This window comes from Colossoma macropomum, unplaced genomic scaffold (genome assembly GCF_904425465.1).
Source record: "Colossoma macropomum unplaced genomic scaffold, Colossoma_macropomum, whole genome shotgun sequence".
Taxonomy (NCBI): Eukaryota; Metazoa; Chordata; class Actinopteri; order Characiformes; family Serrasalmidae; genus Colossoma; species Colossoma macropomum.
Window position 1 is genome coordinate 341,134 of NW_023496040.1, and position 65,618 is coordinate 406,751.

The 65,618-nt window shown below is 38.1% G+C and overlaps 2 protein-coding genes across 2 annotated transcripts; both read right to left on the reverse strand.

The window, feature by feature from the left end:
* Nucleotides 1-4,845: 4,845 nt before the first annotated feature.
* Nucleotides 4,846-6,989, reverse strand: LOC118804212 (integumentary mucin C.1-like). The gene is made up of 4 exons (XM_036564776.1): nucleotides 6,280-6,989; nucleotides 6,103-6,167; nucleotides 5,696-5,841; nucleotides 4,846-5,571 (listed from the first exon to the last, which is right to left on the reverse strand). Exons 1-4 carry the CDS (start codon nucleotides 6,751-6,753, stop codon nucleotides 5,339-5,341), a joined length of 918 nt encoding a protein of 305 aa, XP_036420669.1. The 5' UTR covers nucleotides 6,754-6,989; the 3' UTR covers nucleotides 4,846-5,338.
* A 260-nt stretch (nucleotides 6,990-7,249) lies between these two features.
* On the reverse strand, nucleotides 7,250-27,016 carry LOC118804198 (flocculation protein FLO11-like). Its single transcript, XM_036564756.1, is given in 7 exon segments — nucleotides 7,250-7,344; nucleotides 20,380-21,115; nucleotides 21,117-21,487; nucleotides 22,080-22,222; nucleotides 22,435-22,499; nucleotides 22,985-24,097; nucleotides 27,011-27,016. Coding segments are annotated over 7 exon segments (2,529 nt in total).
* Nucleotides 27,017-65,618: the final 38,602 nt, after the last annotated feature.

Sequence of the window (65,618 nt, forward strand, 5' to 3'; positions counted from 1 at the left end):
CCACTGATTCTGCTGTGGTTGCCTCCTATGGTATTCCCTGCATTCTTGTTGGGGATTTAGTAGTGATTGGTTACTGTACTTGTGAGCAATCTCGAGAGGAACTCACTGGTTGTTACAGATATAGTCAGTTGCTGCTCAGTTGTGGTAGGGACGTCAATGGAGGACACATAATGAGTTGTAGGTACATGGTGTGTAATTAATGCAAGTAATAATTGAGCTGTGTTGCTGTGGGACCAGCAGTCTGTGCGCCAATCTTCAGGGTTCAAGGTTAATGAATAAGCAGCTAAAGGTTACTTTAACTCCAGAGTTTCAGAACATTCATTGTTAAAACTGTGCTAGAACGATCAAGCAGAGTCTTATTTTACTGCAAAGGAGGATTATTTTATTTTTACCTAAAAATATAATTCCTCTGTGGTGTCACAACAGGGCAGTAGAAGAGCCACATGTTGCTGACCCCTGTTCAAACATCTTAAATGTAACTAATAATGATTCAGTTATAGATGAAAATGTGCTTATGAGCATCTCTGTTATGATATCTGATGGATGTTTAAGTTGATTGTTGCTCATTTGTTTCAGAAGCATCAGTAAAGGTTGGTTCAGTGAAAACTGACTGTGGAAAAATTAGTTTGTTGTGTGCAGACTTGTTACTTTTTCTGTAGATACCGAAATTTCTTCAGGAAATGTTGGGGTTTCAGTGGTGCTGATTGATGACTGTTCAGTTGTTGTGTTTTATACAGTTGTGTACTGTACAGTCAGGTGTTGTTGCTAATTCAGCCTGAAGCCCAGCTGCCCGTGGGCTGTATGTGTCACTGAAAGTACTGAATATATTGGGTAACACTTTATAATAAGGGTACATAAACTGGCAGTAATTAAGGCATTAACTAATGAATAACTAATCAGAAAGTAATGAGTCATTAATCAGGAACAAATGAATAAGTCATATATTAACAACCACAAGGCTAAATTACTAACGCATGTACTAATGAATGAAGATGAAGGTAATAAAGGCTTTATTCAGTGCCTGAATTTATTAGGAATTCATGTGTTAATTAATGTTGTCACAAGATCCCCCTGAGACACAGTGCTCTGGAATATTATGCCTATCAAAGTCAACTGTTTTTTTTTTTTATAGCTCCATCCTCTCATCATCTTGTCCTTCTTCTCCATCACGTTGTGTAAGCAGCCCTTGTATTTGTCTGTTTCTATCTGTCAGGTCTTGAGTTTATTGTTTTTGATTTCTTATGTTACCTCGTCTGTTTCTACCCACATAGTGACTGTTTAATAAAATTAAAAGCTTACACTGACATTGTTTTGCAGGTAGTCCTCATTTGTGACAGTTGCCATAGTTTTAATTCATCTTTCATGTTAATAATATGACACGTTTTAACTCCTGTATTGATACACAGAGCCTCATGAGGGAATGGTTTAGCCTACAGTTACCACTGAACTCAGAAATGAGTTTATTATTGGAGTGTCTTTCTCCTGGGGTCATAAGAATCCTTAATTGTATGCACATTTTTGTGCTTTCCCAGATCTAGTACACCAGATTGAACTCAACTGCTAATTTACAAGCTCCTGTTGTGCTGGTTGAGGTGTGTCAGAGTGAGAAAAATACAAAACTATGCAGTGTCAATTCTCAATTCACTATAAAGAAAGCAGTGATTACTGATGACTCATGATGAATACATAATGTTGGTGCCCCCTAAAGTAAAGTGATTAAGCAATCACACTTTATTACTCATTAAATAGTGATACTTCATGATGAATTCATAATGTTTGTGCCCCCTAAAGTAAAGTGATGACCCAGTCACACTTTATTACTCATTAAATACTGATTCTTCATAATGAATTCATGCTTTTGCCCCTGAAAGTGATGAGTGAATCACACTTTATTACTTATTATATACTAATTCTTCATGATGAGTTCATGAGCTAATAAAATAGCAGGGGTTAATCATTTTACTTACTAAACTGACAGTCATTCTTTTGCCCTCTCAAGAACAGTGATGAAGGATAAGTAGCTACAATATGGCTCATATGAAAACATGACATTGACGAAATTCACAGGAATAAAAAAGCATCTTTTATTATCATCTTATGGCTTCTACACAATACACAGAACCAGAGCACGTGAATCTGTCACTGTAACACGGAAAATGCAGAGAAACCAATACATACTGGTTCTGTAGTTCCACGAACATCTGTAAAACGGACAGAACTGCTAACCTAGCTAATTAGAGTCACGAAGATATTCATACTGCAGCGGTGTTTCCAAATAACTCACACAAGTTGAAGATCGAGTCTGTGACTCAGCTTTACTGAAAAACTCAGAACGGAGTACAAAAGAAAGGGGAGAATACGGCGCTAGGTTAGCGCTCGGCAGTTAGCGCGCCCTCTCGCTGTCTCAGCTCAGTCTGTTTACTACTGGGCCCTGTGAAGCACTGCCACAGCATACATAGCCCTTCACAATAAGAGTCCCTGTCAAAGGAGGAATAACAAATGAACCAAGCAGCATAAAATTAACATGTGATTTTAACCACACAGAATAGACGCGCCTGACGCCACATATTACTACTACAATCACACGACACGACGTTATTGCAAATAACTAAGCACCAAACCAAATATTTAAGCTACTTTATAACGAATTTAGAAATAATAGTTCCTGCAAATCCGTTCTGTTTCATCACAGATAACAGCTGCATGTTTTACACCTTAGTCTAAAAAGAGGTGAGGCACGAACATACATACTAGCACCCAGACAACAATACCACATGTAAATATAATATCTGCGATGTAAATTACGTATATAATACAGTATGCATATGCATAACTCACCTTTAAAAGTAAGAAAAATGCGAAATTTTGCAAAAAGGCGAAAAGAGGAATATTTAATTTTTTTTAATTATTTCAATTATTTTCATTCGCTGCTCTTAAACGTTGTACTAGAGATATTCACTCAAGACTTTATGGCCGCTTGACATATAGTATTTAACGCACTTACTGCCATTTACTAGCGAAGAAAAATAGCAGTAATTTCCAGCTGCGGAAACAGTTTAAGTGTTACATTGCAAAATGCTGTGTTTCCATTAATAAAACATTTAGATATAGCAATTTTTTTTAAAAGAATAATAGATGTATAATGGGAAACACATTTTCATTTTCTGAAGGTGGTATTTCTCAGAATAACTGTGGCATATATTAAGATAATTCACAGTTTTAATTAAATCAAAAGCCTATTTTCGGTAAATAAACTAGTTTACAGTTTATCAAACATACAACAGTTTATGTTTCTGTTGTAACAGTATGACATTGCAGTATGACATAGGTAATCATAAACTGCATGAATAGAATGAAACTAACAGAGCTTCTGGCAGTTCACCAATGTGTACTAACATTCTTTTTGCATGCTTAATTAACACATGAATTCCTAATTAATTCAGGCACTGAATAAAGCCTTTATTACCTTTATCTTCATTCATTAGTACATGCGTTAGTAATTTAGTCTTGTGGTTGTTAATATATGACTTATTCATTTGTTCCTGATTAATGACTCATTACTTTCTGATTGTTATTCATTAGTAAATGCCTTAATTACTGCCAGTTCATGTACCCTTATTATAAAGTGTTACCATATATTCTAATGAAGCTTATTTTGTCCACTCATACAGCTTAACCACACAATACTCTACATATATAAATAACTACACAAAGGAATGCAATTGATATTTTAATATTTACACAGCCCTAATAACTAAATATTTATGACTACAGGGTTTGTATCTGAAACAGACTGATGACATTTCCATTTTAGGTTTATTTGCATCCAGAACCTTACAGTCCTAAACACAATATCAGCTCTCAGAATTAAAGGTTGTGTCTGCATTTGGTTCTTTATGGAAAAGTCTATTTTCAAATATCCTAGAATTTTCAGAAATATCCTCGAACATGATCAAAAGTATCTCAAGGCACTGACTTTTTAAGATATGAAAGTTTAATGTATATAAGATTTTTTATATTTTTATTTTGAAAGTGAAATCATTGAGCTTCAATGTCTCAAAAGTGCACTGAACCAAATAGAACCTTATAATGAGCCCATGAAATGGAGAGTGACAACAAAAAGTGACCAGATATCCTTGCCTCTGATACCAAAACTACCAAGGGAAGAAACACTGTGTCTGTCGATGAGCTAGAAATAAATAAAAACTTTCTTCAGTGTGCTAGAGTACAAAACCAAAACAGCAAAAAAGGTGTAACTACCAAATTATTCATGGACTGCACTGAAATTGAAAACCTTAATCTCAGTTTCCATATAATTTCTTGAGAAAAGCCAAGCTATGGTCTGTTTAGTCTATTTTTCTCAAGGCTGTGCAAACACTAATAATGACTGCCCCCTGCTCTTGAATGATCAAAATCCCATAAAAATCTTAATGTTGTACTTCCAAGCCCAACAGTCAGCTCTATTGACGAGAAAGAGCACCAGGCAGCTATGCCTCATATGTATACGGTGTGGTCCAAACGTCTGAGACCACACTGAAAATCTGGGATATTATCCTCCTGGGTCACGAGGGGCGCTAGAGCCTATCCCCGTGCTCACTTGACGGAAGACAGGAAACACTCTGAACACGTTCAAACTGTGAATTGATCAACTTAATTGCATGTAAAGTAGAATTATTTTAGATTTATAATTATTACTTTATCAAACCCTATGTTTGTCAAAACTGGAAAGTTGTCTTTAACATTTTAACACAATATTAATTGCCATAAGATGCCTGCAGTAAATCTTTATTTAAAGGGAAAAAATCCAAATTAACACATTATTACAGACATTCCAGACAATTATATTGTCTCACATTTTTTAAAAATGTTTCATTTAACATTAAAATCATTGTCCAGAAGACTCAAAACAGATAAGTGTGCAAACGTTCTGCTTAAAGTTTTGTGCAAAATGTTTATAGATGTATACTGATTAATTACGTTAAATAAATAATGCATCCCATTAAATATAATACAAAAGATAAGAAATTAAATTAACCTATTTAAGACAATACAATCTCCACATTTTACATTTATATTATAGTTATTTGATCATTACAAAAGGGAAGACCTTACATTAAATAAGCCTATTTAAATAACAAACACTCATGATTTACCATAATATTGTTTTAGATTTCTTAAACATGGTCTATTGGAGCCTGCAGAAATGTAATTGTATACTAAGGAAAATTTGGCTAACGTATGTTGGAAAAACAATCATAGATGTTAAGAACATGATTATATATGATATACATTTCTAATACTTGCTTTAACCCTATACTAATATCCTTGATTTGAGGGTTTAATGTAGTAATAGTCCTTGCTCTGTCAAAAGGAAGTAGATCAGGATAAAAGGGAGAAGTAAAGTGACCACTTCTTTGGGTCTGTTCCTTGCTGTTGCACTGTTGGAAGTAGTGTTGGCTGCAGTTTGACTAGCCGTTCTTGTAGTTGTTTGTTTTGTGTTGGTTGTGGTTGCCGCACTGGTGGTTGTACTGGTTTCAGCATTGATGGTTGTAGTGGTGACATTTTGTTGCTCTACAATAAAAATATTAAAACAGAACATGAAGTGCTTAAAATGTAGTATGAATTATGTCATATTCAATTGATATGTAATTATATCAGGTACATACATCAGATACAAAGAGAATGTTCGACTCACCAGCTATAATACTGTATGGAATAATATCCAAGAAGACAGTAGATTCATTAATAGCTGTCTTTAGGGACTGCTCCGTGTCTGTTATGTTGGGCACCACTGTCTGGTTCTCAAAAATCAACTGTGTGGTCACTCCAACTGAGCCAGGCCTAAAAGATCAGAGACAATAATGATGAGTTACCCAGAGTTACTTTGTAAATGAAAAAAATGTATTTGAGTTATTATAATAATTTGAGAAATAATTATCATAAATATATTAAAATTACAACCAAATAGCCAATAGTACCAGTATGTTTACATTATGGTTACCATTTTTACTATTTACAAAATTGTTTTCAACAGGGTGGAGATAAAGATACAATTAAATGGAAATAAACATATTTGATGTTGTGAGATGTAATGTAACTTGCCAAAAGCTGATGATTATGGCTCTTCTGAAGGTCAGAGGGTACATTATTTTGTATCCTCTATTCAGCTGAAAAAGAAAATGAAGTAAAATTAATGTATAAAATAATTATGTTTCAGTAGAGTTTGTAAATTTGGTTTTTTTTTCAGATGAAAAGGTTTTATTATTAATATTACAATACCTCAGTTGTCACATTCTTTGCCAGTATCTGATATTCTGCTGAAGATGGATCACTGTATTCTATGATGAAAACACGAACCATCCTGAAGCGTAGATAAAGGTATCCTTCTTCTTCTTTTGGGGGATCATTAGATACTGTTGTTATTGGGACAGTAATTGTTGTAGTAGTGGTAGTTGTAGCCAGTGGTTTTGTGGTAGCCTTAGAAGTAGTACTTAAAGTTGCAGTTGAGATCAGTTGTTTCAGTGTTGTAGAGGGAGCTTTACTCAGGGTAGTTGAAATCACTTTTGTTGTTGCTAACTCTGTAGTTGTCTGTAGTGAATATTTTGTTGGATTTGTCAGAGTGCTTGATGACTGCAGTAGAGTACGAAATAATGTGGTTGTTGGTGAAGTTCCTCTAGTTGTTGGGAGTGCAGTTGTAGTTTTTACAGGAGTTGATACTGTTAACGGTGTTGTTGTTGAGGCGTAAGTTGACATTGTCGGTCCCAAACTTAACACTTGCTTAACTGAAGTAGGGGCTGATGTACGAGGAGTTGTTGGTCCTACAGTTGATGTCAGACTTTGACTGCTGCTTATTACTGAGTTCCTAGTAGTTGTTTCTCGCACTGTAGTCTCAAATGGTTGGGTTGATTTTGTTACACTTTTAGTTGACGTTGCTACTGAACTCACAAAGGATTCAGGTGAAGTTGTCTGTTGGACTGATTGCTGCTTAGTTGTTGTAGAATGGTTATTTGAAATGACTGTACTCAGAGTTGTTATCTGTTCTTTTCGAACATCTGTGGTGCTTACAATTTCCCGTGTAGTTGCAGTTGTTGTTTTAGGCACTGCAGTCTCAAGTGGTGTTGTTGGGTATTCAGTTGTATTACTTGAAGAATAAGTAATAATTCTATTTTTATCCTCTGCCGTTGAAGAGGACTGTTGCTCCGATGTTTGTGGTGTATACGTTACTTGTTGTGTAGTCGATGTAAGATTTTCACTGGTGCTTATCACTGGTTTTTCTGTGGTTGATGTATGCACTGTAGTCTCCAGAGAAGATACTCTTGCACTTGCTCCTGGAGCTGATGTTGACTGGTGCATAGTTGAAGAGACTTCACTTGAAGTGTTTGTATGCTTAGTTGTTGCTTGTGCTGCTGGAACTACAGTGGTGCTTTCCATTGACTTCGCAATGGTTGTTGCTTTAACTGTTGTCTCAAATAGTGCAGTAGTTGAATTTGGGATTTCACTGATGCCTGTCACTTGTGCTGAAGTTGTGGTTTGTGGAGATTTTGTTGATACAGTTGAAGCTGGTACAGAATTTGTAAGAAATTCAGTTGTGACTGTTGATTGAAGTGAAGTCAGCTGTTGATGTGTTGTTGTAAAAACATGAGTTGAAGTGGATGTATTCAGAATTGCGGCTTGTTCGGTAGTAGGTGCTTTGAAGGTGCTTACTGATGATTGTGCAGTTGTTGTGTTTTGCAGAGCTGGTGCAAGTGTTAGGGTTGGTGATTCAGTTGTTGAAACAGAACTTGTGAAAAATTTAGTTGTTGGAAGTGAAGTCTGTTGCTCAGTGGGAACAGCAGTGGAGGTTACATATTGAGTTGTAGGTACTAGTCTGGTAGTTGATGTTAGAACTAATTCTGTTGAAGCTTGCGAAGCTGATTGTTGCTCAGTTGTAGGCACATTAGTTGATGTGCTTGTGTGCAGAGTTGTTTCTTGTTCTTTGGATGATGTTGGAATTTCAGTTGTACTCCTCAGTGATTGTGCGGTGGCTGTGCTTTGCATGGTTGTTTCAAATGTTGTTTCTGATCGAGTAGCAGTTGTTGAAGAACTTGACAAGAATTCTGTTGTGAATGTTAGAAGAGGAGTTGACCTTGCATAAAATGTTGTAGAAACTTCAGCAGAGGTAGGTGTTACTTGTTCAGTGGGTACAGTCATTTCAGTGATGCTAGTTGATGACTCTGCAGTGGTTGTGCTTTGCAGATTTGTCTTTACTGTTGTGGCTGGGGATTCAGTTGTTGGTGGAACAGAACTTGTGAAGAATTCTGTTATGGTTTTCAAAAGACGAGAAGTGGATTGTTGCTCATTTGTTGTAGAGGCAACAGCTGACGTAGTTGTTGGGGATTCAGTTGTGATTGGTACAGAACTTGTGAGCAATTCACTTGTAATAGTTGATGAAAGTGAAGTCAGTTGGTGTTCATTTGTTGTTACTTGTTCTGTAGTTGATGGAGCTTGAGAAGTGGTTGATTGTTCTGCAGTGGTTGTGTTTTGCGTAATTGTTGAAGGACTTGTTGAGTGTAGCTCAGTTGTTGAAACAAAAGTTGTGAGAAATTCAGTTGTGGTTGTTTGAAGTGAAGCAAGTTGTTGCTCAGTTGGAGCAGCAGTGGAGGTTGCATACTGAGTTGTAGGTAGTAGTTCTGTAGTTGATGTTAGAACTAATTCTGTTGTAGCTGGCGAAGCTGATTGTTGTACAATTGTAGGCACATTAGTTGATGTGCTTGATGGCAGAGTTGTTTCTTGTTCAGTAGATGGTGTTGGAATTTCAGTTGTACCAATCGATTGTGTAGTGATTGTGCTTTGCATGTTTGTTTCAAGGGTTGCTTCTGATTGAGTAGTATTTGTTAGAGAACTTGATGAAAATTCTGTTGTGGTTGTTAGAAGAGAAACTGACCTTTCCTGAAATGCTGTAGAAACCACAGCAGATGTGGGTGTTTGAAGACTTGTTACTTGTTCAGTAGGCACAGAAATTTCAGTGATGTTTGTTGATGACTCTGAAGTGGTTGTGCTTTGCAGATTTGTCTTAAATGTTGTGGTTGGGGATTCAGTTGTTGATGGAACAGAACTTGTGAAGAATTCTGTTACAGTTTTCAAAAGAAGAGAAGTGGATTGGTGCTCATTTGTTGTAGAGACAACATCTGACGTAGCTGTTGGGGATTCGGTTGTGATTGGTACAGAACTTGAGAGCAATTCACTTGTAATAGTGGATGAAAGTGAAGTCAGTTGTTGCTCATTTGTCGTTACTTGTTCTGTAGTTGATGGAGGTTCAGTAGTGATTACTGATGGTACTTCAGTGGTTGTGCTTTGCGGAACTGTTGCAGCAGTTGTTGTAGGTAGTTCAGTTGTTGACACAGAACTTGTGAGAACTTCAGCTGTTGATGTTGCCAGAAGTGAAGTAAGTTGTTGCTCAGTTGAAACATCAGTGGAACCTGCATGCTGAGTTGTAGGTACTAGTACTGTAGTTGATGTTAGAACTAATTCTGTTGTAGTTGGTGAAGCTGATTGTTGTCCAGTTGTAGGCACATCAGTTAATGTGCTTGTGTGCAGAGCTGTTACTTGTTCAGTAGATAGTGTTGGAATTTCAGTTGTACCAATCAGTGATTCTGCAGTGGTTGTGTTTTGCTGAGTTGTTTCAAGGGTTGCTTCTGGTTGAGTAATAGTTGTTAGTGGACTTGTCAATAATTCTGCCATGGTTGTTGTTGGAAGAGAAGTTGACTGCTCCTGAGATACTGTAGTAATATCAGCTGAGGTGGTTGTGGGGAATTCAGTTGTAATTGGTGCAGAACTTGTGAGCAATTCACTTGTAATAGTTGAGGAAAGTGAAGTCAGTTGCTCATTTGTCTTTACTTGTTCTGTAGTTGTTAGAGGTTCTGTAGTGATTACTGATGATTGTTCAGTGGTTGTGCTTTGCAGAACTGTTGCAGCAGTTGTTGTAGGTAGTTCAGTTGTTGACACAGAACTTGTGAGAACTTCAGCTGTGGTTGTTGCCAGAAGCGAAGTCAGTTGTTGCTCAGTTGAAGCATCAGTGGAAGCTGCATACTGAGTTGTAGGTACTAGTACTGTAGTTGATGTTAGAACTAATTCTGTTGTAGTTGGTGAAGCTGATTGTTGTTTGGTTGTAGGCATATCAGTTAATGTGCTTGTGTGCAGAGTTGTTTCTTGTTCAGTAGATAATGTTGGATTTTCAGTTGTACCGATCAGTGTTTCTGCAGTGGTTGTGTTTTGCTGAGTTGTTTCAAGGGTTGTTTCTGGTTGAGTAATAGTTGTTAGTGGACTTGTCAATAATTCTGCCATGGTTGTTGTTGGAAGAGAAGTTGACTGCTCCTGAGATGCTGTAGTAATATCAGCTGAGGTGGTTGTTGGGAATTCAGTTGTAATTGGTTCAGGACTTGTGAGCAATTCACTTGTAATAGTTGAGGAAAGTGAAGTCAGTTGCTCATTTGTCTTTACTTGTTCTGTAGTTGTTAGAGGTTCAGTAGTGATTATTGATGATTGTTCAGTGGTTGTGCTTTGCAGAACTGTTGCAGCAGTTGTTGTAGGTAGTTCAGTTGTTGACACAGAACTTGTGAGAACTTCAGCTGTGGTTGTTGCCAGAAGCGAAGTCAGTTGTTGCTCAGTTGAAGCTTCAGTGGAAGTTGCATACTGAGTTGTAGGTACTAGTACTGTAGTTGATGTTAGAACTAATTCTGTTGTAATTGGTGAAGCTGATTGTTGTTCAGTTGTAGGCACATCAGTTAATGTGCTTGTATGCAGAGTTGTTTCTTGTTCAGTAGATAATGTTGGATTTTCAGTTGTACCAATCAGTGATTCTGCAGTGGTTGTGTTTTGCTGAGTTGTTTCAAGGGTTGTTTCTGGTTGAGTAATAGTTGTTAGTGGACTTGTCAGTAATTCTGCCATGGTTGTTGTTGGAAGAGAAGTTGACTGCTCCTGAGATGCTGTAGTAATATCAGCTGAGGTGGTTGTTGGGAATTCAGTTGTAATTGGTTCAGGACTTGTGAGCAATTCACTTGTAATAGTTGAGGAAAGTGAAGTCAGTTGCTCATTTGTCGTTACTTGTTCTGTAGTTGTTAGAGGTTCTGTAGTGATTATTGATGATTGCTCAGTGGTTGTGCTTTGCAGAACTGTTGCAGCAGTTGTTGTAGGTAGTTCAGTTGTTGGCACAGAACTTGTGAGAACTTCAGCTGTGGTTGTTGCCAGCAGTGAAGTCAGTTGTTGCTCAGTTGAAGCTTCAGTGGAAGTTGCATACTGAGTTGTAGGTACTAGTACTGTAGTTGATGTTAGAACTAATTCTGTTGTAATTGGTGAAGCTGATTGTTGTTCGGTTGTAGGCACATCGGTTAATGTGCTTGTGTGCAAAGTTGTTTCTTGTTCAGTAGATAATGTTGGATTTTCAGTTGTACCGATCAGTGTTTCTGAAGTGAATGTGTTTTGCTGAGTTGTATCAAGGGTTGTTTCTGGTTGAGTAATAGTTGTTAGTGGACTTGTCAATAATTCTGCAATGGTTGTTGTTGGAAGAGAAGTTGACTGCTCCTGAGATGCTGTAGTAATATCAGCTGAGGTGGTTGTTGGGAATTCAGTTGTAATTGGTTCAGGACTTGTGAGCAATTCACTTGTAATAGTTGAGGAAAGTGAAGTCAGTTGCTCATTTGTCGTTACTTGTTCTGTAGTTGTTAGAGGTTCTGAAGTGATTATTGATGATTGTTCAGTGGTAGTGCTTTGCAGAACTGTTGCAGCAGTTGTTGTAGGTAGTTCAGTTGTTGACACAGAACTTGTGAGAACTTCAGCTGTGGTTGTTGCCAGAAGCGAAGTCAATTGTTGCTCAGTTGAAGCTTCAGTGGAAGTTGCATACTGAGTTGTAGGTACTAGTACTGTAGTTGATGTTAGAACTAATTCTGTTGTAATGGGTGAAGCTGATTGTTGTCCAGTTGTAGGCACATCAGTTAATGTGCTTGTATGCAGAGTTGTTTCTTGTTCAGTAGATAATGTTGGATTTTCAGTTGTACCAATCAGTGATTCTGCAGTGGTTGTGTTTTGCTGAGTTGTATCAAGGGTTGTTTCTGGTTGAGTAATAGTTGTTAGTGGACTTGTCAGTAATTCTGCCATGGTTGTTGTTGGAAGAGAAGTTGACTGCTCCTGAGATGCTGTAGTAATATCAGCTGAGGTGGTTGTTGGGAATTCAGTTGTAATTGGTTCAGGACTTGTGAGCAATTCACTTGTAATAGTTGAGGAAAGTGAAGTCAGTTGCTCATTTGTCGTTACTTGTTCTGTAGTTGTTAGAGGTTCTGTAGTGATTACTGATGATTGTTCAGTGGTTGTGCTTTGCAGAACTGTTGCAGCAGTTGTTGTAGGTAGTTCAGTTGTTGACACAGAACTTGTGAGAACTTCAGCAGTGGTTGTTGCCAGAAGCGAAGTCAGTTGTTGCTCAGTTGAAGGTTCAGTGGAAGTTGCATACTGAGTTGTTGGGACTAGTACTGTAGTTGATGTTAGAACTAATTCTGTTGTAATTGGTGAAGCTGATTGTTGTTCAGTTGTAGGCACATCAGTTAATGTGCTTGTATGCAGAGTTGTTTCTTGTTCAGTAGATAATGTTGGATTTTCAGTTGTACCAATCAGTGATTCTGCAGTGGTTGTGTTTTGCTGAGTTGTTTCAAGGGTTGTTTCTGGTTGAGTAATAGTTGTTAGTGGACTTGTCAATAATTCTGCAATGGTTGTTGTTGGAAGAGAAGTTGACTGCTCCTGAGATGCTGTAGTAATATCAGCTGAGGTGGTTGTTGGGAATTCAGTTGTAATTGGTTCAGGACTTGTGAGCAATTCACTTGTAATAGTTGAGGAAAGTGAAGTCAGTTGCTCATTGTCGTTACTTGTTCTGTAGTTGTTAGAGGTTCTGTAGTGATTACTGATGATTGTTCAGTGGTTGTGCTTTGCAGAACTGTTGCAGCAGTTGTTGTAGGTAGTTCAGTTGTTGGCACAGAACTTGTGAGAACTTCAGCTGTGGTTGTTGCCAGCAGTGAAGTCAGTTGTTGCTCAGTTGAAGCTTCAGTGGAAGTTGCATACTGAGTTGTAGGTACTAGTACTGTAGTTGATGTTAGAACTAATTCTGTTGTAGTTGGTGAAGCTGATTGTTGTTCGGTTGTAGGCACATCGGTTAATGTGCTTGTGTGCAAAGTTGTTTCTTGTTCAGTAGATAATGTTGGATTTTCAGTTGTACCAATCAGTGATTCTGCAGTGGTTGTGTTTTGCTGAGTTGTATCAAGGGTTGTTTCTGGTTGAGTAATAGTTGTTAGTGGACTTGTCAATAATTCTGCAATGGTTGTTGTTGGAAGAGAAGTTGACTGCTCCTGAGATGCTGTAGTAATATCAGCTGAGGTGGTTGTTGGGAATTCAGTTGTAATTGGTTCAGGACTTGTGAGCAATTCACTTGTAATAGTTGAGGAAAGTGAAGTCAGTTGCTCATTTGTCGTTACTTGTTCTGTAGTTGTTAGAGGTTCTGTAGTGATTACTGATGATTGTTCAGTGGTTGTGCTTTGCAGAACTGTTGCAGCAGTTGTTGTAGGTAGTTCAGTTGTTGACACAGAACTTGTGAGAACTTCAGCAGTGGTTGTTGCCAGAAGCGAAGTCAGTTGTTGCTCAGTTGAAGCTTCAGTGGAAGTTGCATACTGAGTTGTAGGTACTAGTACTGTAGTTGATGTTAGAACTAATTCTGTTGTAGTTGGTGAAGCTGATTGTTGTTCGGTTGTAGGCACATCGGTTAATGTGCTTGTGTGCAAAGTTGTTTCTTGTTCAGTAGATAATGTTGGATTTTCAGTTGTACCGATCAGTGTTTCTGAAGTGAATGTGTTTTGCTGAGTTGTATCAAGGGTTGTTTCTGGTTGAGTAATAGTTGTTAGTGGACTTGTCAGTAATTCTGCCATGGTTGTTGTTGGAAGAGAAGTTGACTGCTCCTGAGATGCTGTAGTAATATCAGCTGAGGTGGTTGTTGGGAATTCAGTTGTAATTGGTTCAGGACTTGTGAGCAATTCACTTGTAATAGTTGAGGAAAGTGAAGTTAGTTGCTCATTTGTCGTTACTTGTTCTGTAGTTGTTAGAGGTTCTGTAGTGATTATTGATGATTGTTCAGTGGTTGTGCTTTGCAGAACTGTTGCAGCAGTTGTTGTAGGTAGTTCAGTTGTTGGCACAGAACTTGTGAGAACTTCAGCTGTGGTTGTTGCCAGAAGCGAAGTCAATTGTTGCTCAGTTGAAGCTTCAGTGGAAGTTGCATACTGAGTTGTAGGTACTAGTACTGTAGTTGATGTTAGAACTAATTCTGTTGTAATTGGTGAAGCTGATTGTTGTTCGGTTGTAGGCACATCGGTTAATGTGCTTGTGTGCAAAGTTGTTTCTTGTTCAGTAGATAATGTTGGATTTTCAGTTGTACCGATCAGTGTTTCTGAAGTGAATGTGTTTTGCTGAGTTGTATCAAGGGTTGTTTCTGGTTGAGTAATAGTTGTTAGTGGACTTGTCAATAATTCTGCCATGGTTGTTGTTGGAAGAGAAGTTGACTGCTCCTGAGATGCTGTAGTAATATCAGCTGAGGTGGTTGTTGGGAATTCAGTTGTAATTGGTTCAGGACTTGTGAGCAATTCACTTGTAATAGTTGAGGAAAGTGAAGTCAGTTGCTCATTTGTCGTTACTTGTTCTGTAGTTGTTAGAGGTTCTGTAGTGATTACTGATGATTGTTCAGTGGTTGTGCTTTGCAGAACTGTTGCAGCAGTTGTTGTAGGTAGTTCAGTTGTTGGCACAGAACTTGTGAGAACTTCAGCTGTGGTTGTTGCCAGAAGCGAAGTCAATTGTTGCTCAGTTGAAGCTTCAGTGGAAGTTGCATACTGAGTTGTAGGTACTAGTACTGTAGTTGATGTTAGAACTAATTCTGTTGTAATTGGTGAAGCTGATTGTTGTTCGGTTGTAGGCACATCGGTTAATGTGCTTGTATGCAGAGTTGTTTCTTGTTCAGTAGATAATGTTGGATTTTCAGTTGTACCGATCAGTGTTTCTGAAGTGAATGTGTTTTGCTGAGTTGTATCAAGGGTTGTTTCTGGTTGAGTAATAGTTGTTAGTGGACTTGTCAATAATTCTGCAATGGTTGTTGTTGGAAGAGAAGTTGACTGCTCCTGAGATGCTGTAGTAATATCAGCTGAGGTGGTTGTTGGGAATTCAGTTGTAATTGGTTCAGGACTTGTGAGCAATTCACTTGTAATAGTTGAGGAAAGTGAAGTCAGTTGCTCATTTGTCGTTACTTGTTCTGTAGTTGTTAGAGGTTCAGTAGTGATTATTGATGATTGTTCAGTGGTTGTGCTTTGCAGAACTGTTGCAGCAGTTGTTGTAGGTAGTTCAGTTGTTGGCACAGAACTTGTGAGAACTTCAGCTGTGGTTGTTGCCAGAAGCGAAGTCAATTGTTGCTCAGTTGAAGCTTCAGTGGAAGTTGCATACTGAGTTGTAGGTACTAGTACTGTAGTTGATGTTAGAACTAATTCTGTTGTAGTTGGTGAAGCTGATTGTTGTTCGGTTGTAGGCACATCGGTTAATGTGCTTGTATGCAGAGTTGTTTCTTGTTCAGTAGATAATGTTGGATTTTCAGTTGTACCGATCAGTGTTTCTGAAGTGAATGTGTTTTGCTGAGTTGTATCAAGGGTTGTTTCTGGTTGAGTAATAGTTGTTAGTGGACTTGTCAATAATTCTGCCATGGTTGTTGTTGGAAGAGAAGTTGACTGCTCCTGAGATGCTGTAGTAATATCAGCTGAGGTGGTTGTTGGGAATTCAGTTGTAATTGGTTCAGGACTTGTGAGCAATTCACTTGTAATAGTTGAGGAAAGTGAAGTCAGTTGCTCATTTGTCGTTACTTGTTCTGTAGTTGTTAGAGGTTCTGAAGTGATTATTGATGATTGTTCAGTGGTTGTGCTTTGCAGAACTGTTGCAGCAGTTGTTGTAGGCAGTTCAGTTGTTGGCACAGAACTTGTGAGAACTTCAGCTGTGGTTGTTGCCAGAAGCGAAGTCAATTGTTGCTCAGTTGAAGCTTCAGTGGAAGTTGCATACTGAGTTGTAGGTACTAGTACTGTAGTTGATGTTAGAACTAATTCTGTTGTAATTGGTGAAGCTGATTGTTGTTCGGTTGTAGGCACATCGGTTAATGTGCTTGTATGCAGAGTTGTTTCTTGTTCAGTAGATAATGTTGGATTTTCAGTTGTACCAATCAGTGATTCTGCAGTGGTTGTGTTTTGCTGAGTTGTATCAAGGGTTGTTTCTGGTTGAGTAATAGTTGTTAGTGGACTTGTCAATAATTCTGCAATGGTTGTTGTTGGAAGAGAAGTTGACTGCTCCTGAGATGCTGTAGTAATATCAGCTGAGGTGGTTGTTGGGAATTCAGTTGTAATTGGTTCAGGACTTGTGAGCAGTTCACTTGTAATAGTTGAGGAAAGTGAAGTCAGTTGCTCATTTGTCGTTACTTGTTCTGTAGTTGTTAGAGGTTCTGTAGTGATTAATGATGATTGTTCAGTGGTTGTGCTTTGCAGAACTGTTGCAGCAGTTGTTGTAGGCAGTTCAGTTGTTGGCACAGAACTTGTGAGAACTTCAGCTGTGGTTGTTGCCAGAAGCGAAGTCAGTTGTTGCTCAGTTGAAGCTTCAGTGGAAGTTGCATACTGAGTTGTAGGTACTAGTACTGTAGTTGATGTTAGAACTAATTCTGTTGTAGTTGGTGAAGCTGATTGTTGTTCGGTTGTAGGCACATCAGTTAATGTGCTTGTATGCAGAGTTGTTTCTTGTTCAGTAGATAATGTTGGATTTTCAGTTGTACCGATCAGTGATTCTGCAGTGGTTGTGTTTTGCTGAGTTGTTTCAAGGGTCGTTTCTTGTTGAGTAATAGTTGTTAGTGGACTTGTCAATAATTCTGCAATGGTTGTTGTTGGAAGAGAAGTTGACTGCTCCTGAGATGCTGTAGTAATATCAGCTGAGGTGGTTGTTGGGAATTCAGTTGTAATTGGTTCAGGACTTGTGAGCAATTCACTTGTAATAGTTGAGGAAAGTGAAGTCAGTTGCTCATTTGTCGTTACTTGTTCTGTAGTTGTTAGAGGTTCAGTAGTGATTATTGATGATTGTTCAGTGGTTGTGCTTTGCAGAACTGTTGCAGCAGTTGTTGTAGGCAGTTCAGTTGTTGGCACAGAACTTGTGAGAACTTCAGCTGTGGTTGTTGCCAGAAGCGAAGTCAATTGTTGCTCAGTTGAAGCTTCAGTGGAAGTTGCATACTGAGTTGTAGGTACTAGTACTGTAGTTGATGTTAGAACTAATTCTGTTGTAATTGGTGAAGCTGATTGTTGTTCGGTTGTAGGCACATCGGTTAATGTGCTTGTATGCAGAGTTGTTTCTTGTTCAGTAGATAATGTTGGATTTTCAGTTGTACCAATCAGTGATTCTGCAGTGGTTGTGTTTTGCTGAGTTGTATCAAGGGTTGTTTCTTGTTGAGTAATAGTTGTTAGTGGACTTGTCAATAATTCTGCAATGGTTGTTGTTGGAAGAGAAGTTGACTGCTCCTGAGATGCTGTAGTAATATCAGCTGAGGTGGTTGTTGGGAATTCAGTTGTAATTGGTTCAGGACTTGTGAGCAGTTCACTTGTAATAGTTGAGGAAAGTGAAGTCAGTTGCTCATTTGTCGTTACTTGTTCTGTAGTTGTTAGAGGTTCTGTAGTGATTAATGATGATTGTTCAGTGGTTGTGCTTTGCAGAACTTTTGCAGCAGTTGTTGTAGGTAGTTCAGTTGTTGACACAGAACTTGTGAGAACTTCAGCAGTGGTTGTTGCCAGAAGCGAAGTCAATTGTTGCTCAGTTGAAGCTTCAGTGGAAGTTGCATACTGAGTTGTAGGTACTAGTACTGTAGTTGATGTTAGAACTAATTCTGTTGTAATTGGTGAAGCTGATTGTTGTTCGGTTGTAGGCACATCAGTTAATGTGCTTGTATGCAGAGTTGTTTCTTGTTCAGTAGATAATGTTGGATTTTCAGTTGTACCAATCAGTGATTCTGCAGTGGTTGTGTTTTGCTGAGTTGTATCAAGGGTTGTTTCTGGTTGAGTAATAGTTGTTAGTGGACTTGTCAGTAATTCTGCCATGGTTGTTGTTGGAAGAGAAGTTGACTGCTCCTGAGATGCTGTAGTAATATCAGCTGAGGTGGTTGTTGGGAATTCAGTTGTAATTGGTTCAGGACTTGTGAGCAATTCACTTGTAATAGTTGAGGAAAGTGAAGTCAGTTGCTCATTTGTCGTTACTTGTTCTGTAGTTGTTAGAGGTTCAGTAGTGATTATTGATGATTGTTCAGTGGTTGTGCTTTGCAGAACTGTTGCAGCCGCAGTTGTTAGTGGTAGTTCAGTTGTTGACAGAGAACTTGTGAGAACTTCAGCTGTGGTTGTTGCCAGAAGTGAAGTCAATTGTTGCTCAGTTGAAGCAAAAAATTCTACTGAGGTGGATGTCTGAAGTCTTGTGGTTGTTGAAGTCGGTTCCGAACTTGTGAACGGTTCCAGAGTACTTGTTACTGGAAGTGACGTTAATATTAGCTCATTTGTTGTTGGGACGCTATCTGTGCTTGTCGTATATAAAGACATTGTTGGTTGCATAGTTGAAGTTGGAAACTCAGTTGTGCTTATCATGGATTCAGTGTTTTCTTCCTGTACTGTAGTCTCAAATAATGGTATATATGTGGTGGTGGGTTCATTTGTACTTGCAAGAGAACCATTGAGAAATTCACTTGGGTTTGTTGCTGGAAGTGAACATAAAATATTTATTCAGTTATTTCTATCATGAAATACTTACTTCCACATCCTGGGTTTTTATAAATACGTTTACTCTTCATTAATATTTCACACAGATTTTGTGCCATTTGAAAAACAGGGTGGAAAATGTACTCACCAGCTTCAATACTGTTTGGAATGATATCTAAATAGACATTGGATTCGTTAACAGCTTGTTCTAGTGCCTCCACTATCTCTGTTGTGTTGGGCATCGCTGTCTCGTTTTCAAAATACAACACACTGTCCACTCCAACAGAGCCAGACCTAATGAAAAAAGAAATTTGGATATAAAATAATATTTACTGCTGTGATGTTACGTATTATTAACTTTTTTGATAATACATACTATTACCAAATAGTTTCAATTATGCAAATTAATTGAAAACACTAATTGGACTTGGTATACTTAAATTAATCTGGACATAGTTATAGAAGTTTTGATCATTTTAATACCTTTCAAAGTAGACATAATAAAATTTCAAACATATTTTTGATTGTTTGAGAAGGTGATTAAAATAACTTACCAAACTCTGATGATCACACATCTTTGGAACAAAGGGTATTTTAGTTTGTATCCCCTGTTCACCTAAAAACATTAAAATGGCGCAAATAAAGTCAATGTATTGTAGTCACAGTTATACGGACTGATTTAATTTAAAACATTTAGCATTTTCAGAAATTAAAATATTTAACTTTAAAAGATTTTTGAAGACAAGTAGTACCTCAGTTGTCACATTTGTTTTTAGTGTTTGATATTCAGATGACGTTAGATCATTGTATTCTTTGAGGAAAGTGCGCAACAGCTTGAAGCGTAGATAAAGGTAGCCTTCATTTGCTGTTGAAGCTCTGATATTTGATGTTGTAATTGTTGAAGTATTTGCAACAAGTTTATTTGTGGTTGTTAGGGCAAGTAATGTTGTTTGAGGTTCATTTGTTTGGTGCAGAGTTAATGTTGCTTCTTCTTTATTTGATGTTGGCATGTCTGTGGTGCTTAATGATTTTGCTGTGGTTGTATTTTCCTGAGTTGCAGATGTACTTGTTGGTGAAATAGTTGTAGTTGGTACAGAACTTGTGGTAAGTTCAGTTGTGGTTGTTGGGATTGACGTTGATTGTTGCTCAGTTGTTGTGATGACATCAGTTGTGGTAGTATACAGAGTCGTTATTACTGGTTCTGTACTTGATGTTGGAACATCAGGGGTGCTTAGGTCTGATTCTGCAGTGGTTGTTTCCTGCACTGTTGTCTCAAGTGTTTTTTCTGGTGTTGTAGATTCACTTGTAGTTGGTTCAAAACTTGTGGTGGTTATTGATAACAAAGTTGATTGTTGCTCATTTGCTGTCAAGACATCACTTGAAGTGACTATGAGCAGAGTTGTTGGAGGTTCTGTAGTTGATGTTGGAATTTCAGCAGGCCCTGTTGATAATCGTTCAGTGGTTGTGTTTTGCAGAGTTGTTTCAAGTGTAGTTGATGACTCAGTTATAGTTGTTACAGAACTTGTGAGGAGTTCAGTTGTGATTGTTGGAAGTGAAGTTGATTCTCTTGTACTTGTTGCAGGAATATCAACCGTGGTGGTATATAGAGTTGTTATTCCTAGTTCTGAAGTTGTAGTTGGTGCAGAACTTGTGAGGAGTTCAGTAGAGGTTATTGTTGGGAGTGAAGTTGATTGTTGCTCTGTTGTTGTAGGGACATCAGTCAGGGTGGTATATAGTGTTGTTTCTATTTCTGAAGTTGTAGTTGGTGCAGAACTTGTGAGGAGTTCAGTAGAGGTTATTGTTGGGAGTGAAGTTGATTGTTGCTCCGTTGTTGTAGGGACATCAGTCAGGGTGGTATATAGTGTTGTTTCTATTTCTGAAGTTGTAGTTGGTGCAGAACTTGTGAGGAGTTCAGTAGAGGTTACTGTTGGGAGTGAAGTTGATTGTTGCTCTGTTGTTGTAGAGACATCAGTCAGGGTGGTATATAGTGTTGTTTCTATTTCTGAAGTTGTAGTTGGTGCAGAACTTGTGAGGAGTTCAGTAGAGGTTATTGTTGGGAGTGAAGTTGATTGTTGCTCTGTTGTTGTAGGGACATCAGTCTGGGTGGTATATAGTGTTGTTTCTATTTCTGAAGTTGTAGTTGGTGCAGAACTTGTGAGGAGTTCAGTAGAGGTTACTGTTGGGAGTGAAGTTGATTGTTGCTCTGTTGTTGTAGAGACATCAGTCAGGGTGGTATATAGTGTTGTTTCTATTTCTGAAGTTGTAGTTGGTGCAGAACTTGTGAGGAGTTCAGTAGAGGTTACTGTTGGGAGTGAAGTTGATTGTTGCTCTGTCTGTTGTAGAGACATCAGTCAGGGTGGTATATAGTGTTGTTTCTATTTCTGAAGTTGTAGTTGGTGCAGAACTTGTGAGGAGTTCAGTAGAGGTTATTGTTGGGAGTGAAGTTGATTGTTGCTCTGTTGTTGTAGAGACATCAGTCAGGGTGGTATATAGTGTTGTTTCTATTTCTGAAGTTGTAGTTGGTGCAGAACTTGTGAGGAGTTCAGTAGAGGTTATTGTTGGGAGTGAAGTTGATTGTTGCTCTGTTGTTGTAGAGACATCAGTCAGGGTGGTATATAGTGTTGTTTCTATTTCTGAAGTTGTAGTTGGTGCAGAACTTGTGAGGAGTTCAGTAGAGGTTACTGTTGGGAGTGAAGTTGATTGTTGCTCTGTGTTGTAGGACATCAGTCAGGGTGGTATATAGTGTTGTTCTATTTCTGAAGTTGTAGTTGGTGCAGACTGTGAGGAGTTCAGTAGAGGTTATGTTGGGAGTGAAGTATGTTGCTCGCGTGTGGGACATCAGTCAGGGTGGTATATAGTGTGTAGTTCTGAAGTTGTAGTTGGTGCAGAACTTGTGAGGAGTTCAGTAGAGGTTATTGTTGGAGTGAAGTATGGTTTTCATTGTTGCTCCGTCATTGTAGGGACATCAGTCAGGGTGGTATATAGTGTTGTTTCCTCAGAAGTGCTTATATCAGATTCTGCAGTGGTTGTTTTCTGTACTATAGTCTCAAATGATGTTGGTGTATATGTGGCAGTGGGTTCAGTTGTTATAGAATCTGTGACAAATTCACTTATGTTTTTTGCTGTAAGGGAAAGTTACATTATAGCATTAAAACTTATCATAGCTTCCAAAACTATATATTTCTCTATTGATTGTTATTATGCTAGATTTGTTTTGTAAATGTATTGCTGTTTTGCAGAAAAATAAACATAAAGTAAAGAATCTAGACTCACCAGCTTGAATACTGGAAAGAAGAATTTCTAAGGGGTTGGACGTGTTCAAGTTGTCCTGTAGTGTTGCCACTGCATCGGTAATGTTGGGCACCACAGTCTCATTTTCAAAAGCCAATTGAGCATCTGCTCCAACAGAGCCAGCCCTAATAATCAAAGAGATTAGACATATTGAATATAAACCTAATTGTAGTATGTCTTGTGACCACTAATTCCAAAGTCAACATTTTATCTTAGCATATACAGTAACCATTTGCAGATTTTTTTTTATTTTCATACTTTTAAAGCAGTGAGGTAGTAGAGATATAAGTCAATCATATATTTCTTAGATATTGAGGGGTTAATTAACACTGCTTACCAAAAGCGGATGATCACAGATCTTCGGAAGATTGGTGAATATTTTTGTATGAATGCTTTATTCACCTGAAAAAAATAAATATGGCCCAGATAAAATTATAAGCTTTCAGTTACAGTCAGAGACAGTCTAAATAGTCAGATTTTAATGTAAATAAAAGGAATAAAGTGTGCAATGAAAATGTTTATTGTGAAGGATTTACATAGTGTTGCAATACCTGAGTTGTCAGACTGCTTGCCAATGTCTGATATGCAGAGGAGTTTGGATCATAATAGTCTGAGAGGAAAATGCGAAGCAGCTTGAAGCGTAGGTAAAGGTAGCCTTCATTTTCCGTTGAGCTTGCAGTGCTTGTTGTTGTAGCAGAATTTGTAACAAGTTTATTTGTGGTTGTAAGGGAAATTAAAGTTGGTTGTTGCTCAGATTCATGCTGAGTTATTGTTGCTTGCGCTGTTGTTGATGTTGGAATTTCAGTGGTGACTATCAATGACTCTGTAGTGGTTGTTTGTTGCAAAGTTGTCTCTGCTGTTGTCAGTAATTCAGTTGTAGTTGGTACTGAACTTGTGAGGGATTCAGCTGTGGTTGTTGGCTGGAGAGATGTGGATTGTTCCTCAGTTGCTGTAGAAACCTCAGCAGAAGTGGTTGTATGCAGATTTATTACTTGCTCTGTAGTTGGGGTTTGAATTTCAGTGGTGACTATCAGTGATTCTGCAGTGGTTGTGTGTAGAAGAGTTGTCTCTGGTGTTGTTGGGGATTCAGTTGTAGTTGGTACTGAACTCGTGAGGGATTCAGCTGTGGTTGTTGGCTGGAGAGATGTGGATTGTTCCTCAGTTGCTGTAGAAGCCTCAGCAGAAGTGGTTGTATGCAGATTTATTACTTGCTCTGTAGTTGGGGTTTGAATTTCAGTGGTGACTATCAATGATTCTGCAGTAGTTGTGCGTAGCTGAGTTGTCTCTGGTGTTGTTGGGGATTCAGTTGTAGTCAGTACTGAACTTGTGAGGGATTCAGCTGTGGTTGTTGGCTGGAGAGATGTGGATTGTTCCTCAGTTGCTGTAGAAACCTCAGCAGAAGTGGATGTATGCAGATTTAATACTTGCTCTGTAGTTGGGGTTTGAATTTCAGTGGTGACTATCAGTGATTCTGCAGTGGTTGTGTGTAGCTGAGTTGTCTCTGGTGTTGTTGAGGATTCAGTTGTAGTCGGTACTGAACTTGTGAGGGATTCAGCTGTGGTTGTTGGCTGGAGAGATGTGGATTGTTCCTCAGTTGCTGTAGAAACCTCAGCAGAGGTGGTTGTATGCAGATTTATTACTTGCTCTGTAGTTGGGGTTTGAATTTCAGTGGTGACTATCAATGATTCTGCAGTGGTGATGTGTAGCTGAGTTGTTTCTGGTGTTGTTGGGGATTCAGTTGTAGTTGGTACTGAACTTGTGAGGGATTCAGCTGTGGTTGTTGGCTGGAGAGATGTGGATTGTTCCTCAGCTGCTGTAGAAACCTCAGCAGAAGTGGTTGTATGCAGATTTATTACTTGCTCTGTAGTCGGGGATTGAATTTCAGTGGTGACTATCAATGATTCTGCAGTGGTTGTGTGTAGCTGAGTTGTCACTAGTGTTGTTGGGGATTCAGTTGTAGTTGGTACTGAACTTGTGAGGGATTCAGCTGTGGTTGTTGGCTGGAGAGATGTGGATTGTTCCTCAGTTGCTGTAGAAACCTCAGCAGAAGTGGTTGTATGCAGATTTATTACTTGCTCTGTAGTTGGGGTTTGAATTTCAGTGGTGACTATCAATGATTCTGCAGTAGTTGTGCGTAGCTGAGTTGTTTCTGGTGTTGTTGGGGATTCAGTTGTAGTTGGTACTGAACTTGTGAGGGATTCAGCTGTGGTTGTTGGCTGGAGAGATGTGGATTGTTCCTCAGTTGCTGTAGAAACCTCAGCAGAAGTGGTTGTATGCAGATTTACTACTTGCTCTGTAGTCGGGGTTTGAATTTCAGTGGTGACTATCAGTGATTCTGCAGTGGTTGTGCGTAGCTGAGTTGTCTCTGGTGTTGTTGGGGATTCAGTTGTGGTCAGTACTGAACTTGTGAGGGATTCAGCTGTGGTTGTTGGCTGGAGAGATGTGGATTGTTCCTCAGCTGCTGTAGAAACCTCAGCAGAAGTGGTTGTATGCAGATTTATTACTTGCTCTGTAGTTGGGGTTTGAATTTCAGTGGTGACTATCAATGATTCTGCAGTAGTTGTGCGTAGCTGAGTTGTCTCTGATGTTGTTGGGGATTCAGTTGTAGTTGGTACTGAACTTGTGAGGGATTCAGCTGTGGTTGTTGGCTGGAGAGATGTGGATTGTTCCTCAGTTGCTGTAGAAACCTCAGCAGAAGTGGTTGTATGCAGATTTATTACTTGCTCTGTAGTTGGGGTTTGAATTTCAGTGGTGACTATCAATGATTCTGCAGTGGTGATGTGTACCTGAGTTGTTTCTTGTGTTGTTGGGGATTCAGTTGTAGTTGGTACTGAACTTGTGAGGGATTCAGCTGTCGTTGTTGGCTGGAGAGACGTGGATTGTTCCTCAGCTGCTGTAGAAACCTCAGCAGAAGTGGTTGTATGCAGATTTATTACTTGCTCTGTAGTTGGGGATTGAATTTCAGTGGTGACTATCAATGATTCTGCAGTGGTTGTGTGTATCTGAGTTGTCACTAGTGTTGTTGGGGATTCAGTTGTAGTTGGTACTGAACTTGTGAGGGATTCAGCTGTGGTTGTTGGCTGGAGAGATGTGGATTGTTCCTCAGTTGGTGTAGAAACCTCAGCAGAAGTGGTTGTATGCAGATTTATTACTTGCTCCGTAGTTGGGGTTTGAATTTCAGTGGTGACTATCAATGATTCTGCAGTGGTTGTGTGTAGCTGAGTTGTTTCTGGTGTTGTTGGGGATTCAGTTGTAGTTGGTACTGAACTTGTGAGGGATTCAGCTGTGGTTGTTGGCTGGAGAGATGTGGATTGTTCCTCAGCTGCTGTAGAAGCCTCAGCAGAAGTGGTTGTATGCAGATATACTACTTGCTCGGTAGTCGGGGATTGAATTTCAGTGGTGACTATCAATGATTCTGCAGTGATTGTGTGTATCTGAGTTGTCACTATTGTTGTTGGGGATTCAGTTGTAGTTGGTACTGAACTTGTGAGGGATTCAGCTGTGGTTGTTGGCTGGAGAGATGTGGATTGTTCCTCAGTTGCTGTAGAAACCTCAGCAGAAGTGGTTGTATGCAGATTTATTACTTGCTCCGTAGTTGGGGTTTGGATTTCAGTGGTGACTATCAGTGATTCTGCAGTGGTTGTGTGTTGCAAAGTTGTTTCTGGTGTTGTTGAGGATTCAGTTGTAGTCGGTACTGAACTTGTGAGGGATTCAGCTGTGGTTGTTGGCTGGAGAGATGTGGATTGTTCCTCAGCTGCTGTAGAAACCTCAGCAGAAGTGGTTGTATGCAGATTTATTACTTGCTCTGTAGTCGGGGATTGAATTTCAGTGCTGACTATCAATGATTCTGCAGTGGTTGTGTGTATCTGAGTTGTCACTATTGTTGTTGGGGATTCAGTAGAAGTTGGTACTGAACTTGTGAGGGATTCAGCTGTGGTTGTTGGCTGGAGAGATGTTGATTGTTCCTCAGCTGCTGTAGAAACCTCAGCAGAAGTGGTTGTATGCAGATTTATTACTTGCTCTGTAGTTGGGGTTTGGATTTCAGTGGTGACTATCAGTGATTCTGCAGTGGTTGTGTGTTGCAAAGTTGTTTCTGGTGTTGTTGAGGATTCAGTTGTAGTTGGTACTGAACTTGTGAGGGATTCAGCTGTGGTTGTTGGCTGGAGAGATGTGGATTGTTCCTCAGTTGCTGTAGAAACCTCAGCAGAAGTGGTTGTATGCAGATTTATTACTTGCTCTGTAGTCGGGGATTGAATTTCAGTGGTGACTATCAATGATTCTGCAGTGGTTGTGTGTATCTGAGTTGTCACTAGTGTTGTTGGGGATTCAGTTGTAGTTAGTACTGAACTTGTGAGGGATTCAGCTGTGGTTGTTGGCTGGAGAGATGTGGATTGTTCCTCAGTTGCTGTAGAAACCTCAGCAGAAGTGGTTGTATGCAGATTTATTACTTGCTCTGTAGTTGGGGTTTGGATTTCAGTGGTGACTATCAATGATTCTGCAGTGGTTGTTTGTTTCAGAGTTGTCTCTGGTGTTGTTGTTGGGGATTCATTGGTAGTTATCTCAGATTCTGCAGTGGTTGTTTCCTGTATTGTAGTCTCAAATGATGTTGGTGTAAATGTGGTGAGAGATTCACTTGTATTCACAGAATCTGTGACCAATTCACTTTTGTTTGTTGCTGAAAGTGAATGTGAATGATAGGTATACAGAATTAAACATAACAAAAGCTTCTAATTCATAAAAAAAAACATGTTCATGTACATGCACATAAACATTTAACATGTTCAGATTTTTTAATATGTATTATGGTATTGAATTACACTTTTTATGTATCCTTTTTAAAATTTTGTGATATTTAGTAGAAAAAAGAACATACACAGATTTCAGAGTAAAGAAGTTAGGTAAAAAAGACTCACCGGCATCAATACTGGATAGACTAATATTTAAGATGTTTGATGAGTTCAGAGCTTCCTGTAGTGTAGCTATAGCATCTGTTGTGTTGGGCACCGCTGTCTGGTTTTGAAAAACAACCTCGGCATCCACTCCAACAGAGCCAGACCTAAGAGGAGCCAGAGTTTAGAGACAGTTGTCAGCATAACATTACTATAAGTACTGTAGTAATGTTTATAATCTGTGGCATCTCTACATTAGGTGCCTGGCCCCACCAAATGTTGCTGTGGAGCAGTGCACGACATGATCAATAATCAATAATATATATATCTAATATATATATATATATATATATATATATATATATATATATATATGTAAATGATAATTTACACACGTCCAGACGTTTAGTAAACGTCATTTATGGTATGGGCATCGCTACACAGCCAGCCATTTTTCTTCATCAGTTGTGGTAGCTGCTCATAATAGCAAGGCAATATAATGAGTCAAGTCAAAAACATAATAAAAGTTAAATCTGGTACCAGCCATTAAAGCAGAAATTAGAGATTAAACATTTGGCACCACACCAGCCAGAGGATTTCAACATCATTCAGTCTGGAACTGCTCCTTCAATCCAACCGTGGCAAACTACGAATTTAGCTAAAAACACTCCTCTGCTTTCCTTGCCTGCCGTTGCTGTGCTATCATTTCAATTATTTCATGGATTGGTGGACTTTGAGAGAAATGTTTTTGACAATTTTGCCCAGGTGAAAGATCGTCATGCATCTTTTCTTTTTGAGCCGTGAATGTCACTGGTGAGTCAATTCCATTATTACAAGGCATGTTTGTGAGTTCAGACCATGCCTTCAACATGTGATGGTAGTACGAGGGAAGATTATTTGAGTGAGGGGAGAGAACTCTGAGAACTTGGGCTGGAGTTCTGGGCAGTTTCTGCCTGTAGCTAGAAGGCCAGATCCCCCCCTCCTGGCTATAGTAGGACTGATTCAGGACTGAGGAACATGGGTGGCGGTGGAAATTGCGAACTCTGCATCACAGGAACGGAAGGTGAGGATGTGAATTTATAGAGCATTAGATTGGAAGAAGGAGGGGTTTTAGCCATGCTCCTCCCCTCAGACTTCAATTGTGACATAACTACATTTATTCCTAATGCCCGGAAAGCCATGTGTTTCCCTGCTCTGAAATGTTGCTTTGGATGTGTAGTTGAAGACCACAATGATCATACATTGCTAGGTAATCTTGGATTTGTAATGCGATGCTGTATAACAAGGCTTTGTGAGATCTAATGTTGTTATCATATCACTCATATTGCTGTCTCCACTTTTCTAACTGCTGCACCACATTACGTTAATTTGTGAATTTGGGATTTCTCTGATGGAGCGCGTTTGTGTTTGGATCAGGTTTGTGTGTAGTTTCTTTGACAAGTCGGCTGCTGCCCCTACAGTTTAATGTGGCCCACTAGGCTTTCTGTGGCAGACACGACACTGTTCATAAACCTTACTACAAAAGTCAACAAAGCATCCAAAATTGCATGTCCTTGAAAAAGTGTATTAATCCTATTTACCAAAACCTGATGATCTCACATCTTCGGAAGGTTTGTGAATGTTTTCGTTTGAATGGTGTCGTCACCTGAAACAATAAAAATACCCCATGTAAAACCATTGGTTTTCTGTCACAGAAAAACTGAACAGCCAGATTAGCTTTCAATCACAGTCATATAAAAGCTGAGTCAGATTTGAATTTAGATTTAAAAAAAACACTTGTATAAAAGCAAATGTTTAAAAGTAAAAATTTTGGATAGTGTTGCAGTACCTCAGCTATCACATCGCTTGCCAGTGCCTTATATTCAGCTGTATTTGGATTATTATATGCATCAATAAAGTTGCGAAGGAGCTTGAACCGTAGGTAAAGGTAGCCTTCATTTTCTGTTGGAGTTCCAATATTTGTTGTTGTAGTTGTTACAGGAGTTGTGACAAGTGTATTTGTGGTTGTTAAGGGAAGTAAACTTGATTGTTGTTCAGTTGTTTTATGCTGAGTTATTGTTGCTTGCTCAGAAGTTGATGGTGGAATTGTCACTTTCACTGGTTCTGTGGCTGATGTTGGAACGTCACCTGCTGTTGATTTTTCCTCATTTGTTGTCATAACTTCACTTGACATGGTTGTGAGCAGAGTTGTCACTTGTTCCATAGTTGATATTGGAACTTCATCAGTGGTTGCTGCTGTTGATTGTTGTTCATTTGTTGTGACCTCACTTAATGTGGTCGTAAGCAGAGTTGTCACTTGTTCCGTAGTTGATGTTGGAACTTCATCAGTGGTTACTGCTGTTGATTGTTCCACATTTGTGGTTGTGACCTCAATTGATGTGGTTGCATGCAGAGTTGTTACTTGTTCCGTAGTTGATGTTGGAACTTCATCAGTGCTTATTGCTGTTGATTGTTGCTCATTTGTTGTTGTCATGACCTCACTTAATGTGGTTGTGAGCAGAGTTGTTACGCGTTCCGTAGTTGATGTTGGAACTTCATCAGTGGTTACTGCTGTTGATTGTTCCTCATTTGTGGTTGTGACCTCACTTGATGTGGTTGCAGGCAGATGTGTCACTTGTTCCGTAGTTGACATTGGAACTTCATCAGTGGTTGCTGCTGTTGATTGTTGTTCATTTGTTGTGACCTCACTTAATGTGGTCGTAAGCAGAGTTGTCACTTGTTCCGTAGTTGATGTTGGAACTTCATCAGTGGTTACTGCTGTTGATTGTTCCACATTTGTGGTTGTGACCTCAATTGATGTGGTTGCATGCAGAGTTGTTACTTGTTCCGTAGTTGATGTTGGAACTTCATCAGTGGTTACTGCTGTTGATTGTTCCTCATTTGTGGTTGTGACCTCACTTGGTGTTGTTGTGAGCGGAGTTGTCACTTGTTCCGTAGTTGATATTGGAACTTCATCAGTGGTTGCTGCTGTTGATTGTTGTTCATTTGTTGTGACCTCAGTTAATGTGGTCGTAAACAGAGTTGTGACTTGTTCTGTAGTTGATGTTGGAACTTCAGTGGTGCTTATTGCTGTTGACTGGTGCTCATTTGTGGTTGTGACCTCACTTGATGTGGTTGCAGGCAGATGTGTCACTTGTTCCGTAGTTGATGTTGGAACTTCATCAGTGGTTACTGCTGTTGATTGTTCCTCATTTGGGGTTGTGACCTCACTTGGTGTGGTTGTGAGCGGAGTTGTCACTTGTTCCGTAGTTGATGTTGGAACTTCATCAGTGGTTACTGCTGTTGATTGTTCCTCATTTGGGGTTGTGACCTCACTTGGTGTGGTTGTGAGCGGAGTTGTCACTTGTTCCGTAGTTGATGTTGGAACTTCATCAGTGGTTACTGCTGTTGATTGTTCCTCATTTGGGGTTGTGACCTCACTTGGTGTGATTGTGAGCGGAGTTGTCACTTGTTCTGTAGTTGATATTGGAACTTCATCAGTGGTTACTGCTGTTGATTGTTCCTCATTTGTTGTTGTGACTTCAGTTGAAGTGGTTGTATACAGAGTTTTTACTGGTTCCGTAGTTGATGTTGGAACTTCATCAGTGGTTACTGCTGTTGATTGTTGTTCATTTGTTGTGACCTCAGTTAATGTGGTTGTGAGCAGAGTTGTTACTCGTTCCGTAGTTGATGTTGGAACTTCATCAGTGGTTACTGCTGTTGATTGTTCCTCATTTGTTGTTGTGACCTCACTTGGTGTGGTTGTGAGCGGAGTTGTCACTTGTTCCGTAGTTGACGTTGGAACTTCATCAGTGGTTACTGCTGTTGATTGTTCCTCATTTGTTGTTGTGACTTCAGTTGAAGTGGTTGTATACAGAGTTTTTACTGGTTCCGTAGTTGATGTTGGAACTTCATCAGTGGTTACTGCTGTTGATTGTTGCTCATTTGTTGTTGTCATGACCTCACTTAATGTGGTTGTGAGCGGAGTTGTCACTTGTTCCGTAGTTGATATTGGAACTTCATCAGTGGTTGCTGCTGTTGATTGTTGTTCATTTGTTGTGACCTCAGTTAATGTGGTTGTGAACAGAGTTGTTACTCGTTCCGTAGTTGATGTTGGAACTTCATCAGTGGTTACTGCTGTTGATTGTTCCTCATTTGTTGTTGTGACCTCACTTGGTGTGGTTGTGAGCAGAGTTGTCACTTGTTCCATAGTTGACGTTGGAAATTCATCAGTGGTTACTGCTGTTGATTGTTCCTCATTTGTTGTCATGACCTCACTTGATGTGGTTGGAAGCAGAGTTGTCACTTGTTCTGTAGTTGGAACTTCAGTGGTGCTTATTGCTGTTGATTTTTGCTCATTTGTTGTTGTGACCTCACTTGTTGTTGTGACCTCACTTGTTGTCATGACCTCACTTGATGTGGTTGTAAGCAGTGTTGTCACTTGTTCCGTAGTTGGAACTTCAGTGGTGCTTATTGCTGTTGATTGTTGCTCATTTGTTGTTGTGACCTCACTTGTTGTTGTGACCTCACTTGTTGTCATGACCTCACTTGATGTGGTTGTAAGCAGAGTTGTCACTTGTTCTGTAGTTGGAACTTCATCAGTGGTTACTGCTGTTGATTTTTCCTCATTTGTTGTCATGACCTCACTTGATGTACTTGTAAGCAGAGTTGTCACTTGTTCCGTAGTTGATGTTGGAACTATATCAGTGGTTACTGCTGTTGATTGTTCCTCATTTGTGGTTGTGACCTCACTTGATGTGGTTGCATGCAGAGTTGTCACTTGTTCCGTAGTTGATGTTGGAATTTCATCAGTGCTTATTGCTGTTGATTGTTGCTCAGTTGTTGTCATGACCTCACTTAATGTGGTTGTGAGCAGAGTTGTTACTCGTTCCGTAAGTGATGTTGGAACTTCATCAGTGGTTACTGCTGTTGATTGTTCCTCATTTGTGGTTGTGACCTCACTTGGTGTGGTTGTGAGCGGAGTTGTCACTTGTTCCATAGTTGATATTGGAACTTCATCAGTGGTTACTGCTGTTGATTGTTGTTCATTTGTTGTCATGACCTCACTTGATGTGGTTGGAAGCATAGTTGTTACTTGTTCCGTAGTTGATGTTGGAACTTCAGTGGTGCTTATTGCTGTTGATTGTTGCTCATTTGTTGTTGTGACCTCACTTGATGTGGTTGTAAGCAGAGTTGTGACTTGTTCCGTAGTTGATGTTGGAACTTCATCAGTGGTTGCTGCTGTTGATTGTTCCTCATTTGTTGTCATGACCTCACTTGGTGTGGTTGTCAGCAGAGTTGTTACTTGTTCCGTAGTTGATGTTGGAACTTCAGTGGTGCTTATTGCTGTTGATTGTTCCTCATTTGTTGTCATGACCTCACTTGATGTGGTTGTAAGCAGAGTTGTGACTTGTTCCGTAGTTGATGTTGGAACTTGATCAGTGGTTGCTGCTGTTGATTGTTCCTCATTTGTTGTCATGACCTCACTTGGTGTGGTTGTGAGCAGAGTTGTTACTTGTTCTATAGTTGATGTTGGAACTTCAGTTGTGCTTATTGCTGTTGATTGTTCCTCATTTGTTGTCATGACCTCACTTAATGTGGTTGTGACCAGAGTTGTTACTTGTTCTGTAGTTGATGTTGGAACTTCAGTATTGCTTATTGCTGTTGATTGTTGCTCATTTGTTGTTGTGACCTCACTTGGTGTGGTTGCAGGCAGAGTTGTCACTTGTTCTATAGTTGATGTTGGAACTTCATCAGTGGTTACTGCTGTTGATTGTTGCTCATTTGTCGTAGAGAACTCACTTGATGTGGTTGGAGGCAGAGTTGTGACTTGTTCTGTGGTTGATGTTGAAATTTCAGTGGTTTCTGCTGGTGTTGTTGTTTGTAGTGAAGTTGATTGTTGCTCATATGTTGTTGGGGCCTCAACAGGAATTGTGGTTGATGTTGGAGCTTCAGTGGTGCTTATCTCAGATAATGCAGTGGTTGCTTCCTGTATTGTGGTCTCATATGATGTGGTTGGGGATTCTGTTGTATTCGTGGTGACCAGTTCACTTAGGGTTGTTGCTGGAATTTAAAGTGAATGTTTCTCAATAATATAGCAGGAAAGTTGACAGTAGCTTCAAAAGGATATGTTTTGTGTGAAATAACATGTTTTAAGTAACAATATGTATAATTTTATAGAATGTATAAATATCTAAAAATGTATAAATATCTCTCATTTTAAATCTCATTGTAGATTTTGTGCTGTTAGAAAGACAAAATATGCACATATTTCAAACTAAAAGAAACTCACCGACAACAATACTGGTTGAAATGATATCTAAGGTGTTGGATGTGTTCAAAGCTTCCTGTAACGATGCCACTGCGTCTGTTATGCTTGGCACTGCTGTCTGGTCTTGAAAAGCCACCTTAACATCCACTCCTACAGAGCCTCGCCTAATAATTGGAAATTACAGAAAATTTTGAAGATAACATAGTACAGAGTACAGAGGTACTATTCCTACTGCAATATAGTAGACTGCATCCAGAATAATATTATGACATGGTTACTATGTGTTATGTGTAAAAAGTGCTCAGCCCTGGTTACAGTCACAAGGAATCCGGTCTCCACTTTTCTAACTGCTGCACCACATTACGTTAATTTGTGAATTTGGGATTTCTCTGATGGAGCGCGTTTGTGTTTAGATCAGGTTTGTGTGTAGTTTCTTTGACAAGTCGGCTGCTGCCCCTACAGTTTAATGTGGCCCACTAGGCTTTCTGTGGCAGACACGACACTGTTCATAAACCTTACTACAAACGTCAACAAAGCATCCAAAATTGCAAGAAATGTCCTTGAAAAAGTTTATTAATCCTATTTACCAAAAGCTGATGATCTCACATCTTCGGAAGGTTTGTGAATGTTTTCGTTTGAATGGTGTCGTCACCTGAAACAATAAAAATACCCCATGTAAAACCATTAGTTTTCTGTCACAGAAAAACTGAACAGCCAGATTAGCTTTCAATCACAGTCATATAAAAGCAAATGTTTAAAAGTAAAAATTTTGGATAGTGTTGCAGTACCTCAGCTATCACATCGCTTGCCAATGCCTTATATTCAGCTGTATTTGGATTATTATATGCATCAATAAAGTTGCGAAGGAGCTTGAACCGTAGGTAAAGGTAGCCTTCATTTTCTGTTGGAGTTCCAATATTTGTTGTTGTAGTTGTTACAGGAGTTGTGACAAGTGTATTTGTGGTTGTTAAGGGAAGTAAACTTGATTGTTGTTCAGTTGTTTTATGCTGAGTTATTGTGGCTTGCTCAGAAGTTGGTGGTGGAATTGTCACTGTCACTGGTTCTGTGGCTGTTGTTGGAATGTCACCGGGGCTTACTGCTGTTGATTTTTGCTCATTTGTTGTCATGACCTCACTTGATGTGGTTGGAAGCAGAGTTGTTACTTGTTCTATAGTTGATGTTGGAACTTCAGTGGTGCTTATTGCTGTTGATTGTTCCTTATTTGTTGTCATGACCTCACTTAACGTGGTTGTGAGCAGAGTTGTCACTTGTTCTGTAGTTGATGTTGGAACTTCTTCAGTGGTTGCTGCTGTTGATTGTTGCTCATTTGTTGTTGTGACCTCACTTGGTGTGGTTGTGAGCAGTGTTGTTACTTGTTCTGTAGTTGATGTTGGAACTTCAGTGGTGCTTATTGCTGTTGATTGTTGCTCATTTGTTGTTGTGACCTCACTTGATGTGGTTGCAGGCAGATGTGTCACTTGTTCCATAGTCGATGTTGGAACTTCATCAGTGGTTACTGCTGTTGATTGTTCCTCATTTGTTGTCATGACCTCACTTGATGTGGTTGGAAGCAGAGTTGTCACTTGTTCCGTAGTTGATGTTGGAACTTCAGTTGTGCTTATTGCTGTTGATTGTTCCTCATTTGTTGTTGTGACCTCACTTGTTGTTGTGACCTCACTTGTTGTCATGACCTCACTTGTTGTTGTGACCTTACTTGTTGTCATGACCTCACTTGATGTGGTTGTAAGCAGAGTTGTCACTTGTTCCGTAGTTGGAACTTCATCAGTGCTTATTGCTGTTGATTTTTGCTCATTTGTTGTTGTGACCTCACTTGGTGTGGTTACAGGCAGAGTTGTCACTGGTTCTATAGTTGATGTTGGAACTTCATCCGTGGTTACTGCTGTTGATTGTTCCTCATTTGTGGTTGTGACCTCACTTGATGTGGTTCCAGGCTGAGTTGTTTCTTGTTCCATAGTTGATAGTGGAACTTCATGAGTGGTTACTGCTGTTGATTTTTCCTCATTTGTTGTCATGACCTTACTTGATGTACGTGTAAGCAGAGTTGTCACTTGTTCTGTAGTTGGAACTTCATCAGTGCTTATTGCTGTTGATTGTTCCTCATTTGTGGTTGTGACCTCACTTGATGTGGTTGCATGCAGAGTTGTCACTTGTTCCGTAGTTGATGTTGGAATTTCATCAGTGCTTATTGCTGTTGATTGTTGCTCAGTTGTTGTCATGACCTCACTTAATGTGGTTGTGAGCAGAGTTGTTACTCGTTCCGTAAGTGATGTTGGAACTTCTTCAGTGGTTACTGCTGTTGATTGTTGCTCATTTGTGGTTGTGACCTCACTTGGTGTTGTTGTGAGCGGAGTTGTCACTTGTTCCATAGTTGATATTGGAACTTCATCAGTGGTTGCTGCTGTTGATTGTTGTTCATTTGTTGTGACCTCAGTTAATGTGGTCGTAAGCAGAGTTGTCACTTGTTCCATAGTTGATGTTGGAACTTCAGTTGTGCTTATTGCTGTTGACTGTTGCTCATTTGTTGTTGTGACCTCACTTGATGTGGTTGCAGGCAGATGTGTCACTTGTTCCATAGTTGATGTTGGAACTTCATCAGTGGTTACTGCTGTTGATTGTTCCTCATTTGTTGTCATGACCTCACTTGATGTGGTTGGAAGCACAGTTGTTACTTGTTCCGTAGTTGATGTTGGAACTTCTTCAGTGGTGCTTATTGCTGTTGATTGTTGCTCATTTGTTGTTGGGACCTCAATTGATGTGGTTGCAGGCAGATGTGTCACTTGTTCCATAGTTGATGTTGGAACTTCATCAGTGGTTACTGCTGTTGATTGTTCCTCATTTGTTGTCATGACCTCACTTGATGTGGTTGTAAGCAGAGTTGTCACTTGTTCCGTAGTTGATGTTGGAACTTCTTCAGTGGTTGCTGCTGTTGATTGTTCCTCATTTGTTGTTGTGACCTCACTTGATGTGGTTGGAAGCAGAGTTGTTACTTGTTCTATAGTTGATGTTGGAACTTCAGTGGTGCTTATTGCTGTCGATTGTTCCTCATTTGTTGTCATGACCTCACTTAACGTGGTTGTGAGCAGAGTTGTCACTTGTTCCGTAGTTGATGTTGGAACTTCATCAGTGGTGCTTATTGCTGTTGATTGTTCCTCATTTGTTGTCATGACCTCACTTAACGTGGTTGTGAGCAGAGTTGTCACTTGTTCCATAGTTGATGTTGGAACTTCATCAGTGGTTACTGCTGTTGATTGTTCCTCATTTGTTGTCATGACCTCACTTGATGTGGTTGTAAGCAGAGTTGTCACTTGTTCCGTAGTTGATGTTGGAACTTCTTCAGTGGTTGCTGCTGTTGATTGTTCCTCATTTGTTGTCATGACCTCACTTGGTGTGGTTGTGAGCAGAGCTGTTACTTGTTCTATAGTTGATGTTGGAACTTCAGTGGTGCTTATTGCTGTTGATTGTTCCTCATTTGTTGTCATGACCTCACTTGATGTGGTTGGAAGCATAGTTGTTACTTGTTCCGTAGTTGATGTTGGAACTTCAGTGGTGCTTATTGCTGTTGATTGTTCCTCATTTGTTGTTGTGACCTCACTTGGTGTGGTTGCAGGCAGATGTGTCACTTGTTCCATAGTTGATGTTGGAACTTCATCAGTGGTTACTGCTGTTGATTGTTCCTCATTTGTTGTCATGACCTCACTTGATGTGGTTGTAAGCAGAGTTGTCACTTGTTCCGTAGTTGATGTTGGAACTTCTTCAGTGGTTGCTGCTGTTGATTGTTCCTCATTTGTTGTCATGACCTCACTTGGTGTGGTTGTGAGCAGAGTTGTTACTTGTTCTATAGTTGATGTTGGAACTTCAGTGGTGCTTATTGCTGTTGATTGTTCCTCATTTGTTGTCATGACCTCACTTGATGTGGTTGTAAGCAGAGTTGTCACTTGTTCCGTAGTTGATGTTGGAACTTCTTCAGTGGTTGCTGCTGTTGATTGTTCCTCATTTGTTGTCATGACCTCACTTGATGTGGTTGTAAGCAGAGTTGTCACTTGTTCCGTAGTTGATGTTGGAACTTCTTCAGTGGTTGCTGCTGTTGATTGTTGCTCATTTGTTGTCATGACCTCACTTGGTGTGGTTGTGAGCAGAGTTGTTACTCGTTCCGTAGTTGATGTTGGAACTTCAGTGGTGCTTATTGCTGTTGATTGTTCCTCATTTGTTGTCATGACCTCACTTAACGTGGTTGTGAGCAGAGTTGTCACTTGTTCTGTAGTTGATGTTGGAACTTGATCAGTGGTTGCTGCTGTTGATTGTTCCTCATTTGTTGTCATGACCTCACTTGGTGTGGTTGTGAGCAGAGTTGTTACTTGTTCTGTAGTTGATGTTGGAACTTCAGTGGTGCTTATTGCTGTTGATTGTTCCTCATTTGTTGTCATGACCTCACTTAACGTGGTTGTGAGCAGAGTTGTCACTTGTTCCGTAGTTGATGTTGGAACTTCAGTGGTGCTTATTGCTGTTGATTGTTGCTCATTTGTTGTTGTGACCTCACTTGGTGTGGTTGCAGGCAGAGTTGTCACTTGTTCTGTAGTTGATGTTAGAACTTCATCAGTGGTTACTGCTGTTGATTGTTCCTCATTTGTGGTTGTGACCTCACTTGATGTGGTTGCATTCAGAGTTGTCACTTGTTCTATAGTTGATGTTGGAACTTCATCAGTGGTTACTGCTGTTGATTGTTGCTCATTTGTCGTAGAGAACTCACTTGATGTGGTTGGAGGCAGAGTTGTGACTTGTTCTGTGGTTGATGTTGAAATTTCAGTGGGTTCTGCTGGTGTTGTTTGTAGTGAAGTTGATTGTTGCTCATATGTTGTTGGGGCTTCAACAGGAATTGTGGTTGATGTTGGAGCTTCAGTGGTGCTTATCTCAGATAATGCAGTGGTTGCTTCCTGTATTGTGGTCTCATATGACGTGGTTGGGGATTCTGTTTTATTTGTGGTGACCAGTTCACTTAGAGTTGTTGCTGGAATTTAAAGTGAATGTTTCTCAGTACTATAGCAGGAAAGTTGACAGTAGCTTCAAAAGGATATGTTTTGTGTGAAATAACATGTTTTAAATAACAATATGTATAATTTTATAGAATGTATAAATATCTAAAAATGTATAAATATCTCTCATTTTAAATCTCATTGTAGATTTTGTGCTGTTAGAAAGACAAAATATGCACATATTTCAAACTAAAAGAAACTCACCGACAACAATACTGGTTGGAATGATATCTAAGGTGTTGGATGTGTTCAAAGCTTCCTGTAACGATGCCACTGCGTCTGTTATGCTTGGCACTGCTGTCTGGTCTTGAAAAGCCACCTTAACATCCACTCCTACAGAGCCTCGCCTAATAATTGGAAATTACAGAAAATTTTGAAGATAACATAGTACAGAGTACAGAGGTACTATTCCTACTGCAATATAGTAGACTGCATCCAGAATAATATTATGACATGGTTACTATGTGTTATGTGTAAAAAGTGCTCAGCCCTGGTTACAGTCACAAGGAATCCGGTCTCCACTTTTCTAACTGCTGCACCACATTACGTTAATTTGTGAATTTGGGATTTCTCTGATGGAGCGCATTTGTGTTTAGATCAGGTTTGTGTGTAGTTTCTTTGACAAGTCGGCTGCTGCCCCTACAGTTTAATGTGGCCCACTAGGCTTTCTGTGGCAGACACGACACTGTTCATAAACCTTACTACAAACGTCAACAAAGCATCCAAAATTGCAAGAAATGTCCTTGAAAAAGTTTATTAATCCTATTTACCAAAAGCTGATGATCTCACATCTTCGGAAGGTTTGTGAATGTTTTCGTTTGAATGGTGTCGTCACCTGAAACAATAAAAATACCCCATGTAAAACCATTGGTTTTCAGTCACAGAAAAACTGAACAGCCAGATTAGCTTTCAATCACAGTCATATAAAAGCTGAGTCAGATTTGAATTTAGATTTAAAAAAAACACTTGTATAAAAGCAAATGTTTAAAAGTAAAAATTTTGGATAGTGTTGCAGTACCTCAGCTATCACATCGCTTGCCAATGCCTTATATTCAGCTGTATTTGGATTATTATATGCATCAATAAAGTTGCGAAGGAGCTTGAACCGTAGGTAAAGGTAGCCTTCATTTTCTGTTGGAGTTCCAATATTTGTTGTTGTAGTTGTTACAGGAGTTGTGACAAGTGTATTTGTGGTTGTTAAGGGAAGTAAACTTGATTGTTGTTCAGTTGTTTTATGCTGAGTTATTGTGGCTTGCTCAGAAGTTGGTGGTGGAATTGTCACTGTCACTGGTTCTGTGGCTGTTGTTGGAATGTCACCGGGGCTTACTGCTGTTGATTTTTGCTCATTTGTTGTCATGACCTCACTTGATGTGGTTGGAAGCAGAGTTGTTACTTGTTCTATAGTTGATGTTGGAACTTCAGTGGTGCTTATTGCTGTTGATTGTTCCTCATTTGTTGTCATGACCTCACTTAACGTGGTTGTGAGCAGAGTTGTCACTTGTTCCGTAGTTGATGTTGGAACTTCTTCAGTGGTTGCTGCTGTTGATTGTTCCTCATTTGTTGTCATGACCTCACTTGGTGTGGTTGTGAGCAGAGTTGTTACTTGTTCTGTAGTTGATGTTGGAACTTCAGTGGTGCTTATTGCTGTTGATTGTTCCTCATTTGTTGTCATGACCTCAGTTAATGAGATTGGAAGCATAGTTGTTACTTGTTCCGTAGTTGATGTTGGAACTTCAGTGGTGCTTATTGCTGTTGATTGTTGCTCATTTGTTGTTGTGACCTCACTTGATGTGGTTGCAGGCAGATGTGTCACTTGTTCCATAGTTGATGTTGGAACTTCATCAGTGGTTACTGCTGTTGATTGTTCCTCATTTGTTGTCATGACCTCACTTGATGTGGTTGTAAGCAGAGTTGTCACTTGTTCCGTAGTTGATGTTGGAACTTCTTCAGTGGTTGCTGCTGTTGATTGTTGCTCATTTGTTGTTGTGACCTCACTTGATGTGGTTGTAAGCAGAGTTGTTACTTGTTCTATAGTTGATGTTGGAACTTCAGTGGTGCTTATTGCTGTTGATTGTTCCTCATTTGTTGTCATGACCTCACTTAACGTGGTTGTGAGCAGAGTTGTCACTTGTTCCATAGTTGATGTTGAAACTTCATCAGTGGTTACTGCTGTTGATTGTTCCTCATTTGTTGTCATGACCTCACTTGATGTGGTTGTAAGCAGAGTTGTCACTTGTTCCGTAGTTGATGTTGGAACTTCTTCAGTGGTTGCTGCTGTTGATTGTTCCTCATTTGTTGTCATGACCTCACTTGGTGTGGTTGTGAGCAGAGTTGTTACTTGTTCTATAGTTGATGTTGGAACTTCAGTGGTGCTTATTGCTGTTGATTGTTCCTCATTTGTTGTCATGACCTCACTTGGTGTGGTTGTGAGCAGAGTTGTTACTTGTTCTATAGTTGATGTTGGAACTTCAGTGGTGCTTATTGCTGTTGATTGTTCCTCATTTGTTGTCATGACCTCACTTAACGTGGTTGTGAGCAGAGTTGTCACTTGTTCCGTAGTTGATGTTGGAACTTGATCAGTGGTTGCTGCTGTTGATTGTTCCTCATTTGTTGTCATGACCTCACTTGATGTGGTTGGAAGCATAGTTGTTACTTGTTCCGTAGTTGATGTTGGAACTTCAGTGGTGCTTATTGCTGTTGATTGTTCCTCATTTGTTGTTGTGACCTCACTTGGTGTGGTTGCAGGCAGAGTTGTCACTTGTTCCATAGTTGATGTTGGAACTTCATCAGTGGTTACTGCTGTTGATTGTTCCTCATTTGTGGTTGTGACCTCACTTGATGTGGTTGCATTCAGAGTTGTCACTTGTTCTATAGTTGATGTTGGAACTTCATCAGTGGTTACTGCTGTTGATTGTTGCTCATTTGTCGTAGAGAACTCACTTGATGTGGTTGGAGGCAGAGTTGTGACTTGTTCTGTGGTTGATGTTGAAATTTCAGTGGGTTCTGCTGGTGTTGTTTGTAGTGAAGTTGATTGTTGCTCATATGTTGTTGGGGCCTCAACAGGAATTGTGGTTGATGTTGGAGCTTCAGTGGTGCTTATCTCAGATAATGCAGTGGTTGCTTCCTGTATTGTGGTCTCATATGATGTGGTTGGGGATTCTGTTGTATTTGTGGTGACCAGTTCACTTAGAGTTGTTGCTGGAATTTAAAGTGAATGTTTCTCAGTACTATAGCAGGAAAGTTGACAGTAGCTTCAAAAGGATATGTTTTGTGTGAAATAACATGTTTTAAATAACAATATGTATAATTTTATAGAATGTATAAATATCTAAAAATGTATAAATATCTCTCATTTTAAATCTCATTGTAGATTTTGTGCTGTTAGAAAGACAAAATATGCACATATTTCAAACTAAAAGAAACTCACCGACAACAATACTGGTTGGAATGATATCTAAGGTGTTGGATGTGTTCAAAGCTTCCTGTAACGATGCCACTGCGTCTGTTATGCTTGGCACTGCTGTCTGGTCTTGAAAAGCCACCTTAACATCCACTCCTACAGAGCCTCGCCTAATAATTGGAAATTACAGAAAATTTTGAAGATAACATAGTACAGAGTACAGAAGTACTATTCCTACTACAATATAGTAGTTGTTGTACTAATTATAACCCCTACTGCAAACAGACTGCATCCAGAATAATATTATGACATGATTACTATTCTCAAAGTGTTATGTGTAAAAAGTGCTCAGCCCTGGTTGCTGTCACAAGGAATCTGTTTCACCGTAAAGTTTTTTTTAAATTAGTAATGTCCAGCAACTAAATAAATGTCAGCTAATATGGATACAATTTGAGCATCATGCTCAATCCCTGTTGTCTTGCATGCGGCCAAGCCTCTTATCAGTAATCAAATTTGGGTTTAACCAATTTCATACCAATGTAAAATGAAACTCCTCACAAATATGCTAATTTGTCTTTGTACTGCTACTGAAAGTGTCTTCATCACACCACCAAAATAAGAAAACTCATCATTTTATCTTTTAACACTTAACTTCCTACACATGAGTATGTTTATATGTAGATATTTTTGACTTTCACTCAAGTGTATGTTTAGCTCCATTCTTCCTCATTTAATTGAGTAAAACCTTTACACAGTACCCATAGTTTCACTTAAATACTGTTTCTCTGTACATTTTACACTTCTGAAAATCAATAGTTACAGAAGACTTAACATGTAAACATGTAATGTGTTAAAGCTCTTTTTAGCCTGATGGTTGGATTGATTTGAAAATCTTCAAATATGTTCTCATACAAGCTCAAAGAATATATTAACCACATTTCATATATGGATATTAATGGGTTCAGGAATTGCATATTTAGTTACACATTTTATGGTTTTGTAGACATATACAGAAAAGTTGTTCAGGGAATGCTGACTGAATGCAAAGCACAATAAAATGTCTTTGCAGTTGTGCTGTAAGCAGTGCTTCATTATTTTCATTTAACACTTTGTACAACAGTGAATGATTTTGTCATTTTATCTTTTTTTCTATTTGCTAATGTATGTATACCTCTGATACTTACCAAAAGCTGATGATCTCACAGTTTCGGAAGGTTTCTGGGCTTTTTTGTTTGTATGCTCTAGTCACCTGAAAAAAATGAAAACAGATAAAAATTATTAGATAAATAGATAAAAACTATTATCTGTCAGTGAAAGAAAGACTGAATACACATATGAGCTATTAGTCACAGAAAAATTAAATAGTCAGATTTGAATAAAAAAATGGAATAATATAAATTTTCAAGAATTTTGGATATTGTTGCAGTACCTCAGCTTTCACGCTGTTTGCCAATGTCTGATATTCTGTTGAGCTCCGATTATTATATTCTTCAACAAAAACGCGCATCAGCTTGAGTTGTAGATAAAGGTAGCCTTTATTTTCTGTTACATGCCCAGTATTTGCTGTTGTAGTTGATGTAGCCATTGTAGTTGTAGGTACTGTTTCTATAGTTGATGTTGGTATTTCAGTGGTGTCCCCTACTGATTGTGCGGGGGTGCTTTCATGCACTGTAGTCTCGAATTGTTTTGCTATTGTTGTTGTTGGAGATTCTGTTGTAGTTGGTAAAGAACTTGTGAGGAATTCAACTGTGCTTGTTGTAAGTGGAATTGAGTCTTGTCGAGTTGTGGGGACATCAGCTGCGGTTGTATGCAGACTCATTGCTAGTTGCGTAGTTGATGTTGGAACTTCACTGGTGCTTACCACTGGTTCTGCAGTGCTGATTTTCTGCACTGCACTTGTTTGCTCTAGTGTAGTCTCAAACAGATATGTAGGTGTTGAGGGAGCTTCAGTGGTTGTTGTCACAGGACTTGTAGGGAATTCAACTGGACTGGTTCTAGCAGTAGATATTGACTGTTCTTCAGTTGTTGCTGGGACATTAACTAAGGTTGTTACTAATTGTCCTGGAATTGGTTGCATGTCAGTGGTCTCTGTGGTTGTCTGCTGTGAAGTACTCTCAAATATTTTTGAAGAAGAGTCTGTTAATTCTGAAGTATTTGGCACAGGTGTTGACAGGAGTTCTTGTGTTTTTGTTTCTAGAAGTACAGTTGATTGTTTATCAGATGTTGTAGGATCATCACTTGAGATGGTTGTAAGGTGAGTTGATAATTTTTCTGGATTTGATGTCATGCCAGTGGTGCTTAGCATTGAAGTTCCTGTGGTTGCCTCATTTTCTGTGGCCTCAAATGGATGTATAGGTGTGGAGGGTGTTGTTGGGTTTTCAATTGTCACAGGACTTGTAAGCAGTTCAGCTGGATTTATATCAGGAGTTGAAATTAGCTGTTTCTCGGTTGTTGTTTGGGCATCAAATGAGCTTGTTGTTACTTGTTCTTTGGCTGGTGGTGGAACATCACTGGTGATTATTGCTGAATTTGTAGTAGCTGTTTCTGGCAGTGTAGTCTCGAACGGTGGGGTTGGTGTGAAAGTTGTTTGTGACTCATGGTCTGGGTTTGATGTTGGGACATCAGTGGTGCTTATCTGAGATGTTTCTGTGGGAGTATCCTTCAAAGTGGTCTCAAAAAGTTTTGATGGTGAAGCTGTTGGTTCAGATATATTTGGTGCTGAAGTTGACAGGATTTCAGGTGCATTTGTTGCTAGAGGTGAAGTTGACTGTTGATCAGGTGTTGTAGGATCATCACTTGAGATGGTTGTAAGGTGAGTTAATAATTGTTCTAGGTCAGTGGTGCTTAGCAATGAAGTTCCTGTGCTCACCTCATTTTCTGTTGCCTCAAGTGAATTTGTAGATGTGGAGGGTGATGCTGGGGTTTCAGCTGTTGTCATCACAGGACTTGTAAGCAGTTCAGCTGGATTTGTTTCAAGAATCGAAATTGATTGTTTCTCAGTTGTTGGTTGTGCATCAAGCGAGCTTGTTATATTTTCTGTACCTGGTGGTGGAACTTCACTGGAGACAATTGAGGTTTCATTTGTAATCATCACAGGATTTTTTCCTGGAGTGGATGTGGATTCTTGCTCAGTTGTTATCGGCATATCTGTTGAATTTCTTTTATTTATAATCACTGTTAGTTGGTCTGTTGTTGAATCTTCTGTGCCATTCGCAAATTCTACAGTGGATGTTGCTGGTGATTCAGCTGTATTTGTTAAAGAGCTTGTAAGAAGGTCAGCTACAGGAGGAATAGTTGTTTGCTGGTTTTGCTGATTGTTCACACTTAGTGTTTGTCCTGTACCAATGGGTGATATTGACTGTGTATCTGTGGTTAAACCTTTGATATCTGACTGATCAGTTGTTGGAGAATCTGTGGTATGTGTTTGTTCAGTTGTTGTAGCAAGTTCTTCTGTGCCTGCAGTTGTGCTGTTTTCAACATCATTCACTGCTGTTTCATAAACTGTTGTGCTTGTTGTATTTGAAAGTTCTGTGATGTCTGGAGTGCTGTTTGTGTCAATCGACTGCACACTCGACCTGGTCACTGTGAAGTATTTGAGTTTTTAAATATTAAAAATGAACATTTATAGTGTATGTTAATAATTTATTATAGTATGCCAATAACAAGTTATTTATTCATAAATAAGATTTAAGTTGTTTTACCTGTTAAGCACACCAGTGCTATAATCCATGTTTTTTTCATTTTGTTTTATTAGTTTGGTACCTATGAGGGAAAAAGAATAATCGGTGTAACTTTAGTCTTTAGTTCAAATTTTGTCATTATGGTAAATTTCTATCTGCATAATCTGTAGATATCATATTTGGATTCATGCATGCCCCCCATGTACTGTTTCACTGAAATGCAAGTAGTGTTCCTTACAATATGTGATATGCTAGTGCAAACTGAGAAGTGACCTGCAAGGCAGTTCTTCAGAGATTTCAAAATGCAAAGTACAGTGCAGATTCCAAATTATTGTTTATGAATGCAAACATATTTATTTGGCAATTTCTGTCATAATGTAGTGGACATGAGAAAAATATCTTGCGAACACATCAGAAAACTAATTCTAGACACAGAACATTCTAGCGAGGAGAATGTTTACACACACACAGACACGCACACGTTTGTCTTACGTTATTAGTGAGGACTTACATTGTTTTCTGTTGATTTTTGTAATACTGTAGTGTACACCTAAACCTGACCTTAACCTTATTATCTGAGAACCTTATTATCTGGTACTTTTAGTTTTTCCCCCAAACAATGTAACTTGTGGTAAAAAACAGCAGGTGCTTAAGTGAGGATCAGCAACATGTAGTCCTCACAATAATAGCAAAACAAGCACACACACACACACACACATACACACACACACACACACTCACACACACACACACACACACACACACATAAGCGTAGCCTTAGGCATCTGATACAATCCTATGTAAAGCCATTCATATGGACTGTAAGCATTTGCTTGTTATAAACAACAAACAAACAAACATGTAGCATTAAACACAAGTAAACAATACGGTGTGATGCTATGTATATGTAACTGTGTTAACCATTTCCAAAGCTGTCCTCAAGAAAGCCAAGTATTTGGATATCATTCAGTTAAATCAAATGTGCTACGAAAGGAACTTAACAGATCAATGAAATGACTGGAGTGCACAGAGATTTCAGGAACCAGACCTGTGTTCTTTTAACTGTATTGTTTTAACTATAATGTCAGGAATACTTTTAAAAACAAAACAAAACCTTGTTACTTTCTACTGTATTTATATTTATTTGTATTTATGTTATATATTGTTTTGACTGGCAAAAACACAATTACTGCCACAGTAAACCTTTTGGCTATGGCCAATAGATTATATATGAATCTGCGCTCAGGTGTGATCAGTTACAGATTAAAATATTTGGATGAAAAATGAAACCGGTGGTATTATAAAATAGTTTTGAAGTTTAAAATAAATGTTTATACTAAAATAAAAAAATAAAATAAATGTAAAAAATGCTATAAAATTATAATGTGCACTTATGCCCAAGCTTCACAGGTTTGAAATAATTAGTAGGACACTATGGATCTGTAAATATGTATTTTAGTTGTGCACAGAATGATGAACAGAACCACAGCTGATTTTAAAATTAGAAAATCTGTACAACATTCAAATTTAGATGTAAAAAATAATTGCCATAATTTCAGAAGAGGAAATCAAATCTGAAGGCAAATAACCAAAAAAAGAAGAATGTACATAGATAATTACAGTTTATTATTTATTATTTAATAACTGTTGCCAGAATTCTTGAAATATTTAATAAAACATGAATAGTTTGTAATATATAAATCCACACTGTAAAAGTTATCATTGTATTAAAAATAACAAAAGTTATTCATATGGCAAGTGATATGAATGATAATGTGTTTGAAATTTATTTGATTACTTTTTTGCTGCAGTAAATCTATCCAACCAAGACCGAGACTGCTTATGTGTTAGAATGGATCTGGTGCCCCCTGCTGTTTCAAATTTTGTTTTGTTTTGCTTTGTTTTTGTTTGAGCAGTATATTATCATGTTTGTTATCATGTTTGTCATCATGTTATCATGTTTTAGCCTTTTTAGGTACAACTTGTAGTTAATAGAGGTTAAAATGCATATTACAGTCTCATTTTGGCATCATCATGACTGAATTATTCTGCCTTCCGAACAATGCCACAATACTATCCCGTAACAATATAATACTCTAATGTTAATATTACTGTAACATTAATTTTATCTGCATCCAAACAAATTCAAATTTAACTCTGTAGCAGATGGAACATCCTAATTATAATGATATAATGGTTATATTTCTAAATGAATAATTATATTAAACATAACTCATGAAAAACTGCATTTTATTTATCAGTTATTTATACCTTTCTTTTTTTAAAGTGTTGCATTTTTGGCCACTGTGCTAATTTGTTAATTCTCCTTCAACATGCTACATTAATGAGTAGTTAATACAAATATTTGTGCAATAAACTTTGAATTTCTATAATTACTATATTGCAAAACAACCATTAATTACGGTAGTATGTACTCACCCTTTGTGTAAGAAAATAAATTACTCCGAATATAAATATAGTCCTTTGTATCTCAGGAAAAAGGTCAATCTAAATGCCCATGTTTCACGCAAATGACCCTCTGTTAGAGATGGACTTCAGTGGCTGCTGACTACTGGTATTATATAGGAGGCGTGACACCTGGCAAACAGGTTATGTGAAATAATTTGGTACAATACCACCCACCCTTCTCTTCAAAGTAGTCTGGGTGTGTATTTTTGTTTGTGTGACATATGACATCACATCTGCAGTGAACATTTCTCTCTCTCTCTCTCTCTCTCTCTCTCTCTCTCTCTCTCTCTCTTTCTCTCTTTCTCTCTCTCTAAAGTCTTAAGAGTACAATAGAGGGATCTGTCTTTTTTCTTTGTTTTATTTTAGGATGTCACTGCAACTAGATTTTGCAACATGAAATACTCACACAGTTTTGTAACTTCTCAAAAGACAATTTTGTGCACCCTTTTACCAAAATACACCCACAAGCAAACATTTAATGATGCTGCCACTGATTTTTAAAAGCACACATTTAAAAAACAAAGTTTCAGTCTATTAATCATATCGCACACAGTAAATCTGGTAGAATCACAGATAGAATGCACATACATGGCTTGGTTATGACACTTAAATCCCTTAAAAGGGAATAATTTGACATTTTCCAAAACATGCACATAATTCAGTCGTTGAGATGTAAACAAATTCAGAGTCATTCAGAGTACTTTGAAGGGAAAATGGTTCATTATACTTAGCAACAGAAATTTTATTACAGTGACAGTGATAGGAACCAGAGGTCACAATATCTATGCATGTACAGGTGTTTTATTTACTAATGTGTTTTCTGAGTTTTATATGTAATGTTGAAAATTGGAAAAAATATTCTCTTGGTACTTTTTTGCCTTACATGTACCTCTCTTCTAATTATGATTTAAAAAAATATTGATTAGCCCAAAATTTTATCTCTTTCTATGAAGTAGATTTCAAGGCATGAAACGTCTGATTATCATCACTACCACTGTGAACAGTTCAGATTTGGTAAGTTTATCTAGAACAGCACAATTCACATCCCTTATTCAAAAATTTAAAAAAAAGGGGGGGATTGCCCTGTTATGTCCTAATGTCTGCATATCTTACTGACCTATGGAAGCGTTAGAGTTCAGACCTTTTCGCTTAGCAGAAGCAGGCTTACTGCAAACTCCTAGGATCTCTTACAGCTCAGTTGGTGAAAGATCATTTTCTTATAGAACAGCATTACAGAGATTGCTAAATTGATGTGATATGTGTGTGTAAGTTAAATATAACTAATTTTCTCCCATGTATTATTATGTACCATATTACTGAAACCAATTTTTAATTCATAATAGTGGTAGTTGAATCATTCATATGCCATTCGGTTAGATTCCTTGGTCACATAATCACACCCTGCAGTGTAACACAGTTGTATTGTTGAAATACTCTTCTGTACATCTTTCATTTTCATACTAACATCAAAGGATCTGTTTGATCTGTGTTCAGCAACAAGTTTCACATTTCTTCCGTGCTGTTTTCCACTTGCTGTTGTAGGAAGTTAACATTATTGCAAGGTAAATGTTTGCTATAAATTTGTGATAAACTATGTAATTTTCAGCATATGTACTTATTATAATGGAAATATCTTTCTCAGTTTCCACCCATTATGCAAATGTGCTCAGATTCTATGTATACAGCTCCCTGAGCCATCCTGTTCAGTCGGTTCTGGCTGATAATAGTCTCAGTACACCTTTGCAATTCTCAGCATATTTTTAGCATCATGAGTTCTGAAAAATGTATTTTGTCAAGTGGGTGTCTTGCACAATTGTACTTTGTCGAGCTCATTACAAGTTGAGTCATAAAGTATGCCTCCCATTCTAGTCTTACTGAGTTCTTCAAAGGTCAGAGAAGTAACCCTAAAGGCAAATTATTGAAATGATCTGCACTTGATATTTTACATGAATGTGACATATTTTTAATCTCTCTGACATGGTATAACTACTAGTAACATGCAGTACATGCAGTAGCACATAATTACTGCCTTTGTGTAATGTAAAATGTTTTTAGTTGTACTTCATAAAGTAATAACTGAATATACAGTAGTGTAAAGGAAGAAATCACTCTTTATTTAATTTCCAGTCAAAACAAAAGGACAAATTAGGTATTTCTGGTGAGATTCAATGTAAGATAAATGCTTTTATAAAAAAGAGGAACATCCCAAAAACTGGAATTCCCAAGGAGTTCCCAGGAGTTCCCAAAACTGGAATTCAAAAAATTATTCATGATTAACATACAGATATACAGCGAATGAGGCTCTCAGCAACCTGGTTGACTGCCAAAACTGTCACCATCAGATAAACAGTACTGAAAATTTTCGTTTTTTGACGGTTATGTCCTAAAAATAAATGGTTCTTCAAGGCTTCTTTAGTAAAGGTAATGGTTATATATACAGCCACCTTTCCAAGAAAGTTGGGATGCTGTGCAAAATGTGAATAAAAACAGAACGCAATGATGTGCAAATCATATTAAACCCTATTTAAATGAAAATAGTACAAGCCTAACATATCAAATGTTGAAACTAAGAAGGTTTATTGTTTTTTGACAAATATATGGCCATTTTGAATTCGATGCCAGCAACATATTTCAAAAAATTTGGGATGGGGCAACAAAAGACTGGTAGAGTTGTGAAAGGCTAAAAAAAAACAGCTGGTGCTAATTACAACTAATTAGGTTAATTGGCAACAGGTCAGTAACATGATTGGGTATAAACAGAGGATCCCAAAAAGGCTGAGTCTTTCAGATGTAAAGATGTGCAAGTACATTTTGTGCACAAATGCAAGTTAAAACTCCGCCAGAAGAAACAATATATAAACAGGATCCAGAAATGACGCTGCCTTCTTTGGGCCTGAGTTCATTTTAAATGGACTAAGGCAAAGTGGAAAAGTGTCTGATGATTAAAAAATTGTAATTCTTTTTGGAAATCATAATCGGGTTAAAGAAGAGACAGACCATCCTTCATGTTATTAGCTTATAGTTTAAAAGCCAGCTGTGATGGTATGTGGGTGCAGTGGTCCACATGGCATGGGTCATCTGTGAAGGCACCATTAATGCTGAACAATATTTACAGGTTTCAGAGCAACATATGCTGCCATCCAGATGATGTCTTTTTCAGGGAAGGCCTTGATTATTTCAGCAAGACAATGTCAAACCACATTCTGCACATACTACAACAACATGGCTCCATAGTAAAAGAGTCCAGGTGCTAAACTGGCCTGCCTGCAGTCCAGATCTGTCGCCCACTGAAAACTGAAAAGAGATTCCGAACTATTGAGCAGTTGAAATCCTATATCAAGTAAGAATGAGAAAACATTTCACTTTCAAAACTACAGCACTTGGTCTCAGTTACAGAGTATTGCTTAAGGAAAAGATGATTAACACAGTGGTAAACATCCCCCTGTCCCAACTTTTTTTAAATGTGTTGCTGGCGTAAAATTCAAAATGGGTATATATTTTAACAAAATAATAATAAAATTTAAATTAAATATAGGTTTTAAATGATTTGCACATTTTTGCATTCTGTTTTTACTTACATTTTGAGTCCCAGGTTTTTTAGAAAAAAGTTTGTTTAACTTAAAGAACCATTTGAATGTGTACATGAATGTGTGTTCTTTGCATTGATAAATGATTCTTCGCTATAATATATAATAAAATCTATTATATATAAAATCTATTGTACTTGATTCTTTAAAGAATGCTTCTAAATAGTACCTACAAGTCATAGAACCTTTTTTGGTAATATATAAAAAGTTGTTTTTATAAAAGAAATTAAGAAAGTCAAGCTCCACTCTTGCCACAGATATGAAAAAAATCCACAGGTGTTTCTGTCCATCCTTCTACTGTGAGAAGACAACTCAACACTATGGATCTAAAAGGATGTATTAAGAAGACCTTAGTGAGAAAAAGACAAATAAGATCATTTACACTAAAACACTGAAACTGGACATCTGAGATTTGGAAGAAGGTTTAATGGACTGAAGGGTCCAGATTTAAAATTGGGATTACTTGGATTGTAAGAAGCAAAAAATGTAATCAAATTCTAAGACTGAACTTTGGAGTTGTCAAAGAATAGATTTCTTTGCAAATTTCTTTAAAAACTAAAAGCAAGAAAAGAGTGCTAGCTCTAATAAAGGCAAAGAGCCAAAACACACTAAATACTGGAAAAAAAAGAAATATCTGTGTATTTTTCTGTAAATGTATGTTTTCTGTTTTTTACATCATTATCTCATTGGGTTATGTTAGGGGTGTCCAATTCTGGTCCTGGAGATTTACCACCCTGCAGGCTGTACCTCCACCACTAATCTAACACTCCTGGTAATGAAGCCCTTCAGGAGCATCTGAGTACTAAAACTGGGGGTAGTCATGGGCTGTAGGTTAGGGAACCAGCCTTGTTCCCATTGGCCAACAGTACGTGACTGAAGTGCCCTTGAGCAAGGCACCTAACCCCCAACTGTTCCCCGGACGCTGTGGATAGGGCTGCCCACCACTCCGGGCAAGTGTGCTCACTGCCCCCTAGTGTGTGTGTCCACTAGTGTGCATGTATGTGGGTGTTTCACTGCATGGATGGGAGGTCTAATTCCTCTGTGCAAACACAGTTGACTAATGGTTCTGAATTCAAATTCAATTCTAAAACTAGGTGTGTTCAATCTGATGGATCCGGTGGATCTCTAGGACAAGTATTGAGCACGCTTGAGTTATGTAACTGGCTTCTCATGGGCAGAAATTCCTATCAGAAACTGTGTTTGTCTAGACACAAAGGGACAGATTTACTAAGCTACTGATACCGTGTGTTGGTGGTTGCAGCCAGTTTAGTGGGTTGTCTATTAAGAACTTCCTTGCAAAAGAACACAGGCACAACTTCGTAATTTACATATGACCAGTGCAATATAAATGTTTTGTATGGAGAAGAAATATTTATTTATTCTTATTTATTTATTCTTATTTATTCTTCTCTGTCTCTGGTTACAAGTTTGACACATTAGGTCGATATATTGACTTATATTCTGGAGATTTTGAGTTCCATGCTGAGTGCATAGGGAAACTGGGCCATATTGTAATGCTGGGAGTCTTGTGGCTTATTACTCTAACATCACAAGACAGATAAAGCTGGACTAAAAGAAAATGAACGAGCCCAGACAGAACAGTGAAATAGCACGATTCAGAAAGTTTAGTGGACAGTTATTGTCTGTCATCAATCTTCCCTATCTGTTTGTTTTTATCTTTTGGCTTGATGTTAAATATGTCAGTGTGAATGCTAAGCAAATCAGAACTAAAATACAGCCATATATAGTTTTTTGCTTTGGTCCAGACTAAGGGAACCAAACTACTGTTTATAAATGCATAAACACACAAAAAAAAATGCACCTCTGAGCTGCTTTAGATTACCCTATGGCTCCTGTTGTCTTCTGGAGGAAAGGACACAGGCCTATCAGTCACTTTATTGCTTCACATGAAGCGTTTTTCCACGACTATACAGAAGCTGCAACTCGCAGTACAAGCTCATAATAATCCTTTTTAATAAATTTGCACAAATTTCTAAAATCCTTTTTTCACTTTGTCATTATGGGGTATTGAGTGCAGAATGATGGGGATAACAAAATGTGAAGAAAGTGAAAGGTCTGAGAAGACTTTCTGAATGCATTGTATGGCAACTGAGAAGGCCATTCTTGGTGTTCATTTTGCGGAATTTTTGGAGCCTGATGAAATGGGTTTAAATATGTGTTTAATAGTTACGACAAACATGTCCTCAGCTTTCAATTAATGCCCACACCAAGCTGTAGTGGCCACATTTGTAGAGGACTTATTTAAAATCCATTATGTGCACGGCCTCAAACAAGAGGAAACATACCTCAAAGCCCATCGCACACCATTTCGCACTATTTTAATGAAACGTCGTTCGACACAAAAATTGTTGAGGTTCCCACTGAAAACAGCAGGATTACTAGGTCCAATTTCCATATCCTGTAAAAAGGTCCCAGCTTTTTTCAGTGAGTCAGATCAATCGACTCAGTTCACCAACAAGGGTCAGTTCATTTGGCTCCCAAATGGCCCTTTAGTTAGTAGCAGTCGACAGATTTAGGCAGAAGAATGTAATCTTTACTAAAATTGTATTTATTAAACCATAGTTATTTACTTCCTAAATAACTAAAAAGATTGCGTAATGTTTGTTTGTTTTTTATTTTTAAATAGTAAGATTGATTGATAGGTGGTTTCACTGGACAAATTTTGAGAGGTAGGGATCACCAGATGTGCAAAATGTGGGCAAATTCATTAACCAGTCATCAACAAAAGCAGGTAAAAATCAAAAACAGGAAAAACTGCCATGAAAACTGCCAAGAAAAAAACAGAGACAGAATAACACAACTAGGAGCAGGTTTCGAGATAATGAGAAGGTGGAGACGGAATGTTTCAAGAAGATCCAGGTGGGGGCTGCTGGGAATGCCAGCTACAGAGTCATAAGATCTACCTATTAGTTTTATCTCAGTTTAAAAACAAGTATGCGAGTTGGTTCCCAAGATTCACCTAAAAGAGCTGGCTCAGAGAGCTGACTTGCTCTTGAATAAAATATCACTAATTTTATTATTTACTATTGCTCTTAATTATTATTAGCAAATATTATTCAGACACATCTGTATGATAAACATTAGGGATGCAGTGATCATATTATAAGAAATATTCAAGATTCTACACTATTTGTAGGCCACTATTTAAATTCAAGTAAATTTGACTATGAAATTGACAGTGTTAAAAAGGTCAGATTTTTTTAGTCTTATCTCTTCAATTAAAACTCAGGTTTAGACATCTCTCAGGTTTACTTGATTTACTCATTAGAGGCTTTTCGTCAATCTTGTGGAGTTCATGCCAACTCTAATGCATACTGTCATTAAGGAAAAAGAGGGACATACAAAATACTAAGAAACTCTAAAAATGTATGTAAACAATGCAAAATAGATGCATTTTTAATAGTGATTTTAATAGTGACCCCATTGTATATTAGCCAGTGCTTTAGGCAAAAATGAAAAGAACATTGTTTGTTTACTCTTTACCTGAAGCTTGCACCTTGCAGGTTGCATACATTATATGCTACATGTTGTATACTTTGAAATATGTACAAACAACTGACATTTTTGGCAAGGTATAGTGACAGCCTGCAAATGTAGCACGTGTGTACTTTGTTGACTTACATTATTTACTAGGAATGAGCAGTTTAACAATTTTTACTATTCAAATATTTGCATTTTTAAGTGAAAAGTATTTAAATATCTCAACTTGAATTCAGATTGTGATGAATAAACAATGACACAATGTGTAGCACCACTTTCACACAGCACCCTTTGTATTTTTTATAACCACATTTTTACCCAGAGTGTATTGGTTCCAGACCTCTTACTGCATATACAGATTCTTGCTGCAAACACACATCCTGGGATCCTGCTGGTGTGGGTTTATGGCAGTTTTTCACTTTTAATGTTTAACAAAAAGCTACTTAAGTTTTAACAGCTCCTCCTTGTAGACAATCTTCAGCCTACTGAAAATGGGTGAGCGAGTGAGATACAAGCCAGTTCCATGTGGATAACACACAAGACAGTTGCAATTCCAAACTACATATGCCTTATTTAAATACCCAATTAAAGTAAACAAATAGTAAGATAAGTTCTAATGTATATCTTCACTGTTCAATGAAAAACACATATCTCCATTGTTTTATATTGAGTTAAAATTTCGTAAAGAATTGATCAATAGGGATGCTCCTAAATTACTTGAAATAAAACCTTTTTACATTTTAACTTACATTTTGCCTTCTACTGTAATGTTACCATTTTGGAGAGAACAGGTTTTGTTTTGTTTTGATTTGTACAGTGAGAGAACAGAAATATAGTATAATATATTGGTTGCTGACAACATGGTTGGAGTAAATATGGGTTTGTTCTTAGGCCCTCTTTTGACCTTTGTGATTCTTGTGGGTTTTTTCTTAAATTTAACCCCACATCCAATCAATAAGAGCCATTCTGATGTCAAAGCATTACCATGTTTGTACTGTGTATATGTATTTCCTGCTGCATATATTACCACTCAGTGTATACAGGAATGCTTTTATTCCCACTCACCCTCATTGTCTGACTTCAAATATGGACAAGATGAGATACGTATGTATTCTTATCAGCTGAGAAAAAAGTTGAAACCAGTCACGCATGGGAGAGTAGAAATACTGGTTAAGCAAGGAGTGCACTCCTGCATTAAATGTGAAATATCATAAATTCCCTATTTATAGAACTGTAGTAAGATATTAACTGATATTTTTACCTTTCATGGACCCACCTTACAGTGATGAAATAATACATCTCAAAATGTTGCACTGTATGCTCAGTTTACCTAAGCATTGGTTTCTGTCTACAGTGTAGAGTGTGGCCACACAGATGCCTGTTCATGGGTGTGTTTAATCTCTGATGATATCACAGATATGTTTTATGAATCATACCATTGTCCTAAGGAAAAAGTTCTTAGGTTACTCTACAAATCTCAGCTGTGTACCTCACAGGCAGTGATTTTATATTCCTACCTATACTCAAATAGTAGTCCATATAAACACCAACCCCCTTTGAAACTTGGCTTGGATATATGTTTGTTCTAGGGGAAACCTTTAGTTGGTATTTAACAGTACATTATGTTTCTAAAGTTTGTTCTTGCGTATAAAACACATCTTTTAATGGATTCTTTGCAGAGAACTGTTTGTATTGATTGCCACTGGTGTTGCTGTTACTGCTGAGGCTTCAATACCCAACTGCAGTGGCTCTCAAACTGGAGACTTGTATCTCTATATCAAAAGTTAATTAAATTTTGTCAGTTTATTAAATGTGTTCTAGCCATATCTAAAAACATGGTACCTGGCAACCTATGACAGTTTATGACCGTATCGCACCCACCAAATAAGTTATCTGTATAGTTATAAAACAGATCCATGTCTCTATGTACAGGTCAATCATAGCTAGAGAAATGGACAGGTATCTGGTGAGACATGGGCTTCGAACTGCCGCCATACTGTACCTAAAGTGTGGCATTGGTCTCAGTTAGGTATATTTACTATGTAAGAAAAATAGAAGTTTGTGTGAAATTATGGATGGAAAACAATGGTGTGGATGCAGTACATTTAATATGTTAATAACGTTTCAGTTTTGTGAGATGACTTAATTATCTCTGGTTCTAAATATTGCCTGACAATACATATTTTCACCCTGCTACCTATGAAACGCCCATGAAGTCTGTGACGTTAATTACTTACAATTGTGGATAGACAATGCTGAAGAATGTGTCATGGTATGTGGTATGAGCCTGAAATTCTGTTTGTTGCTGTCAGAGATGGGGTGGTGGACTAAATGTCATGTACATCTAACTACACCTGGGTGTAACTGTTGATCTGAATATTCATAATTTAATGACAAAAGTGTTCTGAATTCAGTTGGAGTGCTTAATAATATTGCAATTGCTATGGCACCCAGAATCACATTTAGAGCAGTGTGTGAAAGGCAAGTGAATAACTGTGCCAGTGTGTTGCAACAGCTGAACATGAATATCATGTGTTTTTAAAACGCAGTTTCCAATTTTCATCATTGGTGTTCAGTGAGAGCAAAACTGGGTGCATGTTCCAACCAATGACTGTAGATATCATATATATCGTTAATACAGTCAGTTGTTTCAACTGGTTGTGGCCTCTCACTCTGACTTTTGTTAATACCGCTCGTGGATGCTTACAGTGGAGGCTCTGGAAGGGGGCTTGAAGTTTTTCTTTGCCTTTGTTAGTTTGCTGCTTTATTCATAGGTCTACTGCGAGCACTGTCCAGTGTAGGGCTGGGTATCATTTGAAAATGTTCGATGCCAATACCATTATGATGCTTTCAATTCGATATTGATACCATAACAATACCTTTTTTCTAATTGTGACAAAAAATACAAAAAATAAATATTATTATGATTTTCTTTTTCTACTGTATACCAGGCAGATATGAGTTTGTTTGATGGCATATCTCAGGATGGGGCCGATACTTAATGCTTTTGTCATCTCTCTGAATTAATAAATACACAGAGAAAAATGTATTCACAAAGTACAATCACATTATTGCAGGTGTGCCATAGAGGGATAAAACAAATGATCTATCCCGCATATCCCATCTAAACCAGGGAGATTCAGCAGTTGAAGGGCTGCAATCCTTTAACAATAAAATTGGTTATTGCTCTGTGGTGTTCTCCCCTCCTCTCAACTGACATCCTTAGCTTTTCTGCTACAGTGAAAGGGGTTGTTTCTCCATGGGCAGCCGCATTAGCGTGAGTAGAACTGTTAGAACTGGCCCTAGCACTGTCCAAGCCCTCACCTCCAACATGAGAACAACATGCAAGTAGTTAATAGGGCTCATTTATGATATATTTATCATATATTTACAGATATGTTCATACGGAGGGTGAATTGTAGCCAGCTAGCTACCTAATATGTGCTAGTTTTATGCTAACATTAGCTGAATCCTAACTGGCTTTTAGCGCTGACAAGCGGCATAGTAACAAGTGTTAGTTTTCTCTGGCACAACGAGAAAGGTGCACAGTAAACTGTTAGGTACTCTGTAGTACTGAGGAGTTTCAGTTGGTGTCTTTTTGGTATCGAATTTCAGTGCCCAGCCCTAGTCCAGTGTAGCCGCCAGAGGTGCCGAAATTATTGCTTTAAAAGCTGCATTTGAATGAGATGGTAACAATCACAGAGTCAGTCATACCAACATACAGCATGTGAGCATCTGGGCTTCAGCCTGGACTACAGATGGTTCGAAGGGCCAAACTAGTAAAATGTGTTTAAAAAAATGATCGTTATCTTTTATTGTAGTAGAAGAGCAGTGGGAAAATATCTCTAATGAAATTCTAAAAATTGAAGAGATGAAACATGGAGATATAAAGTGGTTGCACCATTCTCTGTATTTCCAGTGACTGAAAGCTTTGTGACAGTGGGCCTGCAGTCAGTGTAGGCAGAGTTTTTGAATGTGTCATGGAGATACAGGGTTCTATACACACGCTATGTACAGGATGCTGTGGGAGGTGACGCACCCAGGAATTCAGCCTATCTTGTAGAGCAGCAATCTTGTCATTGATTGATGTTTAGTTTTGACATCAAATCTCCAGTTACAAAAGCGGAATATGACAGAATACGCATGTCTACATTTAGTGCATCACAGGGTACGTTTTTTTCCCTGTGTGAAACCCTTTAATGTAAGCTTTTTTCTCTTCAATTTTAAATAATAATAATAATAATTTTAATCATTTTAAAAATATGTAATTGTTTTCTAATTCCTTTAGTGTTTGTATGCTTGTTTTGTTTTTGCTATTAATATACAGTGAATGTACACTGTACAGACTGTACTTCACTTGATAACAACCAATTTAACTGCTTTTATTCATCACAATAAAATACTTTAAATGAAACATTTGTTCATGCAGTATGTTTATTTGACCTGAATAAAAGCAGTTGTTTTACTTGTTACCACATGGAGTATTTTTTGAATGGACAAATCATTTTTACAATGTAATGAAATAAAAACTATTTTTGTACTATTTTTGTAATTTCTAGCTTAAGAATCACACTGGAATATGACATAATTGTCTTTTTTGATTTTGATTCAAAATCTGAAAATGAAGAAGCAGTTCAGCAGTCTTCTTTAATTGCTTACACAGCCTGTAAAATGATTTGAAATGCTTCAGTAAATTTTTCAAAACACATTTCGAAAAAAAAACCTCACTGTTTTTTTGGACTGTTTTCCATAAAATGAAATATTGACATGAAATAGCTCTGATGCAAAAGCTGACACTTTCAAAATATAAAAGAAGACTATTTCTTCTGTGAAATCCTATTTAGATTATTTATTAATGTTATATGTGCACAGAGTAGCTTTGGCTTCCACAGAAACTTGTAATCATTATGCAATATATATACAAAACAGTAGCAGTGGGAGTCACAGAGAATGAAGGGTAACAAGTTCAGCCACTCTTTTTGCCTGTGTACACTAAGAGCTTAAATGGCCTCATGAAAACCTTTTAGTGTCCATGTGTGTATGCATGTGTCTGAATGATATAACACTTATGGAGTATATCACAAAGAAGAGTTATGTTGCTTCAACTGAGTGTTCACCATGTCACAGCAGTGGCTTTTTTACTTCAGCTACCAACGCTTCCTAAAGGAAATATGTGTTTGTCCACATCAAATATTCTGTAACATTTTATTTGAACTCTGCTACCTAACATTGATATATCCATGCCATAAACATTCACTGTACAAAATACAGCAGCATTAAGGTCAGGGCTCTGTGCAGGGCACTAGAATCATCCACACCAAACTTGTCAAACCATGTCTATGGACTTGTGGACAGGGGCACAGTCATGCTAGAACAGGAAACTGTTGCCACAAAGTTGGGGGGGGGGAGTTTTGACATTGCTTGATCGATGGTCTTATGGTTGGCAGCAAATACAACCGGGCAGAAAATGGGTGGAAACATGTAATATGGTTTTTTCTCTCAACTCCATAGAAGCAAAGTGCTTCCATACGCTAGCTCAAGGGTTTGGCAACCTGCGCCTCTTTTACTGCCCTGTTGCGGCTCCATATCAGAGTTAGATTTCTAGGTAAAAATAAAATAATACTCCTCTGCAGTTAAATAAAGCTCTGCTGATCATTCTAACATAGTTTTAACAATAAATGGTTTTAAACGCTGGAATTAATGAAGCCTATTACTGCTAGTTCACCTAGCTAACGAAAAGACAAAGAGAAAGATTTAAGACAAACATTGATCATTTGGAGACAAATGGATATGCGTTGATAGTCACTCCAGCTGGTTTCCTGATATGTTTAATCTGCAAAGAGAAACTGTCAAACACTAAAAACACGTGAACTTCTCATTCAAATTGTCCCGTTCCACCTTAAATGGTGCAGCAGTTATATATTCTAGCGCGTCAGGAACCATTTAAGGTGAAACAGAAAAATTGGAATAAGAAGTTGGTGAATGAGAAGCATCTTCAGCCTCGTAAAAAGTTGAACATTGAGAAACATTTTACAAGAAACTGTTGTACTTTTGTGAAAAAGTTTCCAGCTGGTGATGCAAGAAAAGCGGCTACAGCTGAGTTCAAGCTTAAAGTATAGCAAAGCAAGTCAAGTGTTTTTGTTTGTATTATATTTTTAGACTACACTAGTACATTAGCACATACTGAGACACATGTACAGCCAAGATGGTAAAATGGACTTGTTGTGGCTCCCAAGGTGGTTTGATTTTTGTTGAAAGGACAAAAAAGACTCCGCCTTTTGCGTTCCGTCAACATTCCGTTATCAATTAAAATTTAGAAAATCGAATTTTTGACATTTGTAAATCAATTCAGAATCGTCCACGTCTGCATCGCGATGCATCTAAGAATTGATTTTTCCCCCCACCCCTACTCCTTCAACAAACTTTACTGTTGGCACCATGCATTCCAGTGGGCAGTGATCTCCTGCCAGCCGCCAAACCCAGATTGGTCCATCAGACTGCCAGACAGTGAAGTTTAATTCCTTGCTCCAGAGAACACATTTCCTCTGCTCCAGATCCTATGTGCTTCTAACTACAGTATTTAGTCATACTGTAGGGTAAGCTTTACAGTCAGTCATTGCTATTACAGATGTTTGAGGACCTTTAGGATGTTGTCATGAGCATGGTAGATTCAACTTTATTTTTGTTTCTTTATGTCTATATTATATTCCTTCACAGCAGAGATGCAAAGAAGAAGGCAGTTAGTATGTTTCCCTTGCCTGTGACGCAGCTGGTTTTACATAGCTGTGATTTTCTAAGGGTTATTTTGAGACCTTGTCAGTCCACTTGTCATACTGGGTGTAGCTATACCTGTATTAACAATGTCTTCTGTTATTTTTATAACTAAATCAGTAAAACTATCATTTAAGAATAATACAATAGAAACATATGAATACTTACAAATCATAACATAGAACTGATGAATTCTAAAGAAATGAATTTAGCATGACATGGACAAATGCCCCAGAACTGGTGCTGATTGGTCTAAAGTGATGAGATTAGTCTATAGTGAAACCTTAGATGAACATCTATTCGTATCCATTTGAATTGTTTTGATTATATGGCGTTTTCATACTTTATCAATCAAATTTGGATTTTCTGCTGATTTGTTAAAAAACAGTAGTTCCATGTGACCAAAAAAATAGATTTATTGTGACTAATTTACTGAGAGAACTCAATTTTGGGTTGGATGGGAAGTACTAGAAATTGCGAAAACATTGTGCAGTGGACACTCAGCTTTGAATATGTTTTGTTACAGGTTCTACAGGTATTCACTACATTTCTTTTGACAGCCTAAGGCAAATGAGTCAAACCCAGACCCAGGAGTGCCCCAGCCATGCAGAAATGAAGGCTTTCCCTCTTTTGTCATACTAAATTGAACTCTTGAAAGCTAAATCAAGTATGTTAAATGAGGTAGAAGGTGAAATTATGGAGTGTTGTTGTCTTGCAGGACTTAAGTTCCACACCTCTGACCTAAGGCCCACTTATGAGGCAAATACTTCAAAATGTATCATTCTCATCTAACATTTCTTCTATTTTTTCTTTTTCACAGCTTTCAACATATTAGTTGTAAGCTATGAAATTGCTCAAGATTGTCATACTGAAATAGTTTACCTAAAATGTAATTAGTTTTATATTATTGCAAGCAATGATTCCAAGCTTTCGAACATACAGGGTGCAACATAAATATTAGCTACAAAATAAAAAAGTAAAGCACAATTATTAGTTTGGAGTTCAGTTCTGAGTTATCATGTTAGCCATGTGTTAGCAGTGATGTCACTACAACAGACAACCTTAAGTGTTGTCTTGCTTTTATGTACATTATTAAAAACACCTACCTTGTACTTTCACTCACTTTCTGCTTTATTAGAAACATCTACTTTGTAATTCCACTTACTGGCCACTTTATTAGAAGCACTTACCTTGTACTTTCACAGACTGTCCACTTTATTACAGACACCTACCTTGTACTTCCTCTCAGAGCTATACAACCCCTTTTTCCTGGAAGGGGGAGTGTTTGGTCAAAGCAGACATTCATACATGTTAAGCTGTAGATACACAATGTGCAGTAGGCACAACAATGGTTAACAATAAAAATGCTGATTGGTTTTGTCATGTATGCTTTAACCAGTAAAGCTGTCTCAAATTAAACAAATACTGTTTGATGTTGTAACATGAACAGGTTATCCTGCAAAACGAGATGCCTGTCTTAGCAGGTCATCTTCAATTTAACTTTGGATTCAGCTAAGAGTAGTCAGACTTCACAGACCTGTATAGCTTATTGAATGCCCAATTTGGTAAAGTTTCTGGGGAGAGTCAGGTAATTATCAATAGTATTAGAATTAAGGTTAGGTTTAAGTTGTTGCCGGAGGTTAAAATTATGGTTAGAGTGAGAGGTTAAGAGTTAAAGTTTTTAAGTAGATACTCAGTTATCAGTAAGGGCAATGTAAGCATTTACAATGTATGTATACTTTCCAAATAAAGTGTTAGCAAAAACAAATGAAGTAAACAGCATTTAATTAAATTAGCCAGAATTTGTTCTTTACTTTCAGGAAATTATTAAAAGATGCTATAAAAATGGGACAACCACACAAAACCTGGTAGACCACCTAAAAATCAGATAAACAGTCCTTACAGCTTTGGAGAAAATCAAGAGGATGAGTAGCTATCAAGAAAATGTTACTGAGAAAAAAAAGAAGAAATTTTGGACTAGAACACAGAAACTCATTATAAGATGTGGAGGAATGTTTTGTGCACTGATGAGTCTAAATTTGTAATTTGGGGATGCAGAAAATACAACCAACCTGTGAGACTGAACTTTGAAGGCATATATCTCTGTAGTTTTCTTTAAAAAACTTAAATTAACCCATATCACACCCATATTAGTTTGTTAGACATCCCATTTTTGGATCCCAAAACCATGAATATTAAAGTGGAATTACCTCCATGTGTCTGTGAAAATTTGTGACCAATCAGTCAAACCAGCATTGGTCCAAAGTGTGCCAAGAAAACATTCCCCACACCATCACACCACCACCACCTGCTGGGACTGTTGACACAAGGCAGGTTGGGTCCATGGATTCATGTTGTTGATGCCAAATACTGATCCTACCATCTGTGTGCCTCGGCAGAAACTGAGATTCATCAGACCAGGCTACAATATTGTAGTCTTCAACTGTAGTTTTGGTGAGCACATGCCCACTGCGTTCTCATCTTTCTGTTCTTGGCTGACAGAAGAATACTTCTGAATGGGCTTCTGCTGTTGTAGCCCATCCGCCTCAAGCCGACCTTTTGTGCATTTTGTGTTTTTCTGCTCTCCACAACTGTACAAAGTGGTTATCTGAGTTAGCCTTTTTGTCAGCTTGAACCAGTAAGGCCATTCTCCTTTAACGTCTCTCATCAGCAAGGCATTTCTGTCTGCAGAACTGACACTCACTGGATGTTTTTTTCTTTATTGCAACATTCTGAGTAAACTCTGAAGACTGTTGTGTGGGAAAATCACAGGAGATCAGCAGTTATAGAAATACTCAAACCAGTCCGTCTGGCACCAACAATCATACCAAGGTCAAAATCACTGATATCACATTTATCTCACATCACATCGATTGACACTGTTTTTTATGGAGGATATACAAACTATGTGTACATATGAACCAGATTATATACTAATCTGATAGCTATACATCTGGTTTTGATTAAATATTGCTGTAATGGTAATGGAAAGTAGGAGAGAGAAAAAGAGCGAAAGTGATTGAGAGAGAGAGAGCTAGAGAGAGTCCCTGTGACATTGGCATGCCAGTGCCTATGGCAGTTTTACATTTAATTTTCTAAAGACTGTTTTTTCTTACCTTGTTGTTCCAGGTATGTTGTGTACGTATATCTGCTAATCTGTTCCCCATCATTATAACGATGAGTGGCAGTAATATAAACGAATGTTTAAAGGTCAATTACATTACAAGTTTTTTTGTTTTGAAAATACATTTTGCATTTTTTTTAATATGATCTTGACACAATTGCTTCAAATATCACAAATATAACAGTGGATAATGTGTTACTATGACCATGTGTACTGTAGTGAGGACACTGTAGTAATTTCTAGGCCTGTCTAGTATGGCATATTAATGTTTGCATTTAGAAATACCATAATTGCGCTATTCCAATCAGACAGGGTTACTTATTTGATTGTATGTGTTGAACCATGCTGTGTTTATAAGGAGGTGAATAGATGCAAGGTCGATGGTGCATTGGTATGTTTTTGATGTTTTGTTATGCTTGTTTTTGAGTTTCTGATTGTGATCTGCGTCCTGTCAGTTATAGAACTCTCAGAACTGATTAAATCAGGTGTATTCTCTCAACCTGATCTAGCTCCTGGTGTTGGTTTTAGCGGAGGTGAATGCAGTGCATGACTTGCACAGAAAGCAGCAAAGGCCACTCCTATTATTAGTGCTTTGTGCGTATTGCTGGCGTCAGAAACCACAGTCTTTCAATTTTGTTTGCTCAGCTTGATCAGTTGGTTTCTTTTTAAAGAAATAAATTCCAAGTTGCTGTCCTCTTTAGTTAACCTCTGGTATTTGAGTGATTTTAATCACTGCTTTGCTACGTAAAACCTCATTTTATTAGATATGTTAGGCAGTAAGTCCCAATTCCCAGGGAAC

What these genes read in the sequence shown, in the direction of transcription:
- LOC118804212 (XM_036564776.1), bottom strand. Translation starts at nt 6,753, where the DNA reads ATGTCAACTTACGCCTCAACAACAACACCGTTAACAGTATCAACTCCT. An exon ending in CAAAGAATGTGACAACTGAG is followed by an intron (nt 6,168 to 6,279) that starts GTATTGTAATAT and finishes TTTCTTTTTCAG; the next exon opens with CTGAATAGAGGATACAAAAT. An exon ending in TCCATACAGTATTATAGCTG is followed by an intron (nt 5,572 to 5,695) that starts GTGAGTCGAACA and finishes TTTTTATTGTAG; the next exon opens with AGCAACAAAATGTCACCACT.